Raw genomic sequence first — 72,089 nt, 5'->3', positions numbered from 1 at the left:
ATTATGTTCACTAGAGGTTCTCACATTGAAATAATCTATTTCTCCCGATCTCCAAAACGTCTTGGACAATCATTCCAAGGTATTTGAGACTCCGAAAGGTCTCCCACCTATTCGTGATCATGATCATGCTATTCATTTGATTCTAGGAAGTGTTCCTCCAAACATCAAGCCGTATAGATATCCCTATGCCCAAAAGAGTGAAATTGAACTTATGGTTGTAGAAATGCCAGAGGATGGTATAATTCAACCTAGTCAAAGTTCTTTCTCTTCTCCAGTAGTATTATTTGACAAGAAGGATGGATCATGGCGCATGTGTCTAGATTATAGGGAGCTCAACAAGCTCACTATTAAAGATAAATTTCCCATTCCTGCCATTGATGAATTAGTGGATGAATTGCATGGATCAATTTACGTCACCAAGTTGGATCTTCGTTCAGGATATCATCAAATCAGAATGAAGATTGAAGACATTCCAAAAACAACATTTAGAACTCATGAGGGTCATTATGAAATTTTGGTCATGCCTTTTGGCCTTACTAATGCACCATCTACATTTCAAGGTTTGATTAATTCCATTTTCAAACCCTTCCTTAGAAAATTGCGCTATTATTTTTTGATGATATACTAATCTACAACAAATCTTGGAAGGATCATGTCCAACATGTTGACATGGTGCTCAAACTATTGGAGGAGAAACAATTATATGCAAAAATTTCCAAATGCTTCTTTGGAGTATAAGAGGTGGAATATCTGGGTCATATTGTATCTCATGAAGGTGTTAAGGTAGACCCTAGCAAAATTAAAACCATTAAGGAATGGAAAATCCCCACATCCATAAAGCATCTATAAGGATTTCTCGGGTCGACAAGGTATTATCGTAAGTTTGTTAATAATTATGGGAGAATAGTAACACCTCTAACAACATTATTGAAGAAAGATGCATTTTCATGCACTCCAGAAGCAACGAAGGCCTTTGAACATCTTAAAGAGGCAATTTGTCAAGCACTAGTCTTAGCTACATTGGACTTCACAAAAACCTTTATTGTGGAATGTGATGCCTCAAGAAATGGAATCAGTGTTGTTTTAATGCAAGAAGAAAGACCCGTTTCTTTCGAAAGTCATCCAATCAAAGGAAAGTATTTACACAAAATTATTTATGAGAAGGAAATGTTGGCAATACTACATGCACTTAAGAAATGGTGATCCTACATAATGGGAAGACACTTCAAAGATCATGATAGTCTTAAATACTTTTTAGAACAAAGATTATCTTCAGAAGAGCACCAAAAATGGGTCACAAAGATGTTGGGTTATGACTTTGAAATCATCTACAAAAAAGGGAAGAAAAATGTTGTGGTAGATGCACTCTTAAGAAAGGATGAGGCTGTGGAAGCATTTCTTTGCGCCATTTCTATTATCCAACCAGATTGGATAAATGAAGCACGGGATGAACGGAAGAATGATGAGGAAGTGTGGGCACTCATTCAAAAGATACAACAAGATCCCAATACATTTGATACATTTATCTGGAAAAATGATTCGTAGGGTACAAGGATCGAGTATACCTATATAAGAATTCCCAACTCAAAAAAAAAAGATTCTTAGGGAATTGCACACCTCTCCCTTAGGAGGGCACTCATGATTTCTAAAAACCTACCACAGGGTTAAGAAGGATTTTTTTTTGGGATGGCCTTAAATCAGATATTCAAAAGTTTGTGGCAGAATGTTTGGTTTGCCAACAAAATAAAGTTGAAACAATTAAAACTCCAGGACTATTACAACCTTTATCCATTCCAAGCCAACGTTGGGAGGAGGTTTCAATGGGTTTTATCACAGATTTACCCAAGTCCGAAGGAAAGAGTGTTATCATGGTGGTAGTGGATAGACTTACCAAGTATGCACACTTTTGTGAATTATCTTATCCATTTAAAGTGAGTACAGTTTCTACTGCATTTATGGAAACAATTCAAAAGCTACATGGAAACCCAAATATTATTGTAAGTGACAGAGATCCCATTTTCATTGGAAATTTTTGGACACAATTATTTTCTTGTCTTGGTACTCACTTAGCTCATAGCTCATCTTATCATCCTTAATCTGACGAGCAAACTGAGATAGTAAACAAATGTTTGGAAGGATATCTTCATTGCTTTGTATCTGATAAATAGACAGAATGGGTCAAATGGTTGCCTCTGGCTCAATGGTGGTATAACACTTCCTTCCATACTGCAACAAAAATGACCCCATTTATGGCACTTTATGGATATCATCCACCATCCATCACATCATATTTAAGAGAAAATTCTAAGGTTCAAGCAGTGGAAGATCACATCAAGCATCAACAACAAGTTCTCCAACTCTTAAAGGATAACCTCACCCTGGAACATAATAGAATGAAACAACAGGTGGATCAACATTGCAACGAAAGAAGTTTTAATGTAGGTGATTGGGTATTCCTACAGTTACAACCATATAAATAAATGTCCCTAAAGCAAGCTAAGAAGGATAAAAAATTATCACCAAAGTATTATGGTCTGTACAAGGTGTTGCAAAAGGTAGGTACTATGACATACAAATTGGAGCTTCCTATAGCTTCTCGAGTGCACCTACTTTTCCATGTTTCATGCTTAAAGAAGGTTATAGGTTATAAGCTTCCAATTCAGACAATATTTTCAGAACTTGATGAGGAAGGAGAAATCATATTGGAACCTAAAGCAGTCAAAGAAACAAGAACTCGACAACTACGAAATAGATCAATTTCATAGTATCTCATCAAGTGGAAGAACTTACTCATTGAAGATTCCACATGGGAGGATGAGAATTTTATACAGAAGCATCTAGAAATACTCAAACGTTGAGGACAACACTTTTTTGAAGGAGAGGGGCATGTTAGGTCCCTATAATATTAGTGATTCCCCCATTACTATTGTCGTTGTATCCCTTATTGTTATTATTGTGCCCCTATTGTCCCCATATTGTTATTATTGTGCCCCTATTGTCCCCATATTGTTATTATTGTGCCCCATAGAATCCCTCTATTGTTATTTTTGTGCCTTTATATTATTATTGTTAGGTCAACTTGGTTATATTGTGACCCCGTAGACTCCTATATATAAAAAGGAGGTTTTGTCATTTGAATCATCTAAGAATTGTTCATTTGTGTAATGTAAAGGAGGTTGCCCCATTGAAGAGGCTTATTTCCAAGGCGTTGATCTATATTTTATATCTTTTTGTGAGCTGGTTTCATAACAAACTTCTATTAAATTTATTTTATCTATTTCCACTAAGTTTTATTTTAAAGTAGAAGAAATCGATCTGAGATCAACATTCCTACATAGATGTGGAAGAAGAAATCTACATGAAGCATCCAAAAGTCTCTGCAGTAAAGGGAAAAAAGAGTTAGGATCCAAGTTAAAGAGGTCCATATATGGGCTAAGGAAATCACCAAGGATCCAATCTCAAAAAAATTATATTTATATTTTGGGACTTGACTTCCTAAGGAGAAAAACACATCATTGCATGTATTTCAAATTGTTTGGTGATCATCTTATTTATTTGGTCTTGTATGTGCATGATTTTCTATTGATTGGAAATGAAATTGAAATCTTAAAGGAAGTGAAAACTCATTTTTCTAGTAAATTTGACATGAAGGATCTTGGTGTTGCAGATTTGGTATTGGGCATGGAAGTTTAGAGAGATTGGTCAAATGAAAAACTCTACTTAAATAAGAGGAAATATTTTGAGATAATATTGCAAACATTTAATATATAATAATGTAAACCAATAAAGGTCTTATTCCAATAGGTGGAAAATTATCTACAGAACAATGCCCCAAGGCATAGGAAGAGGAATATGACATGTCCTATCTTCCATATAATAATGTAGTAGTAATTTTGAAGTATCAAATGTTATACTAGACCAGACATTGCACATGTAATGGGAGTATTGAGTAGGTATATCTCAAAACCAAGGAAGAAATATTAGACAATAGTAAAGAGGGTTTTCAATTATTTGGGTAGCATGACTAGTTATTGATTCTGTTACCAAGGAAAACCAAGGTTGGATATACATGGATTTGTTGATGCAAACTAGGTTGGAGATTTGGATTGTGGAATATATACAAGAGGGTATGTATTTAACCTATTGGAGGAGAAATTAGTTGGATGAGAAATAGATAGTCTGTAACTGTGGCACTGTCACTTACATAAGATGAATAAATGGTAGCCACACTTACATGTAAGGAATCGTTATGGTTGTAGAGATTGTGTTAAGATATTAGGTTGGTACAACAGGTTGTGAGCATATAATATGATAGTTAGAGTGCAATCTTCTTAGCGAAGGACTCAACATATCATTCAAACACAAAACATATTGATATTTGGTATCACTTTGTGAGAGTATGATTGAGAAAATATGATCTTTCTTGTTCATGTGGATACTTTGAAAAGTGTTGTAGATTTTCTAACAAAATTTGTAAGCATCGAGAATCTCTCTTAGTGTAGAGAAACAATGGGCATTATTGCACATGGTTATTAATCATGTACTCATACAATTCCCTATATGCAAAAAAATTAACAAGTGGAAGAATGTTGGTATGTGTTTTAATCTTTGCATGAAATTTGATGTTTATGTGTGTATGTTTCCATAGCCAGTCATCATTTTGGATGTCAATGTTTTGGAATTCAACTATGCATAGTTTTTGAGTTGTCCAACATTTCAGGTGGACTCACCATCCACCGTGAGGGACCAAGGTTTTCTTTTTTCCTTAATGATGGGTGGTGATTCCACAAGAAATGTTTTATGACTCAAAACTATACACAGTTGAATTCCAAAAGATTGACAACCAACATGATTGTTGAGGAGTTTGCATGTCACACATCAAATAAAGTGGTTATGAAAATATAGAATTTTAGTTAGTTTTAATATTGAAAATGTTCTTTAAGTAAGGCCAACATGGATGGTTTCTCTTTTGAAAAGAGAGAAAAAAAGAATAGATACAAAAAATAAAAAAAAAAATAAAAAAATCCCTTGGTTCATATTCTCATTCGATAGTTTTTTGTCTCAATTTCGATCAACATTTTATGTAATAAAAATAAAAATTTCTAAGCCAAAGATATCACGCATTTCCCACATATCTCTATTATCTCATTTTCTTTAATTATTTCCATTATTCATGTCATTTATCTATTTTTATTTTTTCAATTAAGTGTTATTTTCATGCAAAATTAAATTAGCTTTTCTTTTCTGCGTAGTCATTTATGTAACCATTTCCTAGACTTAGCCATTTTCTATGTTGTGTAAGATATTACCTGAGTTCATATTCTCTGCACATCACTTAAATTCTAAACATTCCTTTCCTATGCAAAACTCTTTCCTCCGTGTCTTTGACACAATAATATCCTAACACTCCATTCCCAAAATCATTACTTAGTCAACTTTACATTTATTTACTTTATCTTTTTACACTTATAATATTTTCTTAACTCATATTAGAGTGACCTTGACCAACTCAATTATGTAATGGGAGCAAATATTTGGTGGAGATGGGTGTAATATTGGGATAAAATATGGCATTAGGTATGAAACTGTAAATATATCCCCTTGCTAGCCCATAAGATGGGCTATGTGGACAAGTATTCCCCATGAGATCATCTATTTGGAATCTAGCCGAAGAAAATAAATTTTTAGTTTAGTAGCATTGTTTTCGAGAGATCAGGGATGGCAACATAACACTTTTTTGGAAAGATGCATGGTCGAAACGTTTAAGACTATAGAATCTAGAGAGAGTAGTACGGATTGTATATACAATGCAAAGTCATAACATGGCATTGGTAAAAGACTATTGGAAACACATAGATGATTTCCTATGAAACCAAGAACGCTGATACCACCACATTGTCCCAATTCTCGTGTTATTTCCCCACTAATATCGTTCCAGAACAGGTAGAGTTCGATGAGTTTGTTACATTGTCCTAGTTGTTTCAGAGTATTGCCCTCGAGATTATTGCTACTCGCATATAAGTGGACTAAATTGAGAAGGTTGCCCAAGCCTTCTGGTAATTGCCCGGACAACTTATTGTTATGGAGATAAAGATCCGTGAAGACAATTCCTTATGGAAAATGGTATTGGTCCGCTCAATCTGCTTTTGCTGAGATCAATCTCCAACATCTGGGCCTTTTTAGAGTTTGAATCCGGAATAACTTCCTCTAGCAAGTTATTATACAAATACAACCATCTGAGAATATTCATGCTAAAGCTACGCTGGGATTTGGATATAATTTTTTTTCTCCCTCAGATCTATATATTCCAAATTCTTGCAATTTTGAATGTGCAAATTTCAAATATGGTAAGAAATTTTTTTAGTAAGACATTTGGTGTTAGATGGAAATAGTCAGCAAATTTGTTTAGTTTAGTTTAATGGATATAAATAAATAGTCTGCAAATTGGTTATTGTATTTTTATTATTATTAAAAGGTTTATGAAATAGTTAAAAGGGAGTTTCCAATCTTCTAGAACTTTGAGAAAGAAGTTGTAATTATGTCAATCACTGGTAAGCGTGCTCACTGAATTCTTGTCCAAAAAACATAATTAATTTGAAACTTTCTAATTGTTGTGTTTTGTTATGTGTTAAAAAATTGTTGGAGAGAATTAAGCTTCTAATAATGGTGAAATGTGCCCAACCAAAATCATCATAGGAAATCCTTCAATATAAAATAATTAAATTATCTTTTAAATTATTATATAATAAATTATAAAATCAGAAAATTTATATTAAATATATTAAAATTAATATAAATTTTAAAAAATGACAAACATTAGTTTTTAATTTTTGTTCTTTTAATCTTCACCATTACAAACATAAAAACAATATGAATGGTAAACCATCATAGAATATTCCTAGGGTATAATGTTATTTAGAAGGCTTATAATTAATTCTAGGTGTTAATATAAATACCTTGGTTTTGTGATGATAGTCAACCATGCACAACCATGGTCCAACGCCACATTGTGACAAATATTATTTCAATATGAAAACCAACCATGGTCAAATGTCGCATTGTGACAAAGATTGTCTCAATATTATTTCAATATGAAAATCAACCATGGTAAAACATGGTCAACCATCTTTATTTTAGGGTTTATACTATTTATCTTAGGGTTTATATACCTAAGGATTATAATATTAATCTTTACTATTGCTCCCTTGGATTTTTTAGTATTAATCCCTTCAGTTTATTACCGTTATGTTTATAATATTAATCTATTGGATTGAATTAATCCATTGAGCATATTAATTTAGCGGATTTATTAATTTGTTGAGTGAAATTAATTAATAATAAACGAAAAAATTAATAAATTATTAATTAATTAATTGTTAATTATTAATTAATTAATAACCATATTAATTAATAAAAAATAAATATAATATTTTATTAAAAATTAATATTTAGAAAAAAATGATTTATTAATTAATAATATATCATTGATAATAATAATAACAATATTTATTTATTTAACTAAAAGTATTTTTACTAATATATTATGCATGTGATTGATATAAACTTTCTAATTATATTAACCACACTAATTATTATTAAGTATTGGGGGTTTCGCGCATTATATTAGATATCATTTTGGGAGGTAACTGCAGTCATAACTCACTAATTTGTCATGATTTTTGAATAGTCCACTTAGCACTCATTGCATCAGGTGGGAATCATTTATCTATGACCATTTCCATGAGAGGTAGTCTTAACTCACTAATTTCATGATTTTTGAATAGTCCACTTAGCACTCATTGCATCGGGTGGGAATCATTTATCTATGACCATTTCCATGAGAGGTAGTCTTAACTTACTAATTCTCATGATTTTTGAATAGTCCACTTACCACTCATTGCATCAGGTGTGAATCATCCATCTATGACCATTTCCATGAGAGGTAGTCTTAACTCACTAATTTCTCATGATTTTTGAATAACACTCATTGCATCGGGTGATGCTCATAGGGTGAAAAAGTGGGATTGAAATTAGTGAAATGAATCACATTGTCATGATTTTTGAATAGTCCACTTACCACTCATTGCATCGGGTGTGAATCATCCATCTATGACCATTTCCATGAGAGGTAGTCTCAACTCACTAATTTCTTATGATTTTTGAATAGCATTTAGTCTTAACTCACTAATTTCTCACGATTTTTGAATAGCACTCATTGCATCGGGTGATGCTCACAGGGTGAAAAAGTGGGATTGAAACTAGTGAAATGAATCACATAGTATCAATCTCCATTTTTGAGACTTACACCCTAGTGTCAATCTTCACTTCCGTGACTTGCACCCAGTAACCAAGACTTCACGGGAGGTCACCCATCCCACATCGCCTCTGGGTCAAGCGCGCTTAACTGTGGAGTTTTCCCCACAATCAAACCCACTTAGCTTGCTACCCCATTTGCAAAACCTTAGCAAGTATTGTGCCTCATGAACCATTCCAGTAGAGTCCCCTTCACTCTTTGGAATTAAGTATGGGCGGTTTTCGCACCTCTCATGGAAATGGTCGTAAATAAATTACTTACTTAATACAATTGAATACCAAAATGATATCTAACACACTAATTATATAAAAGAATTTGTTTTCTCTAACACCAACAACCTCATTTTTTTTTTTAATAAACCCTATAGGCAATGCCTCATTTCTGTTTCCAACCGAACCCACCACATTTATGTTTCAAACAAATCCGTGTACTAAGTCGTTTGATTAAGTAAAAAAAATTATTGGTATTAATTTTACTAATTAATATTAATTTTATTTATAATTATGTGTTTTTTGAATTTGATTTATATTTATAATTGTTCATAATTTTATTGCTTTTTATTTATAATTATGTGTTTTTTAATTTGATTTATATTTATAATTGTTTATTTTAAGGTGGTTATTTAATTTAGATGATTGTGTTAGTTATTTGGGTTGTTTAAAGGTCATAATTTAGTCACTATAAGGAATGAGAAAATCAAGTGAGAAAAATTTCAAGAAATCTGATTGTGGAAGTGATTAAATCATTTCTTTTTAATAGAAATATATTCAGCACTATCAAAAACTAGAAACACCTAAAATCCTAAAACTTACTAACTATATTTAAGATTTAAAAAATTTAAATTTCACAAAATCTTACTGAAATTTCTATCATTTTCCAGAAATCCTACTGAAATTTCAATTATTTTCAAAACTAAAACATGTCCAGTAGCAGATTAAACTACTCGCTTCTTTCAAATCAACGATTCCCACTCTTTGAGTAGCTCACCATCTTAAATTTTGGCGCTCACCGTCATAAATTTTGGCCACAAGTTTCTCAACATTTAAATACCATGACCCCTTGTTGACCCATTGAATTTTAATGAGCTTTTAAGTTGCCAACGCATCAATCCCTCAAATTTGAATGAATTTGGTGAGATGGTTGATTGTTCAGACATGAAGCATTAATGTGGAGCCAAATGCCACTGCTGGAAGGAAGCAGACATTTCTGCAATTCGTTCCCATTTGCTCTGAACTTGCTCAATTCAAGTTATTATACGAGATTCCCACCTAGTTTGATCATTGAATGCAACTCCACCTAGTTTGCGCAGTACCAAGGCTTGCGGTGAATCGAACCCACGACGCATTGTGGACGATTTCTTCATAAACTGGGAGCTGGAGAGTTGTTCATACTTACAATTTGTTTGATTTCATTTGTGGGTTATCAATGCAGCAGAATTAAATTTTGGGTTTTGTCTGCCGGTCATAGAAATGGTAAGACCAAGGCTATAATGGCGTTGGCTCTCAAAGGAGAAAAGGATCAGAAGAAGCTGATCATTATAGCAGGAATGGGGATTGTTATAACTAGAAAGAAGTCGTCAATCACTAGTGAGGGCACTAAGTGAATTCTTGTGTTTTCCTATTTGTTGAAAAAATTTTGGACGGAGGAAGGCAGGCTTTTATTATTGGTATTATTTGTCAAATTTGTCCAGCCACAGCCAAACCCATTATAGGAATATTTTAAGTGTAAATATTGCAGCTTTCTTAAAATAAATTTATATTAACTTAATGAGAGAATATATTAATTTAATGAGAGAAAAAGCAAGTGAGAGAGATTAGAGGATGAGAGAGAATTCTAATAACAAAAACAATTTTACATTTTTGTAAAGAGAGAGGGTAATTGATTCATGTACACTTAGTAATTGATGATAATGATTCATGTAATTGATGAGAATGATTCATGTACACTTAGTAATTGATGGTAATTGATTCATGTACACTTAGTAATTGATGATAATGATTCATGTAATTGATGAGAATGATTCATGTACACTTAGTAATTGATGGTAATTGATTCATGTACACTTAGTAATTGATGATAATGATTCATGTAATTGATGAGAATGATTCATGTACACTTAGTAATTGATGATATTCCAATAGATATTTTGTAAGCATTATGAAATTTCAAAATTTTAAAACTTATTATTGATATATTTTGTATATATTATATTAGTAGAGATCTATCTTAAATACTGAGCTAATATGAGCAGAAAGATTCAATATTCACATGCATTTTTTTAATAAGTGATATTATTTAAATATTTTGTATCATTATTTTTTTTATTTTTTATTTTTTAGACTTTTAGATTTTTTATTTTCTTAGATATGAGCGAAATTTGAACTGTGCATAGGACAGATAGACAATATTACACATCATACTGGGCTGTAGAATAACCTTTTATACTCAATAAAATAACTAAAATATAAAAACTTCTAATTATTAAAATATTTCACTACAATAATGTGTTAGCCCAAGATTAAAAAAAATTGTAGATTTCAAATATGAAATCAATAAAATACGTAACTTCAGCATTTGAGTACAAAAACAGTACGAGATTATTGCAGGTGGTATAATAATTTTGTAAGTGGCAGATATCGATAAAAAATTAACGCTCTTGCTTCTTGGCCATTAAACACTCTGAAGCTCACTGTTGGGGTGTCATGCCTGCAAATTATAAGTATTTAGTTGGTCAACTTCAGATGTAAATCCAGATTCGGTTGGAATTCAAATCTAATCTATCAAAAAATGCAAATGCCGATTGATTCAGTTAAGGTGGATCTTCGAATATAAATTGTAATGCTCGCAACAGATCAAAACCTTAGAACAATATGGCCTCACATATAGAATCTAAATCTCAATTTGTGCACGTATGAAATGATATTTAACTTGGGTAATAAACAATGTCTGTGCACTTTTCCTTCAGGTTCAATTTCGTTATCACAGCATTCGTGAGACATTATATGAGGGAACATTCAAGATACCCATATAAAATAATTATGTTCAAAGAATGAAATTCCGATGGTGACTTGCACCTCGTTCATCCGGCCGCATGGTTCTAAATTTGACAACGATATCCCAAATGCAAACAACCGGTCCAAGGAGTTCATCCTCATCACTCCCAGTATCACGTACGTAATTATTCTTCATCTGTTCTGTCTTTCCATATCCTGCTAAATTACTCACTGCCTCTTCTTCTTTTTCATTAAGAGATGGAGATGGAATTCATCCTCATCAAACCCAACCGCAACCTCTCAATAGAGTGTTTGGGTTTGGGTTTGCTGAAATGAATTCCATTTCCATCTGATCCTAACGTAAAAGAAAAACAATAATTTACCTGATGAGGATATTGGTATGGATAAGGCTGGAAAGGCGGATCAGATGACGAAAAATTTACCTGATTATATTGGGATTGATCAGCATGATTTCCATTGTCCGCTTGTCTGCTTTTGAAATCGTTTGAAATGGATTTTGATTTTCGTTATCCCAGGATTTACTTCTCTTTTTTGACTACCCAAGCCAATCGGTATTGTCTAGGCATGGAGATGCCGGTTGCATTAACGGCACTAGTATCGGATACTCCTGGTGGTTTCTGTTAATCCTCGAGCTAGAAGTGTTATCCATCTGGTTCACTCAAGATGACCTATTTACATCGCAATGGCACCTGGTTACTGTAAGATTTTTGAGATACACAGATTTAGATATGCAAAACAATAAACAAGCTTGCAAGAGAAGGAAGGAAGCCAGCAAGAATTGAGAAAAAATTGAGAAAAGAATGAAAATTGATTCTATAATATTAGTTTTTTTCTCAATTCTTGCTAGCTTCCTTCCTTATCTTGCAACCTTGTTTATTGTTTTGCAAATCTAGATCTATGTATCTCAAAAATCTTACATGGTATCAGAGCTTGGACCCAGTTCGATTCCCCAAGTTGCATTTGAGTGAGTGTTGGAAGAATCACCGCACCGGTGTTGGAAGAATCACCGCACCTCTATAGAATCAGTAATTTCCACCCTGGGGATCCTGGGGATCCTAGTTACTGGCAAACCTCCACAGCCCTTGCTAATAAAATTAGAAACCCTAACCATAACACTAATTACGTGGATCTGGTTCTGCTCTCGTGTTGTAGGCTCGCGCACCGAAGTGATACTTTCAAATGACTCTGAACTCATACTTCCAAATATCTCTGAACTGACAGTTTCACAATGGCACCTGGCTCATAAAATTCAAAACCCTAAACCATATCCCTAATGACATGGATCTGGTTCTACTCTCGTGTTGTAGGCTCGCGCACTGAAGTGATACTTTCAAATGACTCTGAACTGATACTTCCAAGTAGCTCCGAACTGACACTTTCATGATGGCACCAGCCTCATAAAATTCAAAGCCCTAAACCATAATCTTAATTACACGGATCTGGTTCTACTCTGGTGTTGTAGGCTTGCGCACTGAAGTGATACTTTCAAATGACTCTGAACCGATACTTCCAAGTAGCTCCGAACTCACTTTCAGAATGGCACGTGGCTCATAAAATTCAAAACCCTAAACGATAACCCTAATTACATGGATCTGGTTCTACTCTCGTGTTGTAGGCTCGCGCACTGAAGTGATACTTTCAAATGACTCTGAAGTGATACTTCCAAGTAGCTCCGAACTGACACTTTCACAATGGCACCTGGCTCATAAAATTCAAAACTCTAAACCAGAACCCTAATTACATTAATCTGGTTCTAATATCGTGTTGTAGGCTCGCGCACTGAAGTGATACTTTCAAGTGACTCTGAACTCATACTTCCAAGTAGCTCCGAACCGACACTTTCACAATGGCACCTGGCTCATAAAATTCAAAACCCTAAACCATAACCCTAATTACATGGATCTGGTTCTACGCTCGTGTTGTAGGCTCGTGCACTAAAGTAATACTTTCAAATGACTCTGAACTGATACTTCCAAGTACCTCCGAACTGATATTGATACTGAAAAGGCTTGTTCTACTCTCGTGCTCTGAACTGAGACTCTCAAGTACATGCATTGACTTGAAGTTCAACAAGTACATGCATTGACTTGAAGTTGAACATGGGCTGTTCAACTTAGGTCGACTTCTGAACTTGCATCGAGGAAGCTTGAGTGGCATCTCATTCTACCCACGTAAAACTCGAGTGCCCATCTTACTTAACTAAATTACGTAGGAATTATTTTCGAAACGATAAAGGATGAAAATTATTTCTTGTATTTTATATTGAATTAAAATCAGTTTTATGTTATCTTTAGTACTTAATAGTGAAATAAAAAATATTTTCAAAATTGATGAATAAATAATTAAGAAAACTTATATAAAAATGTAGATTATATAAAATATATAGGAAAAATATTAAAAAAATTAATACAAGTAAATTTTAAAAACATGTGATAAAGAAAAATAAAATAAAGTAATATCTAACTTTAGTGTCCTAAGATAAATTTAGTGTTATGAGATGATTAAGTATTCATACACTAGCTAAATAAAAAAATAAATATTATATTTTTTTAAGTCAACATTATTTACTTAGAAAAAAAGGATACACATTAGAGATTTGAAGTAGCATGTGGTCTCACTCTAACGGGGTTTGTTGACAATGGAAAGTGACAAAAATAAAAAAAGATGCTAGTAATAGTGTCCACAAACGAGAGGGTCATGGGCTCCAATAGCCGAACAAAACATAAAGAAAACCACAAGACACACTGTGAATGAAGTTGGCAACCATGAGTAGTTCATGGAGGTGGAGGATGGAAGTTGCATTAAACATACCCTTCAAAGTGTGTCATCCAATTCTCTAGCTATTCCACTTTCTCCACTAGATGGTTTTCCCGTTCGAAACTACAACCACTCACTCCTTGACCTCGCACCATGCGTTCCAGTGTTTCCATCACCTCATCGTGTTTTTCTCGATTAATTTGTTTTGCCACATCTACCTGGTCCACCAAGGATTAGAAGCATTGGTGCAATCCCTGTGGCTCTAAGGGGTCACAATGACCATAGTTTGTTGGTGCATGAGCCCTTGTGTGCCCACCACCTCTTCGTCGTCGTGATGCTGAGTCAACTACCCCCGACTTCGACCACCTTGTCGACCACCATGATGTTTGCCACCTCGTCTTTTACATGCACCCTGAGCCTTTCCCACTGGTTTTTGCCCGCTTCCATCCACCATGGTTGCCAATGCAAGGGCCTCCTCCTTCCCCATCCCTCGCTTTGCCTAGAGGTGAGACTGCCCACATTGAGTATTACGACACATTTGTTAATCATGCCCAGTTTTGCCAAATGCGTTGCTCCATTTGCTGAAGTGAATTGCTGCCCTCCCATCCAATTGCCCTCCTGTCAACCAAACCAAACTTAAGGCAGCATCGTTAGCAATGCTGTCACATTCCCCGCCACACCAATCACTCCATTGTTCTCCAGAAACAAGACGCCTCCCAAACACCTCACTCACAATGGCATTACAAGCTTTTACACAGATGCTCCTTACCCTAAATGATCAAAAAATAGCATTTTCCTTCACACCGCGCATGCCAACGGACTCCACCCTTGCAAGGGTCGAGAAAAGCCAGGAATTGGGCTGAGTTATACACAACAAGCCATTATTCCCCGAAGAAAATCAAGAAACCTCCCTCTTTCGTCATCAAGCACGAGACCAAGTATAGTTCCACCACCAAACCTTAGAGCACTGAACCTAAATCCTAACACCTTCCTCATATTTTTAATGTATATTTGAATTATGATATTTAATATGAAGTTTTTATTTATATAAAGAGTTAGTATATATTTATTTTTGGTTTTAGATAACTAAGTGTTAAAAGGATCAAATATTTTTAAAATGAAAACTTCTTCTTAGATATAAAACTTGAAGAAAAATTTGTTTCTGAAAAAAAAATTTGATTTCTCTCAAAAACTTTGTAAATTTAAAATTAAAATAAACTTATACTAATTATCAATAATATTGTATATTTATATCAATTTTATATTTATCTCTATACAAAATTATTCTAATTTTAATTTGGTTTTTCTTAATTTTAATTTGATACTCTTTTAGAAAATTTATTTTTATATTTATATATATATATATATATTATAACTTTTTTACATGATTTTTATATATAATTTTCCATTTTAATAAATTATAAATAATTTATTAATATTTAATCTATTTTTATTTTCATTTTTAAATGACGTAAATGTACAGTTTAAGGAAGTGCAAATCATGAGAAGTTATTGTCTCACTTAATCTGTATGGGATTGGGCTGTCTAGATCAATTTCTTCTGTATGGGATCCGGCTCTCTAGATCAATTTACAGAAGTTAAATGAAAGATTATTATTATGTGAAACTGAGAATTTTTTGTTTTATTTTTAATTTTAATATTAAAAAAAATGTAAACAGTAATAAAGTTCCCGGTATTAAAAAAAGTAATAGAAATTTAAGAACAAGATTTTAGGAAATATTTTAACAGTGTCATATATATATGTAAATAATATTTTCGGAAATATTTTGACATTATATATTATATATATAATTTTAATATTTTTTAAATTATGATTGGTTTTTAAAATAGTTATATAATTATTATTGTTAATTAAATTTATTTTAATTTATATAGTTAAGAGAAAGAATTGTTTTCCAACTTATTCATCTTTAATTCTAATTCTATTTTGTGACATGTTTTTTCTGTGTGGCCTATCAGAAATATTTAATCTTTCCTTACAAATAAATAGACTATGTAGATCTTTTAACAACTAAGAAATAAGATCGACGCATTACCAAAATAGTTATATTGAAAAAATTGTGTAAAACGTGATAAGATTATCAAGGAAAAGAGAGTACAAGGGAAATTATAGAGTTCATAAAATTATTGTATAGATATGAGACTTATTTATAACCAGTACGATATGTATCATAAAAATCAATATACATGATAAAAATCAATTTATGGAGGAATAACTCATCCTTGTCTACACATAAATTAACTATATAGATTTTTTAACCATAAATAAGATTGAACCATATTAAAAAATATTTTGTCTCAATTTGAATAATATTAGTTACATAATAGTCTTTAAGTGAGATTTTTTGGATTTTTTTGACGAATTTTGAGCTCAAATTCACCAAAAATATTTGTGGTCAAATCTTGATTTGTGTTGTTCAAACTAGAATTTTGACTACATATTTGGATTCAACACCCTCAAAAATCTATGGGACACTTCAATTGTCAAGAATTCACCTATCAAAATTGTGATTTCAATGAGTGTGTGTAAGATTCTAGAGAAATGTGATTAGAAAATAAAGAAAACAACTTTTCAAAAAGACTTAAAGAATACTTTGTAACTTTACATTGCACCATAGAGATTATTTGAAATATGTTCACATTGTAATTTATATCTATATATATATATATATATATAATATGATCATGTTTGATAAAAATAATTTTAATACCTTTTGAATTATTCATGCATGATTTATATAATTTGATTTGTATATTATTTAAGATATTTTAATGGTTCGTTCTTCAAAATGGTTATATAGTTATAATTTCTAATTAAGTGTCTTTCTTTGTGGGCCATTAGAAATATTACACCCCTGTTTACAAATAAATGGGCTACATAGATTCTTTAACTACTATAAGAATAAGATGGACCCACATTTCTTAAATATTTATCTTAAGAAATTTATGTGGGAGAACAAAATTCAAATATGAAGGATTGTAAATTTATTCTTAATCAAATGAGAGTAAGGAAAATTATATAGTTGATTAAATTCACTATAGGGCTATGTCACACAATGGTTTTCTAGAGTGCCCTATATAATATTTTTTCAACCATTCATTTATGTAACAAACCTCTTTTGACTACTTGAAAATTTAGCCCTTAGGCTCCATTCAATTAACAAATTCTTCATTTACAGTTAAAATTCGACTCTTGCCAAGAGTACATTGAGTCTGTCGATATATAATCTTTATTACTTATATGAGGTGGATCTATGATGTGGATTTTTTCATCTATAAGACATTATGTCAGTCAATCTTTCGTCATACAGCATGCAGTCAGCAACACTCTTTGACGACCTCATTAATGAACAATAAATTAAACTTAAGGTAACTAGCATGGCCGCATGGCTAGGGATCATGATCCTAAATCCACATGCATAGTCAAATGGTTTAGTGATATACCTGTTTATGTAACATGCAAAATCAGCTAGACTAGCCCCATAGGATACCATTCTTTGACATGCATGGCTTAGAATACACTGAATCTTTGATTATATCATTTAGGGGCATTGTCCCCTAATTGGTTTGCATTCACCCACATCTCATGCTATTAGATATCCCACACCTTAATCTATATATGGCCACCTCATGAAGTTAATTTCATAGAAACAATAATGAGATCATTAATATAAACATCCTGCCATTATCAACTCAAAAAAATGTTGCCTTATGTACAATGGTCGCAAGTAAATTCTAATCATAAGTAAAAATAGCTCCGTAGCCTAGGTAATGTAACTACCTACTAAGCCTCTTCTTTTGGAGGCAATAAGAATCTCAAGCATGACTATTTACCTTAACAAGGGATTAGATATACCAATACTACATAAGGTCTACACATTGATCCTTTAACAACCTAAATTAGAATTTCATTGTTATGCCAAAATTGTCACTTGCATCCATATAACATTATCTCATAAATGTCGTGAGCACAAGTAAATCTACTCATCTATAATAGTCACATGTAATTCCTTCAATCATTCTCATTGCTAGAAAATTCATACAATTTCTTTCATAAGCTAAATGAATTTAAAACAGAGAGGGAAGAAATCATCATACACACATTCCACACATCTGACGCCAATTGAATCTCACTTGGAGGGAGGAGCACCGCAACCTAGCCATGAATCACCTCTTACTCCCCCCTGAGCAGAAGATTTTTCTAAGGATCAACTGTCCTCAATTGATCGATGCACTGGATATTTAATACTGTCTTTCATGGTTTAGTTACCATTAGCAACGTCGCGCTTTATGGATTTTTCCATTTGCCTAGGTCTTATCCGGAAATTCTCGTCTTTATCTCCCATGATGCTTTTCCACATAAAAGCTTGCCTTTATCTCCTGCAAAGCTTTTATGTCTGATAGATCTTTATCTCCCATCCATCCAATGGATATCCATTCCATCCAAGCTTATCTAGAATCACGTCTAGAAGATTATCGTGAAATATTAATCTCTATCCCATTCCTCATGGGATTTGGAAATCATCCCCTCTCTCTTGTTGCTCCACCCTCCATGTGATTTATTTTATTAATTTATTTAATAATAAATTTTCTTTTCACATTACATATCATCTAGCTTTCCTCAACTTAGGTGTATAATAGTTAAACCCACAAAGGAGGGTATCAAACCTAGCTTTCCTCAGCTTAAGTCTACAACCTTTAACACACAAGGGAGGATATCATACCTAGCTTTAACTTAGGTTAGGTTTACAATAATGTAATACATGAGGGAGGGGTGTTACATACTCCCCGCCTTAAATTTTACACCATCCTTGGTGTATCACTGCATCATATCCTCGTTCACAGGTAGTTGGTTTCCAAATCAACAGCTTTCATGGCTCTGCCATTTGATGGAATTTTTCCTATATACATCTGCCGCGAGGAGTGCTCCTAGCATCTCTCCTTCCATACCACATTGGTCTCAAGGAGTGCTACCAACATCTCTCCTTCGATAGCTACTTGTCACAGATTTTTTTCAAATCATTTGTGAGAATTTATCAATGCAAAGTTTAACTATGGTAAATATCATAATCTGTTACTATTAGAGCAACTATTTCTTATTGTTTATTTTATATGAAGAATGCATGTCCTTTGATTGCATTCTTTCAAGCCTTTGTGTTCTTGTCGAACACCTTCTTCTTGCAGTCTCTCTGCATACAATACATCAGTTAGCATATTTTCCACATTAATATGCCTGCAAGGTCATAACAGATTATTTCATATCACAATATATTTTCATATACATATATTCATCGTAATTGTATGTATGCCAAACTGTGATGAACCATAGTTACTTATACCAAACTTACTTTCCTTCTTCAGGGAAATCTCCAGGTTTGTTTACCTGGCCAGACATCCATCTAATGACTACTGCATACCTGCACACAAGGTATGTTATACACACAATACACATTTCATTTTTCAAACTTGTAACATATGTAGTCATATGGTCTTATATGTATTGTTGTACATTGTTAAGTTGTGGTACAACCTATAGAACCATCCTCATGGTGTCACTTGCATGACATAAACTTTTTCCACATATTTTTTCACCATGTTAGTATCCTACTAACATTCAGTTATCATGGTTCATCTATGTAATTAAGAAAGTTTCATGTCATGTGTAAATCAATTCCAGATGTCATATAATAATATAACAGTCATCATGCACACTATAACTCAATCATACCCATAACTTTTAGTTTTGGGATTAAATCTGTCAGCTGTACTAGGTTTTAACAGCAATGAAATGTACCATAAGGCAAACTATTGACTATGATACTCAGTCTTTCATAAATATTTGAAGTCTCATGATCATCATAACAAATTTGGTTAGTTCCTAACAATTATTCCACACTTAAACAAATTATATCATAGGATTGACCATTTTCCCTTTTTATACCTCTACATCTTGTTGGTCATGCATACTTCAGTGTAGGTATGACCTCATTCAATAAACAATTTGCATCTGCATACATCTCCCATATAGAGGTTATAAGTGGAATCTATACTATTCATTACTTCACACCCTTTAAATTTTATACCAGGTGTGACCCAAGGGTATTTACATGTTAGTGCCTTAAATCACCCTTAACCAAGAGTTTAGTTATGAACTCATGGTTTATGCAAAAACCATTAGGCCACCCTGAATTGTTCTAATGCATCAATCCAATCATGTTCAATTTCCAAGTATACCTTACTTGGTTAAAAAGATGCTGATCATTATTAATGCATGATTCCCCCCTTTTTTTAATACATATACAATATATTGTATTACATTTCTGCACCCACTTCACAATCTCATCCCATGAATTGATATGTTCTTTATGCCTCTTCCATATCTAGGTTAAGATATTACTTAACTAAAATCCCCCAGTTTCCAACCTATGCATGCTTATTTTCTTATGCATAATGTCCTAGTAAGGTTTTGTTTCTTCAAACAATGTGTAATTGGGTCATTTTATTACTAAAATAATTCATCTATTGACAAACCATATCCAAAGTAATTTACATCAATACTTTTCATGTGAGCTGATCAACACAGCCACGTTAAATTTGAAAAACAACTTTAAGGTATTTAGTCTTATAAAAGACTTTTCTTTCACATCCTTTATCCCTTCTTGGGATCTTTTAAGCATACCTTAATTTCCTTAAGTTATGTTCTTAAGTAGAAACCATACAATTCATCATTTGATTTTGAAAATGATTAGAATGAGGTGATGATATTACTGATTTACCTCAATTAGTTTGTATTCTATTACCCTTTGTCCTCGCATAGCATCCATTCCATCTTAGAATAAATATGAGTAAAATGTTTACCATATCATTAACATAGGTGTAATGATTAAATCTCTACTTTGCCTTCATACATAGGCGTCCATTTTAGAGCTTTGTTTAATGATTTTGAAGATAAACATAATTTACTATTTGACCTCAATTACACCACTTATGCAAGCATATCCATGCAGCTCATTGCACCCCCACAATGAGTTCTATATGTAAGGCATCCATGTATTTGTGTACTTAAATACTCATTTATTTTTGTACATGTATTATTTGTTATCAAGATTTAGTATGTATTAATATGATGGCCATGCCTTATCATGGTTGCCAATTGTTTAATTATTCTCTATGCATATATGCAATCATCACTTTCCAATCATGACATATAGTTATCGTGTCCTCATAGGAACGCTCAACTATAGCTTAAGTTTTGAACTTTCACAATATATGATAAAATTTTAAGCTCCTTATCTTAGAAAGGGTCTTAATAAAAGTAACTTATTAACCTTAATAACATGTTACTTCTTCACTTAGCAATGTTTTATGCATGTAAACATACCAAAACAACTTCTGGTAAATGTTTTATGCATACCAAAACAACTTCTCGTAACCATATACTAGATAGGCTCCCCTTTGGGCATCATTTGATCATTACTTATAATCAAAACCTATTTGCTAAAGAGTCTATATGATAGCAGTGAAATATCAACAATATTATATGTGAGACTCCGTAATTGTCTCAATTCTCATCCTTCCAACTCAAGGCAACCATCACACATTCTAAACCAACAAATCAATGATTCTATCCTTTAATACCATAAACATTAAAACATGGTCCTTCATTTTTTTTCCAATGAGGTTCACATGTTTAAAAACATAAGGATGTGCTATAGCATATTTAATATGATCATACTTTACCTGAGAATTTTGTGAATAGTCACACTCCTTATGTGGGTTTCATCTTCTGAACTAATTGTAAGCAAGCTTTTCAAAGCTTAATTTCTGACCACTTATATACTAAAATAAACTAGTCATCTCTTTAATATGGTGCGCACATATGCACAAAGTCACATAACCTTAGGACATAAGATATGTGCACTTGTGTTCATTTACAAATTACAATACAAAAATAAAATGTAGACATAAGGATCCAATTCTTTTTGGAAAATACAACGTTCTCAAAACAATTGGAAATCATTCAAAACCATTCTCATCATAAATTATACCTCTGCAATTTGTAATATCAAATACCAAACTTTGTGTTCTTCTGGTTGAAAGAGCTCTCTTTGCTCTGGACATTGTCTTGCTGCAATAATTACTGAGAGAATTAACATGTATTTAAATGGAAATTCCTCAGTTCCTGAATGCATGCACTATTAGTGCAACTCAGAAAAATCTAAAACAAATAGTACATTGTCCCTGCACTGGATCTTTCTTAGAATCGACATGCATGAGTTTCTAATGAGGGAATCTTCAGTTAACTAGAGTAGCACTAGTTGAGTGCACCAATGCATCACCTGACTCTTAACTCATTATTAGTTCCTCAAACAGTTTGAAACTAATTTAACTGGACTTAACTCAGTAAAATGAGTTAACTAATTACCACTCATACTTAACTCATCCTGGACCCCTATAATATAGGGAGAACATATACATGACTTGAAAGAATTCCAACTCGAAATTCCTAATTTAACTAAGTCAACTCACTATAGTTAACTATTATAAGTTGTTATGAGAATAAAATTCAATTTTAGTTCTTAGTTTAATTCAAGGAAAAATTAAACTGGAATTTCTCGATTCTATTTTTATCATTTCTTGTTGCTATTTTCAACATTATGAACTATTGTATTACTATAATATGCTAATTTAAAACCCAAAACATTGAGTATTTTCCTTGTTGGGTGTGTTCAAGATATTTATTTGATCTTCTTTAGGTCAACCATAGCCTCTATATTGAATCATAACAAGGTCAAGAACCAAAATCTAGAAATTACTTCTTTATTCTCCTCAAACCCTAATTTATTATATTGATATTAGGTGCATTTTCATTGTAGGAGCCTCGGGGACACTTAGCTTCAGTCTCTTGGTTATTTGACCCCATGCCCTACTAGGGAAGCCTCCCTTGTGTTGGATTGTGTCCATCACCAAATTGAGGGGAATAATTACAACGATGACAATTGTGACACTCTTGATTGTTACTCATTGTCTAGATCACTTAGTGAGGTTTTACATGGTTAGATGCTAGATTTTATTGTAACAACTCTAATACTCCCCGCAACTCCATGTGAGAACAAAATGAATGATTCATGTACACTTAGTAATTGATGATATTCCAATAGATATTTTGTAAGCATTATGAAATTTCAAAACCTTAAAACTTATGGCTAGGACACATAATATTCACTCAATGAGCTTGTGACATAACACTTGCATTCATGAATATTAAAACTTACCACTAATTGACTGGATATTGATGAATATATCTCTAGTTACTTATACTGGGTCGCCTCACCCCCCACAATACAACTTTCTAATAAGAAAATCCCATAAGTTTACTAGATAGCCCTTTTTATACCTCCAATACTTATAAAGCTCTTGGTACCCCACATGTCTCTAGTATACCTAAAATATATGTACCTTATTTTTCACAATTTTAAAACCTTCTTTAAATGAACATGATAAGGTATCGATCAATAAGGAAAAGAACCACAAGATAAGAAAGGTTCTTAAAACTTGAATCAAGGGGGTGGAAAATGGTTCAACTCTTATTGTAGTGATTTTATGTTCCATAAAATATCATCCACCAATAAAAGTAGAGAGGTAAATTGTAACACCCCTCCCTCATGTATTACATTATTGTAAACCTAATCTAAGTTAAATCTAGGTATGATATCCTCCCTCCCTTGTGTGTTAAAGGTTGTAGACCTAAGCTGAGGAAAGCTAGGTTTGATACCCTCCTTTGTGGGTTAAATTATTCTACACCTAAGTTGAGGAAAGCTAGGTGATATGTAATGTGAAAGGAAAACATATTATTAAATAAATTAATAAAATAAATCACTTGGAGGGAATAGCACCAAGAGAGAGGAGATGATTGCCAAATCCCATGAGGAATGTCATAGAGATGAATCTTTCATGATAAGCTTCTAGATGTGATTATAGATAAGCTTAGATGGATGGGAGATAATGATCCATCAGACGTAAAAGCTTTGCGGGAGATAAAGGAAAGCTTTTATGTGGAAAAGCGTCGTGGAAGATAAAGACGAGATTTTCTGGATAAGACCTAGGCAAATGGAAAAATCCATAAAGTGGGACACCACTAATGGTAGCTAAATCATGAAAGAGGGTATTAAATACCCAGTGCATCGATCAATTGAGTACAATTTATTCTTGGTAAGATCTTCGGCTCGGGGGGAGTCAGAGGTGATTCATGGCTGGGTGGTGGTGCTCCTCCCTCCAAGTGAGATTCAGTTGGTGTCAGATGCATGGAATGTGTGTATGATGTTTCTTCCCTTTCTGTCTTAATTTCATTTAGCTTATGAAAGAATTTGTATAAATTTTCTAGCAATGAGAATGATTGAAGGAATTACATGTGACTGTTATAGATGAGTAGATTTACCTGTGCTCACGGAATTTATGAGATAATGTTATATGGTTGCAAGTGACAATTTTGGCATAACAATGAAATTCTAATTTAGGTTGTTAAAGGATCAATGTGTAGACCTTATGTAGTATTGGTATATCTAATCCCTTGTTAAGGTAAATAGTCATGCTTGAGACTTTTATTTCCTCCAAAAGAAGAGGCTTAGTAGGTAGTTGTATTACCTGGGCCATGGAGCTATTTTTACTTATGATTAGAATTTACTTGTGACCATTGTACATAAGAAATGTGGCAGCATTTGTTTGAGTTGATAATGGCAGGATGTTTATATTAATGATCTCATTAATGTTTCTATGAAATTAACTTCATGAGGTGGCCATATATAGATTAAGGTGTGGGATAACTAATAGCATGAGATGTGGGTGCATGCAAACCAATTAGGGGACAATGCCCCTAAATGATATAATCAAAGATTCAGTATATTCTAAGCCATGCATGTCAAAGAATGGTATCCTATGGGGCTAGTCTAGCTGATTTTGCATGTTACATAAACAGGTATATCACTAAACCATTTGACTATGCATGTGGATTTAGGATCATGATCCCTAGCCATGCGGCCATGCTAGTTACCTTAAGTTTAATTTATTGTACATTAATGAGATCATCAAAGAGTGTTGCTGACTGCATGTTGTATGACAAAAGATTAACTGACATAATGTCTTATAGATGAAAAACTCCACATCATAGATCCACCTCATATGATTAATAAAGATTATATATCGACATACTCAATGTACTCTTCGCAAGAGCCTAATTTTAACTGTAAATGAATAATTTTTTAATTGAATCAAGCCTAAGGGCGAAATTTCCAGGTAGGCAAAAGAGGTTTGTTACAAATGGTATCAGAGGCAATAGGTTCGAGCACTAAGGCCTATGGACCAATCCACCTCTGTCCTAAATCCCATGTCATGTAAATATTACAAAGATTCTAAAGGAAAATTATGAGCTAAACAGCAATATTTTAATGAGGAGAGAGAGCTCTTAAATTTATATGTTAATCGGCCAGGAAACTAATTACATAACAAGGTTGTTTATGAAAACAAAATTATAAGGAAAGAAAATAACCCACATCCATAAGCGGAGTAAAGTAAAACATGTGAGTACCACATTGACTTCTTAAAGGAAGTTAGATTTCCTTAAGGATGAATTGAATATTAAAATGTTTTTATATGAACTGTGAAAATGAAGGAGCGGTAAGGGAAACTATATCATTCATTTTTCTTCTCAACCTAGTGGTTATTCCCATTTCACAAAAATCTAATAATTGAATAATCAAATCAAGCATTGTTATGTTAAAAATTGCAGTGGTAAAATTTGATTCAATTATGGACGAAAGTGATTCTCATCTTCTGTGAGATTTTCAAATTGGTAGTTAAATGGAAAAGAGCTAATGTGAAAACAGAGTGTTAATAGAAAGTTAAAGACATACATTCTTTCCTGTTATAATATGATTTCCCAAAATTAAGTTTGTTCTGATACTTGTCAAAGGATCACTTAAGAATTTAGAGGAACAAGCTACTATCCCTTTATACGGAATTGATAATGATGTGAGATAATTCAAACTATTGTAAATTCACATCTACTTATCTAAATAGAAAATCAGTAGAGTAAACCAATCCTGCTCTTTAGGATGCGTTTGAAGTTAATTCGGAATACACCTCTCTACATTTCCCCACCCACCACAATATAAATTACTCGAACATTGTTTTTCTCAACCTCATTGAATATCGAGTTAAAGGAATGGGACACGCTGTGTTGACTTATTCACAGATTTTCCATGACCGCAACCCCATTCATTTCAACACTGCTAGTACTCAAAAGGCAGGCTTCAAATATATAGTGGTTTTCAGAATACTCTACGTTGGTAACTTTCCTGGTATAATAGCCTTCCACTTTTGTCGTTCGTGCGAAAATGAGGGTTATGCAAATCAGAAACCACTAAGAACTATCAGTAGGGATGTTGCATGAACAACTATTTGGTGTTAGGATTCCTTATATTATACTGGGAACTAATCGAGTCGAGGTGTAAATTCTCATAAAGGCTTGACGCAAATACAACTAGATGAAGATGAAGTCAGTTGCATCCAAGTTTCACGGTTAGAAGTTCATGCAGTGGTGTGTATCTTGGCTAGCAGGAGAGTTAAGAGTTAAAAATCAATAAAAATAGATGACGGTTATTCCTTCCTCGTGACTGGGCGTTGGATGCGTTGACTATCCTCATCGTTGGAATAATTTATTCCCCATGCACTCTTAAAACGTAGTGTTTAGGATAGGTCCGAGCACATCCAAATCGTGGGAAACATTGAAGACAGTTCGAACTCATCCAATGATTTGGAGGGATTTGATCCCAAAAGCAAACTTGTGTTAAGGAGATAATAATGTATTTCACTCGCATGCTGGTAAAAGAAAAATAGGCTTACCTTCCTATTTGGGAAATAGCGAGAAGACTCAACCTTATCCAGTAATCTAGAGTTGAAAGAAATTTTTCGATTCCAAAAGCCGACCTTTTTGGCTTATGGATATAGTGAGGCTATCCATTAAAACACTACAAAAAGAGGTACCTTTTCGTAATTGAAATAAAGGATAAAACTGTTGTTTCCTTGTTTTTTTTGAAACATTGTTTTTTGTATATTTATCAAAGGTTGGAGGTGCTAAGTTGAACAAAGCCAACTAAAAATGTTTACATAAAGCAATCAAGGAAAGCGGTAGTAAGGTTGTCTAACCAAGGCATCCACACTGTAGTTGGTTATAACCTTATCCTGCAATAAACATAGACGTGGAAAGTAAAGCCGCAGCTCGGCTATTTCGGTTTTGATGGTAGTTATCCGCGAAGTGTAGAAAGTGAGAATGGTTGGGTTTCATGCTATTACTTAGTGCAAACACATGTCTTTATTAACTCTGCAATTACAGAATGTTGATACTGTAATGGATTTTGTTTGAGAAGCAATACCATATCCATTACTATTTGTTGAAAATATAATTTCAACTATGCAACAGTTGAGCCATGCAGCAGCATGAAGACTATAGCCGCGCACTACACCAAGGATCGGGAGGCAGAAACACTCAAAATTTAAAATTGCAGGATTAAGGTCGGCAAGTCGGCATATCGGCGGGTTGGAGCATCGGAGGCAGGCAGTGGCAGCGATATGAAACATCGCCGATGAGCAATCACCGATATCGCATCGGCACATCGCTATCAGCAATGTCATTAGGGTCGGGCCCTTTAACATAAGTAATGTTGCAATGCGATGGAGCGGACCCAACAACATTATAAATAATTTTTGATAAAATTTCAAGTCCGCGCTCAGGGCTTCCGATATCCTTGTCCACTGTCCGATTTGTTTGGATGCTTTCCGCCGTTGATCGTTTGAAACTTGCACACGGGCCTGCGTACAGTCAAGTTTTGCGTGGAGTGAAATTTTTTTGGTTTGATCGCCGTGGAAGAAAGGACATAAAGTTTAATGCGTCAACGTAGAATTAAGTGGTGGCCTTTAATATGGTGATGGGCATACATCCCATACGTTTCTTTTTATATATTTGTTTACATACGGCATGTGAAGTTTTTATATATGTGTTAGTTGTAGGATTTAATATGTATGTTTTCGTGTTAAGTTTTTGATATGTGTGTGAGTCACGTAAAATGTGCTCATTTATTACTGTGTTGACCATTGTTTCTTGTATGGCACACGGGAGATGAATGTATGGAGTTCGCAGCAGCGAAAAGAAGAACTAGAGGATGTATACACAGCAGTGCAAAAATATATTTTGTAATATTTTGTGAGGCATTAAAAAAACAGAGGTGAAGGAAAACCATGTGTGGTTTTGCAAGTGGATAAAGAAAATGGTGGAGCGCATTTGTAAGTTTGTGTAAATTTTGTTTTTACAGCAGTATGTAAAAATAGTTTCACACCAGTAAATGAGAATGAAGGTTTTACACCAGTAAGTAATATGTTTTCACTGCAGTGAATGAAAAAAGGGATTTACAGCAGTTAACCAGTAATTTCTCAGAAATCTTTTATGATGTTGAAATATTCTGTCTCTGAGTGATTTTTTAAAAAAGTCTTCCTGCATAAAAGATCCTAGAGCAAAGTAAAAACAGAGCATTGCCTCTGTGTGTTTGAATAGATGGTTTTTGGTATTTTCTCCATGTAAAAATACCCAACAGTGGTATCGGAGCCAGGTTCAGGCTCTTTAAAGAGGTTAAAGAAGCTGAAGGGAGAAGGTTGTTGCTGCAGCAAAACTTCTCAGGCAGACAGAAGACTCAGACAGCAAAGGATTTAGGTATTTCAAAAGTTTTTTTTGTGTTGCTGAAGAAGCAGTGATTTGTTTTAAATACACAGTCAAGGAATGGCCAGCACAAGCACTGGTATGGGTTTGTTTAACACCCAGCTCCCACAGTTTAATGGGAAGAACTATGACTACTGGTCAATAACTATGAGAGCCCTGTTTGCCTCTCAATATTTATGGGAAATAGTTGAAGATGGTTTTGAAGAAGTAGCAGATGAAAATGAGTTCAATGCACTAACTCAGGGAGAGAAGGATCAGCTGAAGAGCAATAGGAAGAAGGATGCAAAGGCCATTTTATTGTTGCATCTAGCAGTAGACCAGAGTATATTTCCAAGGATAGCAGCAGCTAAAACATCAAATGAAGCATGGAAAACCCTGAAGACAGCCTATCAAGGCATGGAGAGAGTGAAGACAGAAAAACTACAATTGCTGAGAAAGGATTTTGAAAACTTGAACATGAAGGAGTCAGACAACATTGAATCATTCTTCACTCATGTGATTGGTGTAATCACACAAATGAGAACCCATGGAGAAACCATTGAAGATAGGAGGATTGTGGAGAAAATATTGAGGGTCTTACCCTCAAGGTTTGATGCCATAGTCACCACCATTGAAGAGACAAAGGATCTCTCAAACTATTCAGTTGATGAGCTACATGCATCACTGATAACACATGAACAGAGGTTGAGTAGGAATGAAAACTCATCTCTAGAGCAAGCCTTCAAGACCCAGATGTCCTTTGGAAGAGGAAGAGGTCAAGGAAGAGGAAACCGAAGAGGAAGAAGCAGAAGCCAGAACAGAGGAGGAAGGAACAGCTCATCAAATGCACAAGGAAGAGGCAGCAATCCAAAACAGAACCAAGGTCAAGGCAGTAGCCAACAAAGAGATCAACATCATGCTCAAGGACAAAGGTATGATAAATCTAATGTTCAATGCTATTATTGCAAAAAGTATGGACATTATGCTAGTGATTGTAGAAAGAAACAACATGATATGAACAGCAGACAAAATGCAAATGTTACAAGAGAAAACAACAGTCAAGAAAATGTCCTATTAGCTTGTAACATGGCTGAAACACACAGTGAGGACATATGGTTTTTAGACTCAGGTTGCAGCAACCATATGACCGGAAACATAGCCTTCTTTTCTGCCCTAGATAAAAATGTGAAATCAGAAGTCACACTAGGAACTGATAGTAAAGTGTCTGTTATGGGAAAAGGAGAAATAAAAATACTTTCAAAGCAAGGAGAAAGGAAAACCATAGCAGATGTATACTATGTCCCCGGAATGAGATGTAATCTCTTGAGTATTGGACAGCTTGTCCATAAGGGGTACAATGTTTTCTTTAAAAATGATGTGTGCACCATCATGGATGTACCACCCAGCAAAAGATGCATTGCTGAAGTGAAGATGACAAGGAACAAGATGTTCCCCTTGAGGATCAGGGCAGATTTGAAAAACAAAAATGAAATTGCAGCAGTTACCCAAGAGGCCTTCCAAAGCGTGCCAAAGGATAAAAATTGGTTATGGCACTTGAGATTCGGGCATCTAAATTTTGGAGGTCTAAACTTGTTGAGCAGAAAAGGAATGGTAAGAGGATTACCATTGATAGAGAAGCCGGACAGCTTTTGTGAAGGTTGTATATTAGGCAAACAACATAGAGAAAGTTTTCCATCAGGGAAATGTATAAGGGCAAAGGCACCCTTAGAGATTATCCACTCAGATTTGTGTGGACCAATGCAAGCTCCATCATTAGCTGGCAGCCAATATTTCCTAACATTCATTGATGACTGTACAAGAAAGACCTGGATATATTTCCTTAAAAACAAAAGTGAAGTGTTTGAGAAATTCCAAAACTTCAAGGCATTTGTTGAAAACCAAAGCGGGCTGCACATTAAAGTTTTGAGAACTGATAGAGGAGGTGAGTATATCTCCAAGGAATTCCTAAGATTCTGTAGAGAAAATGGAATTCACAAACAGTTTACAGCAAGGTACACTCCGCAGCAAAATGGAGTTGCTGAAAGGAAGAACAGGACCATCATGGATATGGCGAGGAGTATGTTGAAGGCAAAGCATTTGCCAAATGAGTATTGGGCTGAAGCTGTACATTGTGCAGTTTATATATTGAACAAGTGTCCTACAAAAGCAGTCATGAACAAAGTGCCAGAAGAGGCATGGAGTGGGAGAAAGCAAGGAGTCACCCACATGAGAGTTTTTGGGTGTGTGGCCTATGCACACATACCAGATCAGCTAAGGAGGAAGTTGGACAGCAAAGGGGAGAAATGCATCTTCATTGGATACAGTGATGAATCCAAAGCCTACAGGCTGTACATTCCATCTACCAAGAAGTTCTTTGTAAGTAGGGATGTTCAATTCATTGAAGAGGAAGCTTGGGATGGAAGCATAGAGAAAACAGTGAATGTCAAGAACTGTTTGTCTCATGATGAAGATGAAGAGGAGGTGGCTGAAATGCATCCCCAAACAGCAGCGCCAACACAATGACAACAAGGTACACCATTGAGGATCAATGAGAGTGCTTCTCCAAGCACACCACAAGGAGGAAATTCAAGTGCATCTTCAAGCACTTGCACACCAAGTGAACGAGGTAAGAAGTTTATAAATCTAAGCGACATTTATGAAGAAGGAATGAATTCCTTATTTGCCTTGTTTTGTCATGTTGATGATCCTATTCATTTCGAAGATGCAATCAAAGATAGGAAATGGATAGAAGCTATGGATGAGGAGATGAATGCCATAGAGAGAAACAAGACATGGGACTTGGTTGAGTTACCAAAAGGCAAAGAAGTCATTGGTGTGAAATGGGTTTATAAGACCAAGAGCAATGCTGAAGGTAAGATTGAAAGGCATAAAGCAAGGCTGGTTGTCAAAGGCTACAAGCAGCAGTATGGGAGAGATTATGAGGAGACTTTCGCACCGGTTGCAAGAATGGAAACCGTGAGAGCAGTGTTGTCCATAGCAGCTCAAAACAAATGGAAAGTCTACCAAATGGATGTGAAATCAGCATTCCTAAATGGAGTGTTAATGGAAGAGGTCTATGTGAAACAACCTCTTGGATATGAGAAGAAAGGTGAAGAGCACAAAGTGTGCAAATTGAAGAAGGCTCTTTATGGGCTGAAGCAAGCGCCAAGAGCATGGTACAGCAGGATAGATTCTTATCTATTGGATAATGAATTTGACAAATGTGAAGGAGAACCCACAGTCTACATCAAAGAAAAGGATGGTAAAATTTTAATTGTTGTCTTGTATGTAGATGATGTTATTTTCACTGGAAATGATATTTATCTTATTGAGAATTTTAAATCAGTCATGAAGGATGAATTTGAAATGACTGACATGGGTTTGTTGAGATACTTCTTAGGCATAGAAGTAGATCAAAATGAAAAAGGAATTTTTATATCTCAAGCAAGATATGTAAATCAAGTTTTGGGCAGATTTAAGATGGAAGAATGCAAGGCAGCCATCACTCCCACAGTGATGGGATTAAAGCTCAGCAGAGAGGACAGCAGCAAGGATTTTGATCCTAGCCTATACAAAAGCATTGTAGGCAGCCTTATGTATTTAACAGCAACTAGGCCTGATTTAATGTATGCTGTTAGTTTAATTTCCAGATTCATGGAGAGGCCAAAGGAGGCACATTGGCAGGCAGCAAAGAGAATTTTGAGGTATGTCAAAGGCACTAAAATGTTTGGAATTCTATATCATGCCTCAGAACATTCAGATTTGATTGGATACACTGATAGCGATTGGGCTGGGAGTGTAGATGATCGGAAGAGCACTTCCGGTTATATTTTTCATATGGGTTCAGGAGCCATTTCATGGGCTTCTAAAAAGTAGTCCATTGTAGCATTGTCTACAGCAGAGGCTGAATATGTGGCAGCTACAGCAGCAGCATGTCAAGCAGTGTGGATGAGAAGGATGTTGAGAAGCCTAGGCCAAGAGCAGGCAAAAGCAACAGTAATTTATTGTGACAATAGCTCTGCTATTGCACTGTCCAAGAATTCTGTGTTTCACAAACGAACGAAACACATTGATACAAGGTTTCATTATATCAGAGAATTGGTAAGCAATGGAGAAATCAGTTTGCAACATTGCAGCACTCAGGAACAGGTCGCAGACATCTTGACAAAGCCATTGGATCAGAAAAGCTTTGAATTTTTGAGGAAGTGTTTGGGTATGATTGAATGCCCGACAGTTGAAATTAAAGGGGAGTGTTGAAAATATAATTTCAACTATGCAACAGTTGAGCCATGCAGCAGCATGAAGACTATAGCCGCGCACTTCACCAAGGATCGGGAGGCAGAAACACTCAAAATTTAAAATTGCAGGATTAAGGTCGGCAAGTCGGCATATCGGCGGGTTGGAGCATCGGAGGCAGGCAGTGGCAGCGATATGAAACATCGCCGATGAGCGATCACCGATATCGCATCGGCACATCGCTATCGGCAATGTCATTAGGGTCGGGCCCTTTAACATAAGTAATGTTGCAATGCGATGGAGCGGACCCGACAACATTATAAATAGTTTTTGATAAACTTTCAAGTCCGCGCTCAGGGCTTCCGATATCCTTGTCCACCGTCCGATTTGTTTGAATGCTTTCCGCCGTTGATCGTTTGAAACTTGCACACGGGCCTGCGTACAGTCAAGTTTTGCGTGGAGTGAAATTTTTTTGGTTTGATCGCCGTGGAAGAAAGGACATAAAGTTTAATGCGTCAACGTAGAATTAAGTGGTGGCCTTTAATATGGTGATGGGCATACATCCCATACGTTTCTTTTTATATATTTGTTTACATACGGCATGTGAAGTTTTTATATATGTGTTAGTTGTAGGATTTAATATGTATGTTTTCGTATTAAGTTTTTGATATGTGTATGAGTCACGTAAAATGTGCTCATTTATTACTGTGTTGACCATTGTTTCTTGTATGGCACACGGGAGGTGAATGTATGGTGTTCGCAGCAGCGAAAAGAAGAACCAGAGGATGTATGCACAGCAGTGCAAAAATATATTTTGTAATATTTTGTGAGGCATTGAAAAACAGAGGTGAAGGAAAACCATGTGTGGTTTTGCAAGTGGATAAAGAAAATGGTGGAGCGCATTTGTAAGTTTGTGTAAATTTTGTTTTTACAGCAGTATGTAAAAATAGTTTCACACCAGTAAATGTGAATGAAGGTTTTACACCAGTAAGTAATATGTTTTCACTGCAGTGAATGAAAAAAGGGATTTACAGCAGTTAACCAGTAATTTCTCAGAAATCTTTTATGATGTTGAAATATTCTGTCTCTGAGTGATTTTTTAAAAAAGTCTTCCTGCATAAAAGATCCTGGAGCAAAGTAAAAACAGAGCATTGCCTCTGTGTGTTTGAATAGATGGTTTTTGGTATTTTCTCCATGTAAAAATACCCAACACTATTTTCATTTATTAGTAATTTTAATTCTGTATGTTAGGAAGGATGCAATAATTTGAGGTCCAATTAAACTGTATGTACGTTACGGGGTGGAAGATTCAATGGCAACCGCCATGGGTGGAGCTGCGGATGGAGAAAAAGGAATGTTATGGGTCGCATTGCAGTAGTAAATAATAATATAAAGGTTGTGGTTGTTTTGCTATGGTGGCAGAGAGGAAATTTTGGTTTAAAAATATGCGCGGGGAAACAAGGATGATGGATGGTTAGGGATGATCTGGCTGGTGTCCATGGGCAGATTATGTGCATGTAATGCCAAGACTTTACTCAGACGGTTGTCAACTACCGGCGCACTTGATGGGTAACAAGTCTAGGTCATAATATTGTACTCTAGGTAGTGAGTGCTACACTAGTATATGATACTTCACCAGTAAGTAGAACGAAATTAAAGAAATTAAAGAGTGAATGATGGATATGCCTTTTTTCCTGATGGGGGATTTTCTGGTTCTTTTATGAACGAGACCAGAAAATGGAAGTGTCACAGAAAGGTCACAGAAGCACTTCTTGAGTGTCATCATTGTGATGGGCATGGAGCAGCAGAGCCTGCAGTAGTGTCAGCCTAGCAAGGGCTTTCAAGGTTGTTCTCAATTGGCCCATATGGCGAAGGGGAAATCACACAATACATACTCTTTCATGGTAAACTGAAAACGAGGCATGTTCTTTGAAGTGATGCGCCTCACACACGCACTCTCTGGGCTTGGTAGCAGCAGTTCGACTCCCTCACCACTCTAATCTCCAAGAAAAACACCACAAAACATCCACCTTTATAATAATAATCATTGTGGATTGGTTTATACTAACAAATACAGACACACAAGGCATTTGCGAAGGAATTCAACACATTAAGGTGTTGTGATTTTAGGATACACCAAAATGCTAGAGTGAGCACCCTATTCCTTACTTCTTGTTGTCTACATAGTCGGAGTGAGGCAGTGAAAGCTGTTTAGTGGGAATTAGAAACTTTCAGAAACCTCCTCACTGAATAGGATATCTAGAGGTGATTATCAGCATAGAGTAGGTTGATTCTTTGATATAATTAAGCAGGAAAGTAGGGAATTAAGGAAGGAAATTTGAGAAGTAGATTCTCTTGAAGGATTTCTTGTCTTTTGTTGGGAAGAAATTGAGATTCTATACACACAATGTGGTTGTCCTCCTCAGGCTTCTCTCAACAGCATCAAAAAGGGGAAAGGAGAAATCTTAATTCAGAGTTGTGGCATGCCTGTGTCGGGCCCCTTGTATCTCTACCCACAGTTGGAAGATTCATGCAAATGACATTGTTGTTTTCTTTTTGCTATTTCACACTCTTCTGTCTTTAATATTCCCAGCGAGATTTCGAGTTGGAGATCCTTCACATGTCTCTCAATTGTCACTTCTTGATATCATTTCTACCACCTAAGATTTGTCCACTCAAGTAACCATAGGAGCTTGATTTTTCTTATAAATTGAAAACTTTACCAACCCATATAGCTAATTTGATAGTCGAAGGAATGTCTAAGCTTAGAAGGCTTGAGCTTGACATTGCATCTATCGCAGCAAGACAATGTCCAGAGCAAAGAGAGCTCTTTCAACCAGAAGAACACAAAGTTTGGTATTTGATATTACAAATTGCAGAGGTATGATTTATGATGAGAATGGTTTTGAATTGTTTTTAGAACGTTGTATTTTCCAAAAAGAATTGGATCCTTATGTCTATATTTTATTTTTGTCTTGTAATTTTTAAATGAACACAAGTGCACATATCCTATGTCCTAAGGTTATGTGACTTTGTGCATATGTGTGTACCATATTTAATAGATGACTAGTTTATTTTAGTATATAAGTGGTCAGAAATTAAGCTTTGAAAAGCTTTCTTAGAATTAGTTGAGAAGATGAAACCCACATAAGGATTGTAACTATTTACAAAATTATCAGGTAAAGTATGATCATATTAAATATGCTATAGCACATCCTTATGTTTTTAAACATGTGAACCTCATTGGAAAAAAAATGAAGGACCATGTTTTAATGTTTATGGTATTAAAGGATAGAATCATTGGTTTGTTGGTTTAGAATGTGTGATGGTTGCCTTGAGTTGGAAGGATGAGAAGTGAGACAATTACAGAGTCTCACATATAATATTGTTGATATTTCACTGCTATCATATAGAATCTTTAGCAAATAGGTTTTGATTATAAGTAATGATCAAATGATGCCCAAAGGGGAGCCTATCTAGTATATGGTTACGAGAAGTTGTTTTGGTATGCATAAAACATTTACCAGAAGTTGTTTTGGTATGTTTACATGCATAAAGCATTGCTAAGTGAAGAAGTAACATGTTATTAAGGTTAATAAGTTACTTTTATTAAGACCCTTTCTAAGACAAGGAGCTTAAAATTTTATCATATATTGTGAAAGTTCAAAACTTAAGCTATAGTTGAGCATTCCTATGAGGACACGATAACTATATGTCATGATTGGAAAGTGATGATTGCATATATGCATAGAGAATAATTAAAAAATTGCAACCATGATAAGCATGGCCATTATATTAATACATACCAAATCTTGTTAACAAATAATACATGTACAAAAATAAATGAGTATTTAAGTACACAAATACATGGATGCCTTACATATAGAACTCATTGTGGGGGTGCAATGAGCTGCATGGATATGCTTGCATAAGTGGTGTAATTGAGGTCAAATAGTAAATTATGTTTATCTTCAAAATCATTAAACAAACCTCTAAAATAGATGCCTATGTATAAAGGAAAAGTGGAGATTTAATCATTACACCTATGTTAATGATATGTTAAACATTTTACTCATATTTGTTCTAAGATGGCATGGATGCTATGCAAGGACAAAGGGTAATACAATACAAATTCATTGAGGTAAATTAGTAATATCATCACCTCATTCTAATCATATTCAAAATCAAATGATGAGTTGTATGGTTTCTAGTTAAGAACATAACTTAAGGAAATTAAGTTATGCTTAAAAGATCCCAAGAAGGGATAAAGGATGTGAAAGAAAAGTCTTTTATAAGACTAAATACCTTAAAGTTGTTTTTCAAATTTAATGTGGCTGTGTTGATCAGCTCACATGAAAAGTATTGATGTAAATTACTTTGGATATGGTTTGTCAATAGATGAATTATTTTAGTAATAAAATGACCCAATTACACATTGTTTGACGAAACAAAACCTTACTAGGACATTATGCATAAGAAAATAAGCATGCATAGGTTGGAAACTAGGGGATTCTAGTTAAGTAGTATCTTAACCTAGATATGAAAGAGGCATAAAGAACATATCAATTCATGGGATGAGATTGTGAAATGGGTGCAGAAATGTAATACAATATATTGTATACGTATTAAAAAAAGTGGGGAATCATGCATTAATAATGATCAACATCTTTTTAACCAAGTAAGGTATACTTGGAAATTGAACATGATTGGATTGATGCATTAGAACAATTCAGGGTGGCCTAATGGTTTTTGCATAAACCATGAGTTCATAACTAAACTCTTGGTTAAGGGTGATTTAAGGCACTAACATGCAAATACCCTTGGGTCACACCTGGCATAAAATTTAAAGGGTGTGAAGTAATGAATAGTATAGATTCCACTTATAACCTCTATATGGGAGATGTATGCAGATGCAAATTGTTTATTGAATGAGGTCATACCTACACTGAAGTATGCATGACCAACAAGATGTAGAGGTATAAAAAGGGAAAATGGTCAATCCTATGATATAATTTGTTTAAGTGTGGAATAATTGTTAGCAACTAACCAAATTTGTTATGATGATCATGAGACTTCAAATATTTATGAAAGACTGAGTATCATAGTCAATAGTTTGCCTTATGGTACATTTCATTGTTCTTAAAACCTAGTACAACTGACAGATTTAATCCCAAAACTGAAAGTTATGGGTATGATTGAGTTATGGTATGCATGATGACTGTTATATTATTATATGACATCTGGAATTGATTTACACATGACATGAAACTTTCTTAATTAGATAGATGAACCATGATAACTGAATGTTAGTAGGATACTAACATGGCGGAAAAATATGTGGATAAAGTTTATGTCATGCAAGTGATAACATGAGGATGGTTCTATAGGTTGTACCACAACTTAACAATGTACAACAATACATATAAGACCATATGACTACATATGTTACAGGTTTGAAAAATGAAATGTGTATTGTGTGTATAACATACCTTGTGTGCATGTATGCAGTAGTCATTAGATGGATGTCTGGCCAGGTAGAAAAACCTAGAGATTGCCCTGAAGAAGGAAAGTAAGTTTGGTATAAGTAACTATGGTTCATCACAGTTTGGCATACATACAATTACGATGAATATATGTATATGAAAATATATTGTGATATGAAATAATATGTTATGACCTTGCAAGCATATTAATGTGGAAAATATGCTAACTGACGTATTGTATGCAGAGAGACTGCAAGAAGCAGGTGTTCGACAAGAACACAAAGGCTTGAAAGAATGCAAGCAAAGGACATGCATTCTTCAGATAAAATAAACAATAAGAAATAGTTGCTTTAATAGTAATAGATTATGATATTTACCATAGTTAAACTTTGCATTGATAAATTCTCATAAATGATTTGAAACAAATCTGTGACAGGTAGCTATGGAAGGAGAGATGTTGGTAGCACTCCTTGAGACCAATGTGGCTATGGAAGGAGAGATGCTAGGAGCACTCCTCGTGGTAGATGTATATAGGAAAATTTGCATCAAATGGCAGAGCCATGAAAACTGTTGATTTGGAAACCAACTACCTGTGAACGAGGATATGATGCAGTGATACACCAAGGAGTATGTAACACCCCTCCCTCATGTATTACATTATTGTAAACCTAACCTAAGTTAAAGCTAGGTATGATATCCTCCCTTGTGTGTTAAAGGTTGTAGACTTAAGCTGAGGAAAGCTAGGTTTGATACCCTCCTTTGTGGGTTTAACTATTCTACAACTAAGTTGAGGAAAGCTAGATGATATGTAATGTGAAATTTTTTTTTATTATTAAATAAATTAATAAAATAAATCACTTGGAGGGTGGAGCACCAAGAGAGAGGGGATGATTTCCAAATCCCATGAGGAATGGGATAGAGATGAATATTTCACGATAAGCTTCTAGCTGTGATTCTAGATAAGCTTGGATGGATTGGATATCCATTGGATGGATGGGAGATAAAGATCTATTAGACATAAAAGCTTTGCAGGAGATAAAGGCAAGCTTTTATGTGGAAAAGCATCATGGGAGATAAAGACGAGATTTTCCGGATAAGACCTAGGCAAATGGAAAAATCCATAAAGCGTCAAGTTGCTAATGGTAACTAAACCATGAAAGACAGTATTAAATATCCAGTGCATCGATCAATTGAGGACAGTTGATCCTTGGAAAAATCTTCTGCTCGGGGGGAGTCAGAGGTGATTCATGGCTGGGTTGCGGTGCTCCTCCCTCCAAGTGAGATTCAATTGGCATCAGATGTGTGGAATGTGTGTATGATGTTTCTTCCCTTTCTGTCTTAATTTCATTTAGCTTATGAAAGAATTTGTATAAATTTTCTAGCAAGGAGAATGATTGAAGGAATTACATGTGACTATTATAGATGAGTAGATTTACTTGTGCTCGCGGTATTTATGGGATAATGTTATATGGTTGCAAGTGACAATTTTCGCATAGCAATGAAATTCTAATTTAGGTTGTTAAAGGATCAATGTGTAGACCTTATGTAGTATTGGTACATCTAATCCCTTGTTAAGGTAAATAGTCATGCTTGAGATTCTTATTGCCTCCAAAAGAAGAGGCTTAGTAGGTAGTTACATTACCTAGGTTACGGAGCTATTTTTACTTATGATTAGAATTTACTTGTGACCATTGTACATAAGGCAACATTTTTTTGAGTTGATAATGGCAGGATGTTTATATTAATGATCTCATTAATGTTTCTATGAAATTAACTTCATGAGGTGGCCATATATAGATTAAGGTGTGGGATAACTAATAGCATGAGATCTGGGTGAATGCAAACCAATTAGGGGACAATGCCCCTAAATGATATAATCAAAGATTCAGTATATTCTAAGCCATGCATGTCAAAGAATGGTATCCTATGGGGCTAGTCTAGCTGATTTTGCATGTTACATAAATAGGTATATCACTAAACCATTTGACTATGCATGTGGATTTAGGATCATGATCCCTAGCCATGCGGCCATGCTATTTACCTTAAGTTTAATTTATTGTACATTAATGATATCGTCAAAGAGTGTTGCTGACTGCATGCTGTATAACGAAAGATTGACTGAGATAATGTCTTATAGATGAAAAAAATCACATCATAGATCCACCTCATATAAGTAATAAAGATTATATATCGACAAACTCAATGTACTCTTGCCAATAGTCGAATTTTAACTGTAAATGAAGAATTCTTTAATTGAATAGAGCCTATGGGCGAAATTTCCAAGTAGGCAAAAGAGGTTTGTTACATAAATGAACGGTTGAAAAAATATTATATAGGGCACTCTAGAAAACCATTGTGTGACATAGCCCTATAGTGAATTTAATCAACTATATAATTTTCCTTACTCTCATTTGATTAAGAATAAATTTACAATCCTTCATATTTGTATTGTGTTCTCCCACATAAATTTCTTAAGATAAATATTTAGGAAATGTGGGTCCATCTTATTTTTATAGTAGTTAAAGAATGTATGTAGCCCATTTATTTGTAAACAGGGGTGTAATATTTCTAATGGCCCACAAAGAGAGACACTTAATTAGAAATTATAACTATATAACCATTTTGAAGAACGAACCATTAAAATATCTTAAATAATATACAAATCAAATTATATAAATCATGCATGAATAATTCAAAAGGTATTAAAATTATTTTTATCAAACATGATCATATTTTATATATATATATATATATATATATATATATATATATATATATATATATATTAAAATTACAATGGGAACATATTTCAAATAATCTCTATGGTGCAATGTGACTAACAAAGTATTCTTTAAGTTTTTTTGAAAAGTTGTTTTCTTTATTTTCTGATCACATTTGTCTAGAATCTTACACACACATTGAAATCACAATTTTGATACGTGAATTCTTGACAATTGAAGTGCCCCATAGATTTTTGAGGGTGCTGAATCCAAATATGCAGTCAAAATTCTAGTTTAAACAACACAAATCAAGATTTGACCACAAATATTTTTGGTGAATTTGAGCTCAAAATTCGTCAAAAAAATCCAAAAAGTCTCACTTAAAGACTATTATGTAACTAATATTATTCAAATTCAGACTAAATATTTTTTAATATGGTTCAATCTTATTTATGGTTAAAAAATCTATATAGTTAATTTATGTGTAGACAAGAATAAGTTATTCCTCCCTAAATTAATTTTTATCATATATATTGATTTTTATGATATATATCGTAGTGGTTATAAATAAGTCTCATATCTATACAATAATTTTATGAACTCTATAATTTCCCTTGTACTCTCTTTTCCTTGATAATCTTATAACGTTTTACACAATTTTTTCAATATAACTATTTTGGTAATGCGAGTCGATCTTATTTCTTAGTTGTTAAAAGATCTACATAGTCTATTTATTTGTAAGGAAAGATGAAATATTTCTGATAGCCCACACAGAAAAAACATGTCACAAAATAGAATTAGAATTTAATATGAATAAGTTGGAAAACAATTCTTTCTCTTAACTATATAAATTAAAATAAATTTAATTAACAATAATAATTATATAACTATTTTAAAAACCAATCATAATTTAAAAAATATTAAAATTATATATATATAATATATAATGTCAAAATATTTCCGAAAATATTATTTACATATATATATGACACTGTTAAAATATTTCCTAAAATCTTGTTCTTAAATTTCTATTACCTTTTTTAATACCGGGAACTTTATTACTGTTTTACATTTTTGTAATATTAAAATTAAAAATAAAACAAAAAATTCTCAATTTCACATAATAATAATCTTTCATTTAACTTCTGTAAATTGATCTAGAGAGCCTGATCCCATACAGAAGAAATTGATCTAGACAGCCCAATCCCATACAGATTAAGTGAGACAATAACTTCTCATGATTTGCACTTCCTTAAACTGTACATGTACGTCATTTAAAAATGAAAATAAAAATAGATTAAATATTAATAAATTATTTATAATTTATTATAATGGAAAATTATATATAAAATTCATGTAAAAAAGTTATAATATATATAAAAATATATAAAAATAAATTTTCTAAAAGAGTATCAAATTAAAATTATGAAAAACCAAATTAAAATTAGAATAATTTTGTATAGAGATAAATATAAAAGTGATATAAATATACAATATTATTGATAATTAGTATAAGTTTATCTTAATTTTAAATTTACAAAGTTTTTGAGAGAAATCAAATTTTTTTTGATACAAATTTTTTCTCAAGTTTTATATCTAAGAAGAAGTTTTCATTCTAAAAATATTTGATCCTTTTAACACTTAGTTATCTAAAACCAAAATAAATATATACTAACTCTTTATATAAATAAAAACTTCATATTAAATATCATAATTCAAATATACATTAAAAATATGAGGAAGGTGTTAGGATTTAGGTTCATTGCTCTAAGGTTTGGTGGTGGAACTATACTTGGTCTCGTGCTTGATGGTGAAAGAGGGAGGTTTCTTGATTTTCTTCGGGGAATTATGGCTTGTTGTGTATAACTGAGCCCAATTCCTGGCTTTTCTCGGCCCTTGCAAGGGTGGAGTCCATTGGCATGCGCGGTGTGAAGGAAAATGCTATTTTTTGATCATTTAGGGTAAGGAGCATCTGTGTAAAAGCTTGCAATGCCATTGTGAGTGAGGTGTTTGGGAGGCGTCTTGTTTCTGGAGAACAATGGAGTGATTGGTGTGGGAGGGAATGTGACGGCAGTGCTAACGATGCTGCCTTAAGTTTGGTTCGGTGGACAGGAGGGAAATTGGATGGGAGGGTAGCAATTCACTTCAGCAAAAGGAGCAACGCATTTGGCAAAACTGGGCATGATTAACAAATCTGTCGTAATACTCAATGGGGGCAGTCTCACCTCTGGGCAAAGCGAGGGATGGGGAAGGAGGAGGCCCTTGCATTGGCAACCATGGTGGATGGAAGCGGGCAAAAACCAGTGGGAAAGGTTTAGGGTGCACGTAAAAGACGAGGTGGCAAACATCATGGTGGTCGACAAGGTGGTCGAAGTCGGGGGCAGTTGACTCAGCATCACGACGACGAAGAGGTGGTGGGCACACAAGGGCTCATGCACCAACAAACTATGGTCATTGTGACCCCTCAGAGCCACAGGGATTGCACCAATGCTTCTAATCCTTGGTGGACCAGGTAGATGTGGCAAAACAAATTAATCGAGAAAAACATGATGAGGTGATGGAAACACTGGAACACATGGTGCGAGGTCAAGGAGTGAGTGGTTGTAGTCTCAAACGGGCAAACCATCTATTGGAGAAAGTGGAATAGCTAGAGAATTGGATGACACACTTTGAAGGGCATGTTTAATGCAACTTCCATCCTACACCTCCATGAACTGCTCATGGTTGCCAACTTCATTCACAGTGTGTCTTGTGGTTTTCTTTATGTTTTGTTCGGCTATTGGAGCCTATGACCCTCTCGTTTGTGGACACTATTACTAGCATCTTTTTTTATTTTTTTCACTTTCCATTGTCAACAAACCCCGTTAGAGTGAGACCACATGCTACTTCAAATCTCTAATGTATATCCTTTTTTTCTAAGTAAATAATGTTCACTTAAAAAAATATAATATATATATTTTTTTTATTTAACTAGTGTATGAATACTTAATCATCTCATAACACTAAATTTATCTCAAGTCACTAAAGTTACATATTACTCTATTTTATTTTTCTTTATTAGATGTTTTTAAAATTTACTTGTATTAAATTTTTTAATATTTTTCTACATTTTTATATAAGTTTTCTTAATTATTTATTCATCTCTTTTGAAAATATTTTTTAATTTCACTATTAAGTACTAAAGATAACATAAAACTGATTTTAATTCAATATAAAATACAAGAAATAATTTTCATCCTTTATCGTTTGGAAAATAATTCCTACGTAATTTAGTTAAGTAAGATGGGCACTCGAGTTTTCCCTGGGTAGAAAGAGATGCCAGTCAAGCTTCCTCGTTGCAAGTTCAGAAGTCGACCTAAGTTGAACAGCCCATGTTCAACTTCAAGTCAATGCATGTACTTGAGAGTCTCAGTTCAGAGCACGAGAGTAGAACAAGCCTTTTCAGTATCAATATCAGTTCAGAGGTACTTGGAAGTATCAGTTCAGAGTCATTTGAAAGTATTACTTTAGTGCACGAGCCTACAACACGAGCGTAGAACCAGATCCATGTAATTAGGGTTATGGTTTAGGGTTTTGAATTTTATGAGCCAGGTGCCATTGTGAAAGTGTCAGTTCGGAGCTACTTGGAAGTATGAGTTCAGAGTCATTTGAAAGTATCGCTTCAGTGCGCGAGCCTACAACACGATATTAGAACCAGATTAATGTAATTAGGGTTATGGTTTAGGGTTTTGAATTTTATGAGCCAGGTGCCATTGTGAAAGTGTCAGTTCGGAGCTACTTGGAAGTATCACTTCAGAGTCATTTGAAAGTATCACTTCAGTGCGCGAGCCTACAACACGAGAGTAGAACCAGATCCATGTAATTAGGGTTATCGTTTAGGGTTTTGAATTTTATGAGGCACGTGCCATTCTGAAAGTGTCAGTTCGGAGCTACTTGGAAGTATCAGTTCAGAGTCATTCGAAAGTATCACTTCAGTGCGCGAGCCTACAACACCAGAGTAGAACCAGATCCGTGTAATTAGGATTATGGTTTACGGCTTTGAATTTTATGAGGCTGGTGCCATTATGAAAGTGTCAGTTCGGAGCTACTTGGAAGTATCAGTTCAGAGTCATTTGAAAGTATCACTTCAGTGCGCGAGCCTACAACACGAGAGTAGAACCAGATCCATGTCATTAGGGATATGGTTTAGGGTTTTGAATTTTATGAGCCAGGTGCCATTGTGAAAGTGTCAGTTCAGAGCTACTTGGAAGTATGAGTTCAGAGTCGTTTTAAAGTATCACTTCAGTGCGCGAGCCTACAACACGAGAGTAGAACCAGATCCACGTAATTAGGGTTATGGTTAGGGTTTCCAATTTTATTAGCAAGGGTCCGTGTAACCAGGTGCCATTGCGATGTAAAGAGGTCATCTTGAGTGAACCAGATGGATAACACTACCAGATGGATAACACTTCTAGCTCGAGGATTACCAGAAACCACCAGGAGTATCCGATACTAGTGCCGTTAATGCAACCGGCATCTCCATGCCTGGACAATACCGATTGGCTTGGGTAGTCAAAAAAGAGAAGTAAATCCTGGGATAACGAAAATCAAAATCCATTTCAAACGATTTCAAAAGCAGACAAGCGGACAATGGAAATCATGCTGATCAATCCCAATATAATCAGGTAAATTTTTCGTCATCTGATCTGCCTTTCCAGCCTTATCCATACCAATATCCTCATCAGGTAAATTATTGTTTTTCTTTTACGTTAGGATCAGATGGAAATGGAATTCATTTCAGCAAACCCAAACCCAAACATTCTATTGAGAGGTTGCGGTTGTGGTTGGGTTTGATGAGGATGAATTCCATCTCCATCTCTTAATGAAAAAGAAGAAGAGTCAGTGAGTAATTTAGCAGGATATGGAAAGACAGAACAGATGAAGAATAATTACGTACGTGATACTGGGAGTGATGAGGATGAACTCCTTGGACCGGTTGTTTGCATTTGGGATATCGTTGTCAAATTTAGAACCATGCGGCCGGATGAACGAGGTGCAAGTCACCATCGGAATTTCATTCTTTGAACATAATTATTTTATATGGGTATCTTGAATGTTCCCTCATATAATGTCTCACGAATGCTGTGATAACGAAATTGAACCTGAAGGAAAAGTGCACAGACATTGTTTATTACCCAAGTTAAATCTCATTTCATATGTGCACAAATTGAGATTTAGATTCTATATGTGAGGCCATATGATTGTTCTAAGGTTTTGATCTGTTGAGAGCATTACAATTTATATTCGAAGATCCACCTTAACTGAATCAATAGGCATTTGCATTTTTTGATAGATTAGATTTGAATTCCAACCGAATCTGGATTTACATGTGAAGTTGACCAACTAAATACTTATAATTTGCAGGCATGACACCCCAACAGTGAGCTTCATAGTGTTTAATGGCCAAGAAGCAAGAGCGTTAATTTTTTATCGATATCTGCCACTTACAAAATTATTATACCACCTGCAATAATCTCGTACTGTTTTTGTACTCAAATGCTGAAGTTACGGATTTTATTGATTTCATATCTGAAATCTACAATTTTTTTTAATCTTAAGCTAACACATTTGAGCTAACACATTATTGTAGTGAAATATTTTAATAATAAGAAGTTTTTATATTTTAGTTATTTTATTGAGTATAAAAGGTCATTCTACAGCCCAGTATGATGTGTAATATTGTCTATTTGTCCTATGTAACTTTGTCAATTTATCGGCAAAGTTCAAATTTTGCTCATGTTTGAGAAAATAAAAAATCTAAAAATCTAAAAAAATAAAAAATAAAAAAAATAATGATACAAAACACTTAAATAATGTCACTTATTAAAAAAATGCATGTGAATAAATTGACTCTTTTTGCTCATATTAGCTCAGTATTTAAGATAGATATCTGCTAGTATAATATATACAAAGTATACCAGCCATAAGTTTTAAGGTTATGAAATTTCATAATGCTTACAAAATATCTATTGGAATATCATCAATTACTAAGTGTACATGAATCATTCATTTTGTTCCCACATGGAGTTGTGGGGAGTATTAGAGTTGTTACAATAAAATCTAGCATCTAACCATGTAAAGCCTCACTAAGTGATCTAGACAATGAGTAACAATCAAGAGTGTCACCATTGTCATCGTTGTAATTATTCCCCTCAATTTGGTGATGGACAGAATCCAACACAAGGGAGGCTTCCCTAGTAGGGCATGGGGTCAAATAACCAAGAGACTTAAGCTAAGTGTCCCCGAGGATCCTACAATGAAAATGCACCTAATATCAATATAATAAATTAGGGCTTGAGGAGAATAAAGAAGTAATTTCTAGATTTTGGTTCTTGACCTTGTTATGATTCAATATAGAGGCTATGGTTGACCTAAAGAAGATCAAATAAATTTCTTGAACACACCCAACAAGGAAAATACTCAATGTTTTGGGTTTTAAATTAGCATATTATAGTAATACAATAGTTCATAATGTTGAAAATAGCAACAAGAAATGATAAAAATAGAATCGAGAAATTCCATTTTAATTTTTCCTTGAATTAAACTCATAATTAAAATTGAATTTTATTCTCATAGCAACTTGTAATAGTTAACTATAGTGAGTTGACTTAGTTAAATTAGGAATTTTGAGTTGGAATTCTTTTGAAGTCATGTATATGTTCTCCCTATATTATAGGGGTCAAGGATGAGTTAAGTATGAGTGGTAATTAGTTAACTCATTTCACTGAGTTAAGTCCAGTTAAATTAGTTTCAAACTATTTGAGGAACTAATAATGAGTTAAGAGTCAGTTGATGCACTGGTGCACTCAACTAGTGCTACTCTAGTTAACTGAAGATTCCCTCATTAGAAATTCATGCATGTCGATTCTAAGAAAGATCCAGTTTAGAATAGAGTGCAGGGACAATGTACTATTTGTTTTAGATTTTTCTGAGTTGCACTAATAGTGCATGCATTCAGGAACTGAGGAATTTCCATTTAAATACATGTTAATTCTCTCAGTAATTGTGCAAAGAATTATAAGCTTGGAGGCTTGGAAATTTGGGTAAGTATTGGCTAAAGGAAGTCATCATGTGGAGGATAGGAAATATTTGTGCAGGTTATCCTCAATCTTGAGCAGAGCATATTGTATTCATCTGAATTCTTTGACCAAGGGCGCAAGGAAATAGGAGGCTTGGAGAGCATAGAAGAGGTCTAGATTTGGCTGGAGCTTGCTGTGAAATGGGAGATTGATTTTACTAGGTGCTAATAATGTTCTTGAGAGAACAAGCATTCTAATTTCATCTTGATTTTCTGGATTAATACAATGTAGTAGTGGGATTTTGAGCTGTGGATTTCCCCAGATATTTATTGTGTTATGTGCCCTTGATGTTCTTCCTCTTGTCGATTATTTTTTGCTCGATCTTTATGAGCTTCCACTGTAAAGTGTAGAAGTATATTCTTGTCTCTTGTTTTATTATATTACATGAGCTTGTGATTCTATCAGATTTTCTACATGGTATAAGAGCTAGATTTGTAGAAATTTTCTACATGGTATCAGAGCAAGATTTTTTTTGGGCCGAGAGTTTGTAGATACGATTTGAGAATTTATGTGCACAATTTTCAAAAACAAATTACAAAACTAGATTCCTTTGGAAAATATACCCAAATTCGAAAAAAACCGGTCTAATCAGAGTTCAGATGAGGGAGATATCACTGATTTAAAATCAACTCTCTAGAGGAGATTTCGAAGTTTTGAGTTTTTGGGTTATAGGTGAAATTTGAATTTGAAATACATACTTTAGGATCAACAAATGGTGTTTTACGGTTTGTGGCTCGAGTATGCCTTGGATGGAAGCTCAAATTATATAGCTTGGAAGGATATGATGGAGGATGTGTTGGAGGATATTGGCTTGAAGGAATTCATTGATCAAGACATTCCTAAGCCACCAACATTGGATGCTCAGAATCTAGCTGAATGGAAGAAATGTGTGGCAAGGGCGAAGTAGATAATCCTTGAGGGAGTTTGAGACCAAATTGTCTCGAGTCTCTATGGGAAGGAAACTTCACATGTTATGTGGAAAGAATTGAAGGACCTTTTCCACAATAGCAATGACCGAAGGAAGTTGGCACTGAAAGAGAAACTTTGAAAAATCAAGATGGAGGTGGGCGAGTCAATTCCAAATTACTTGACCATGTTCACTCAATGTTGTGATGAACTTCAAAATGTTGGAATCATGGTTTCTGAGGAAGATATGGTGAGCCTTTCTCTTCTTGGACTCCCAAAGAATTGGCATAGTTATCAAGACTCTGTCAATGGTCAGGAGAAGCTGCTAGATTAGGAATGAATATGGTTGGATTTGATGCAGGATGAGATCAGGAGGAACATCGGAGATGGGACCTCTTCCAAGGAAGTGGAAGATGATTTTTCCTTAGAAAGTAAGGCAAAGTGGGCCAAGGGAAAGAATTCCCAAGGTGAGGAGGGCAAAAAGAAGATGGACTTGATGAAAATGAGGTGCTTTCACTATCACGAGCACGTGAACTAAGCCAAGAATTTCCCACATAGGAAAGAAAGCAAGAAGGAGTTGTTAGTAGTGCCAACAAGTGAAGCTCTAACTTCACAATTTGAACTTTATTTCTCTCTTATTACATGCATCGCTGACACTGCCATGGGAGGGGTGTGGTATCTTGACAGCAATGCTTCATTCCATATGACGAGGAATAGAGATCTCTTTAGTGATTTTGAGGAGAAAGACCTCAAGTAGAGCATAGAGTTTAGAGATGATGATAGGTATAGAGCTACCAGGATCGGTATAGTGACCTTTCAAAGAGAGGTTGTCTCCCCTCTCAGGATCACAAATGTGATGTATGTTCTAGGACTAAAGAAGAATCTTGTTTCAGTCGCGGTATTGGAATATCATGGTTATGATGTGGTTTTTTAGTAAGGGAAAGGTTTTCCTTAGACACATCACCACGGGACAGGTGAAATAGATTAGTGCATGGGTTAAGAACCTATATGCTCTTGAGCTTCAAGATGCATGCAAAGCCATGGGGAGAAAGACAAAGGTTAGAGACTTGATGGTTGAGAGGGAGAGTAAATTACCTCTCAACATGCATCCCTAGAAGAAGTTTCAGAAGCAGCTTCAGGAAGTTGTGGAGCAACTGAAACTAGAGAAGTTGAGAGGAGACCGAGTGGAGAGATCCACTCAAGAAGAGAATAAGCAATCTAAAAAGAAGTCTCAGACAATTGTGGAGAAGCCATGATTGGAGAAGCCTAGAGGTGACCAAGTGGAGGCATCCACTCATGCAGAGACCTCTAGTAGGGGGGAATTTTGAGCCAAGTGTGAAGAGGGATCACATACATTCATACCTCTAGGTGTGAGGTGGGGTGATTTGAAGTGATAGTCCCAAGAGGGCTGAAATTTGGCAGGGTCCATTCAATGGTTTTATCTCATGGATCATACCTTGCTACGGGAGCTCAAAGTACATAGTAGTAGGAGGAATCAGTGGGATTGATGTAGTCATAGATCAAAGCGACAGAGGCTAGAGCAGTCAGATACTGAAGAAGCATAGAGAAGGGTTGAAAAAAATGGATAAAGGTAGAGCCAACAGAAGCGTAGAGTTTTCAGTTGACAGAGGCAATAGAAGACAAAGAATTTGATGACAGAGGCATCATTCTGATTCAGGTTGGATTCCAAAGGTTCAGGATCGAGATCAAGTTGGATTACTTTTTTGTTGAGAGGGAGTTGCAAATAACAACAATAAATGATAAAAATAGAATCCATAAATTCTAGTTTAATTTGTCATTGAATTAAATTGAGAATTAAAATCGAATTTAATTCTCATAACAACTTGTAATAGTTAACTAGAGTGAGTTGACTTAGTTAACTTAGGAATTTGGACTTGGAAGTCTTTCTGAAGTCATGTATATGTTATCCCTATATTATAGGGGTCCAAGATGAGTTAAGTATGAGTGGTAATCAGTTAACTCAGTTTACTGAGTTAAGTCCAGTTAAATTAGTTCCAAACTATTTGAGGAACTAATAATGATTTAACATAGTTGATGCATTAGTGCACTCAACTAGTGCTACTCAAGTTAACTAAAGATTCCCTCATCAGAAACTCATGCATGTCGATTCTAAGAAAGACCTAGTTGAGACTAGAGTGCACGGACATTGTATTGTTTATTTTAGATTTTTCTAAGTTGCACTGATAGTGCATGCATTCAGGAACTAAGGAATTTACCTTTAAATACACGCTAATTCTCTTAGGAATTGTGCAAAGAATTAGAAGCTTGGAGGCTTGGAAATTTGCCTAAGTATTGGCCAAAGGAAGTCTTCAGGCGGAGGATAGGAAATATTTGTGCAGGTTAAGCTGAAGGTTGAGTAGAACAGATTGTATTTATCCAAATTCTTTGACCAAGGGCACAAGGAAATAAGAGGCTTGAAGAGAAGAGAAGAGGCTTGGATTTGACTTGAGCTTGCTTGCGAGCTCAAAGATTCATTTTACTGAGTGTTGGGATTGTTATTGTGAGAACAAGCATTGTATTATCATCTTGGATTTCTGATTAATGCAATACAGATAGTGGGGTTTTGAACTGTGGCTTTCCCTGGATATTTATTGCGTTATGTGCCATTGATTTGTCATCATCTTGTCAATTATTGTTTTGCTCGATCTTTATGGGCTTCCACTGTAAAGAGTAGAAGTAGATTCTTGTCTATTGCTTTAGTACATTGCATGAGCTTGTGAATATACATGATTTTCTACACACAATAGTAGCAAATATATCCCTTAAAATTTTGAATAGGAAACATATAATGAAGGATAAATTGAAGAGAGAAGTAGGAGCTAAGTTACAAAATTTCTTGAAGGGATATAATATCACAGAAAATTTTGAGATAAACATTAGAAAATGGTTTAAGAATGAAATTAAAATAATAGTTCCAATTATCCAATACATTTTTTAACAATATCTAACCATAGGACATGAATATATAATTCATTAACTAAGAAACATATTAAATCTTCGTACAACTTAACCCTACTCTACCACAAAGCAAAAAAATATTTGTTAGGAATTAAAATAAATGCAAAGCTGGTTGGACTAGTTCATTTTCTATATAGGGCATATGGAATATAGGATTGAAATTATTCTAGGGTTTCATTAAGAATTATAATAAGATAAAATTATTTTAGACAAAATAAACTACTTAACATAAGGTGTAAGATCAAGGTTCTCAAAATTTTTAGGATGATTAAGTGAGAAAAAAATTACCATTATTCCTCGAGTACTTAGAGCAAGGGTTCATCTGAATAAGGAAAATAAAGAAAATACCAAATAAAATAACTTAACACATGGAAATTCACGTAATGAAACACAATACCAAAATATAGGAAGTAAACAAAATTACTTCACTATGCCTCATCCCATAACAACCATAAGCATCCATGAAAGATATCAAGTCACATCACAATTCCACCCAAGTAAAGTAACTCAATTGGGCCTCCCTATTGCACAAGAGAGAATAATAATAAAACACTAGACAAATTATTTCATGTTGTGACCGTAAATCTAAGAGGTAAATAAATCCACAATATATATGAGGGGAACTAACCAATTTAACACTAATTTAGGCCGAAACCCTTTAAAAACACATAATCTTGTATTGAGGGGATCATTTTGAGAAAGCATGTAGCCTAAAATGTATACTCCACTTGATTTCCATTTAGACTTTGATTTGATTATTACCAATGATGATACTATAACTATTAGGGAGGCAATGGATTCAAAATATGGCAAGCTATAGGAAAAGGCCATCATTGAAGAAATGAGAGCCTTAAAAATAATGAGGTTTGTGATCTAATGGAGTTGTTGATTGGAAGAAAGTCCATTGGTAGAAAATTAGTATTTAAAACAAAGTTTAATGTAGAAATAAAATTGGAGAAATACAGAGCTCGATTAGTAGAAAATAGTTATTCCAGGGTAGAGGGAATTGAATTTGGTGAGATTTTTTCTCATGTTTCCAAGTCAACTTATATTTAATTTCTTTTATCTATTTCCATTAAGTTTTATTTAAAGTAGAACAACTTGATCTGAAACCATAATTACTACATAGGTTTGGAAGAATAAATCTACATGAAGCATCCAAAAGTCTTTGGAGTAAAGGGAAAAAAGAGTTAGGATCCAAGTTAAAAAGGCCCATATATGGGTTAAGGTGATCACCAAGGATGAAATATCAAAAAAATTATATTTATATTTTGGGATTTGGCTTCCCAAGGAGAAAAACACATCATTGTGTATTTCAAATTGTTTGGTGATCATCTTATTTATTTCGTCTTGTATGTGCATGATTTGCTATCAAGAATAGGAAAATCAAAAGGCGAAGAGGATGTGAAAGCAAGCTCGACCAACGGGAGAGGAAAATCAAGGTCAAGAATATAGATAGGTCTAAATGAAAATCCGAGTGGAAAGAAAAGGAGAAACAGGTGCTTTAGAGGGTAGGTATCAAGATCGAAGATCTCAGGTATATCGAGACGGGAAGGAAGATCATCAATACAGATAGGTATCACTTAAGAGGTAAGGTAGGCATGAAGATATCTTAGGAAAGGCAGTAAGTTGAAGGTGGAAAAGAAGGTTGAGAGAAGATATTGGCTCATATGACAAGCAATTGATATATGGCAAGTGTGATCATCCTCATCAAACGAGGAAGGTGTGGGAAGCATTGCATTATTACTTGAAGCAGAATGTTGTTATTATAAAGGAAGCATTGTGTTATTATTTGAAGTAGAGTGTTCTTATTAGAAAGGAATCAATGTGTTATTTTTTGCAGGAGAGCATTCTGTTTATCATGATTTGAAATGAAATCGAAATCATAAAGGAAGTGAAAACTAATTTTTCCTCTAAATTTGACATGAAGGATCTTGGTGTTGCATATTTGCTATTGGAAATGGAAAAATAGAGAGATTGGTCAAATGAAAAAATCTAGTTAAATAAGAGGAAATATGTTGAGACAATATTGGAAAGGTTTAACATATAATAACGTAAACCAATAAAGGTCCCTATTCCAATAGGTAAAAATTTATCTACATAACAATGTCCAAAGGCATAGGAAGAGGAATATGACATGTCCTATATTCCATATGCTAGTGTAGTAGTAATTTTGACGTATCAAATGTTATATACTAAACCAGACATTGCACATGTAATGGGAGTATTGAGTAGGTATATGTCAAAACCAAGGAAGAAATATTAGAAAATAGTAAAGAGGGTTTTGAATTATTTGGGTAGCATGACCAGTTATCGATTTTGTTACCAAGAAAAACAAAGGTTGGATATACATGGATTTGTTGATGAAAACTAGGTTGGAGATTTGGATTGGGGAATATATACAAGTGGGTATGCATTTAACCTATTTGGAGGAGAAATTAATTGGATGAGAAATAGATAGTCTATAATTGTGGCATTGCCACTTACATAAGATGAATAAATGGTAGCCACACTTACAAGTAAGGAATAATTATGGTTGCAGAGATTGTGTTAAGGTATTAGGTTGGTACAAAAAGTTGTAAGAATAGGTTGTGATAGTTAGAGTGAAATATTCTTAGCGAAGGGCTCAACATATCATTCAAACAAAAATCATATTGTTATTTGGTATCACTTTGTGAGAGTATGATTGAGAAAAAATATTTTTTTGGTTAACGTGGATACTTTGAAATGTGTTGTAGATTTTATAACAAATCTATAAGCACTGAGAAGCTCTCTTAGTGTAGAGAAACAATGGGCATTATTGCACATGATTATTAATCATGTACTCCTACAATCCCCTATACACAAAAAAAATAACAAGTGGAAGAACGTTGGTATGCGTTTTATTCTTTGCATGAAAGTTGATGTTTATGTGTGTATGTTTCCATAGCCAGTCATCATTTTGGCTATCAATATTTTGGAATTCAACTATGTATAGTTTTTCAATTGTCTAACATTTCAGGTGGACTCACCACCCACAATCAAGGACCAAGGTTTTCATTTTTCCTTAATGGTGGGTGGTGATTCCACTAGAAATGTTTCATGACTCAAAACTATAGACAATTTAATTCCAAAAGATTGACAACCAACATGATTGTTGATGAGTTTTCATGTCACACATGAAATAAAGTGATTATGAAAAAACATGATTTTAGTTAGTTTTAATATTGAAAATATTCTTTAAGTAAGGCCAACAAGGATGACTTCTCCTTTGAAAAGACAGAAAAAAATAATAGATACCAAAAAAAAAAAAAAAATTCCCTTGGTTCATATTCTCACTCAATAGTTTTATGTCTCAACTTCATCCAACATTTTATGTAATAAAAATAAAAACTTGTAAGCCAAAGTTATCACTCGTTTCCCAGATATCTCCATTATCTCATTTTCTATTATTATTTCCATTATTCATGTCATTTATCTATTTTTAATTTTTCAATTAACCGTTATTTTCATACAAAATTAAATTATCTTTTCTTTTCTGTTTAGTCATTTATTTAACCATTTCTTAGACTTAGTCATTTTCTATGTTCTGTAAGATATTACCCCACTTCATATTCCTCTGCTCATCACTTAAATTCCACACATTCATTTCCTACCCAAAACTCTTTCCTCCCTGTCCTCCACACAATCATTCCCTAACACTCTGTTCCCAAAGTCATTACTTAGTTAACTTTACATTTATTTACTTTATCTTTTTACACTTAGAAGATTTTCTTAACTCATATTCGAGGGACCTTGAACAACTCAATTATGTATTGGGAGCAAAGATTTGTTGGAGATGGTTGTAATATTGGAATAAAATATGGCATTAGGTATCACACTGTAAATATATCCCCCTTGTTAGCCCATCAGATGAACTATGTGGACAAGAATTCCCCATGAGATCATCTATTTGGAATCTAGTCGAATAAAACAAATTCTTAGTTTAGTAGCATTGTTTTCGAGAGATCGGGAATGGAAACATAACACTTTTTTTTGGAAGGGTGCTTGGCATAAACGTCTAACACTATACAATCTAAAGAGAGTTGTAGGGATTATATATATAATGAAAAGTCATAACATGGCATTGGTAAACTACTATTGGAAATGCATAGATGATTTCCTGTGAAACCAAGAACGCGGATACCACCACGTTGTCCCAATTCCAGTGTTATTTCTCGATTGATATCGTTCTAGAACAGGTCGAGTTTGATGAGTTTGGTATATTTTCGCAGTTGTTTCAGAATATTTCCCTCCAGATTATTTCTACTCGCATATAAGTGGACTAAATTGAGAAGGTTGCCCAAGCCTTCTGGTAATTGCCCGAGAAACTTACTGTTTCGGAGATAAATATCTGTGAAGTCTCGACAATTGATTATGGAAAATGGTATTGATCCGCTCAATCTATTTTTTCTTAGATCAATCTCCAACAATTGTGTCTTTTCAGAGTTTGAATCTAGAATAACTTCCTCTAGGAAGTTATTATACAGATACAACCATTTAAGACTCTTCATGCTAACTAGCTCTGCTGCTATTTGGACAAAAAATTTGTTCTCGCTTGGGTCTATATATTCCAAATTATTGCAATTTTGAATGTCCAAGTTTTAAATCTGGGAAGAAATTTGTTATGAAGATATTTGGTGTTAGATGAAAATAGTCAGCAATTTTTTTTTGTTTAGTTTAATGGATATAGGGAAATAGTCTTCAAAATTATTGTTGTCCTTTTATTATTATTGAAAGATTTTTGAAACTATTAAAAGGGAAGTTTTCAATCTTTCGGAACTTCAAGAAAGAATTCCTAACTATGTCAATCAATGGTAAGCGCTCTTAGTGAAGTTTTGTCCAAAAAAACATAATTAATTTGAAACTTTCTAATTGTTGTGGTTTGTCATGTGTTCAAAAATTGTTGGAGAGAGGAGGACGAAATTAAGCTTCTACTATCAGTTGAATCTGCCCAACCAAACTTATCAAAGAAAAACCTTCAATATAAAAATAATTAACTTACCTTTTAAATTATTATATAATAAATTGTAAAATCAAAAAAATTATATTAAATATATCAAAATTAATATAAAATTTAAAAAATGACAAACATTAGCTTTTAATTCTTGTTCTTTTAATCTTAGTTATTACAAACATAAAAAAAATATGAATGGTAAACCATCATAGAGTATTCCTAGGGTATAATATTTTTTTTCCACTGGAAAAATCCGTAATTTTTCATTAAGATTGGAAAAATTACATATTGTAGATGCTTTACGCATATGCGATCCCACTGTGTGTATAGCAGTGTTCCATATTTACATAAATATATCAAGCAGAGCACTGTATAGCTCTCCGAGAGATAGATCTGTCATATAAGATTGTTTACATTTTGCCTTAAAGGCACAAAAATTATGCAGTTTTCTGATCATCGTAGATAGATACTGTCTGCATGACAAAAACAAAAATCCTTTCAGTAATTAAGATTCTGGTGCATGCTGGTATTCTTGGTCTATGTATGGCCGGTGGAAATATCTATATTCGTTTCGTCCCTTCACCTCTGTGATCTCCCATATGCCTCTGTCCATCAACGCGGCCTCCTTGGATAGTTTGTGAGCATGTCCGTTATGTTCCCTGTAGATATGGGAGCACGAGATGTTGTTAAAAGCTGCCTTGAAAACTAAAACTTCATTTAGGAGGATGTTGAGTGTGTGAATGTGACAGTCTGATATGCCATTGAACCAATTTATTACAGTCTTTGAATCCCCAAAAATATTAATGCCGGTGCAGTGGTGATGTAAAGCAAAATGGAGTAGATGTCTCAAGGTAATGAGCTCTACAAAATTATTAGTTCCTGTGCCCAATTCCTAGGGTATAATATTATTTAGAAGGCTTATAATATTAATTCTAGGGTTTAATATAAATCTTTGGGTTTATGATGGTGGTCAACAATGCACAACCATGGTCCAACGCCACATTGTGACAAATATTATTTTAATATGAAAATCAACCATGGTAAAACATGGTCAACCATGTTTATTTTAGGGTTTATAGTATTTATCTTAGGATTTATATACCTAAGGTTTATAATATTAATCCATTGGGTTTAATATTGCTCCGTTGAGTTTTTAGTATTAATCCTTTGGGTTTATTAATCCCTTATGTTTATAATATTAATCCGTTGAGTATATTAATCCATCATGTTTATTAATCTCTTGAGTGGAATTAATTAATAATAAATGAAAAAAACTTAATGAAATTTTAATTAATTAATTAATAATAAATTTATTAATAATGAGTTATTAATTACTAATTAATTAATAAAAAATTAAACAATATTGATTAATACTGAATGAACGAAATACTTTCTTAAATAAAAATATTTATGAAATAAATGCTTTATTAATTAGTAATATACATTAACAATATTAATAACAATATTTATATTAATAAATATTTATTTAACTAACAATACTTTTACTAATGTGGTTGTGCATGTGATTGATATAAGATTTGGGCTTATATTAACAACATTTACTATGTGATTGTGCTAGTCATATAAAAGAATCTGTTTTCTAAGGCACTTGCTTCATTTTTTATGAGGCGTGTAGGCAACCACCTCATTTTCATTTCGAATGGAACCATATATACAACTGCCACATTTCAATTTCAAACAAAACCCTGTATTAAGTCACTTTGATTAACTAAAAAATTATTGATATGAATTTTATTAATTAATATTAATTTTATTGATTAATATTAGTTTTATTTGATTTATATTTATAATTATGCGTCTTTTGAATTTATTTATATTTATAATTATCGATCTCTATGGCCGGTCATTTAATTTAGATGATTGGGTTAGTTATTTGTGGTTGTTTAAAGGTCATAATTCAGCCAGGATAGGGAATGCAAGAATCAAGTGAAATTTTTTCAAGAAATCTAATTGTGGAAGTGTTTAAATCATTTCTTTTTAATGTTAATGGATTCAATGCCATCAAAAACCCAACAACACCTAAAATCCTGAAACTTTCCAACTGTATTTTTGATTTTAAAAAATTTCAATTTCACAAAACCATACTCGAATTTCATTATTTTCCAAAAGTCATGCTGAAATTTCAATTATTTTCCTGGCAAAGACATGACCTGTTTAGACTACTTGCTTCTTTCAAATCAACAATTCGCGCTCTTTGAGTAGCTCACCATCTTAGATTTTGGCACTCATTGTTATAAATTTTGGCAATAAGTTTCTCAACATTTAAATACCATGAACATTTGGAGATGTGTGCAATGAAATATCATGCCATTGCCGAAACCCTTGTTGACCCATTAAAGTTTAATGAGCTTTCAAGTTTCCAATGCATCAATCCATCAATTTTGAATGAAGTTGGTCAGATGGTTGATTGTTTAGACAGGAAACATTAATGTGGAGCTAAATCCCATGGCATCGATAAGGATATGCCACTACTAGAAGGAAGAATACCACCTTCTATATAAACATTTCTACAATTCGTTCCCATTTTCTTTGAACTTGCTCAATTCAAGTTATTATACGGGATTCCCACCATGTCATCCATGAGCATTGCTCCAGTTTCTCTTGAATGTAACTCCTCCACCTCTTTTGCGTAGTACCAAGGCTTGTGGTGAATCTATTGGAAAGGGAGTAGAGCCTAAACACAAATTCACATACAAAACACACGAGTTGTGGCTCTTCTATTGATCACACAAAAATTGATCATTACAATGAACCTGATGAAGGATATTTAACCTTTTCCAACTAGCGACTTGCCTTAAATATCTTTACATGCAACCAAACACTTAATTCGACCGTGACTTAACTTGACTTGAGTCAATGCTTCAACACTCCACATTTAACACTCAACACTTAGTTAAATGACTCTCTAATTTTAGCCAACTCCTCATGTGAGGGTAATTAGCTTATTTTAACACTCTCCATTAATTATGATTGCTAAACTAAAAATAACTCATAACAACTTAAACATGCCTACTGGTCTATGTCTCAGCTAGGATTACAAAACCCAAGTTTCTTCTATGAAACTCAAACACATATTTTTTTCTAATGAATTAGTAAATATATCAGCCAATTGATCACCATATTTACAAGGCTTCAAGTGAACTTCTCTATTGCTCACAAATTCTCTAATAAAGTTGTATCTAGTATCAATATGCTTTCTCTTTTTATGAAACACACTATTCTTGGATTGTGCAATCATTGAGGTGTTGTCACAATATATTGCTATTGATCCTTGTTGTTTCTACTTGAGTCCATCAAATACTCTTCCTAACTAGAATGCTTGACCTGTTGCTAATGTTTCTGCTACATATTCTACTTCTGCTGGTGAAAGTGTCATAATGGGTCGCTTCTTAGATGCCCATGAAATCAAACCCAAAACAATATGAAACACATAACCAGAAGTGTTCTTCCTATCATCCAAACTTCCTACAAAATCACTACTTGTGTATCCAATCAAATCCTTCTTTTCTATGCTTGCATACTGTTTGTGTCCAAGTGTGAATAAAACTATTCAACCCTTTCCCATATTAATTAACAATCCAGGATCTACTGGTTATTTCAAGGCTAATGCATAAAATATATGTAGGTAACAATTGTACAACCTAGAATTGACCAAGAATTCATCAAAGAATAATAAACAATAGTAGCAACAAATGGAAATGACATCAATAACTAATCAGTAACAACAATGAAAATTATAGTAATAATTAACTATAACAACAATTCGATTCATAGAAATTACATCAAACCATCACAACAAGGAAACAAAATACATACATAGAAAAGAAACTAGCACACACTATCTCAAGAATGCCTAATGAGGAGAGTGGGCCCAACTCTCTGATCAGGGTTGTGATGAACTCACAAACTCAAAGGAAGATCAAAAAGTTGTAAATTTCATTAGTGTAAAAGTCTCTGTTACAAAGCTCCACTCTTTTGTCTCCAACCCCCTGTTTCAAACTCTCTATCCTTTCTTATACAAAAACAGTTCCTTAGATTAAGGTAATTGTTGCCTGCGATTTACATGAAGGTTGTAATAAGCCAAAAAATGAATGCAAAAGATAGAAAGAGGAAGTCTTTATCAGTTTTGTCGTTATGGCTATAGTTCGATAATATCTCTACCAACTCAATGTGTAAACATAGCCATTTGAATTGGAAATATGCACATAAGATTAAGTTTAGCAAGTGCTTTGGTCATAATGCCCTATACTATGCTTCAATTATTAATTAAGTCATAAAAACATGATTAGAGGTATACCTGCGCGATTTAGGATATGAAATGAATTAGTTAGGAGTGAAAACGTGAAGGAAAATAGGATTAAAAGGTAAGTAAAAACATGCAAGTTTAGCTCCCAACATCTCCCTCCAAATGGTCTTTCTGCATGTCCTCATGCAACCCGTCACCTTCGTAGGTCTAGGTTAAATCAACTGTGATCAACATGCAATTGATCAAGATCATATTTTTCAGCCACATTTGTCCTTGGGGGTTTGTATCCATCTGTTAGTAAGATATCTTTCCACTAATCACTATTCACATTGTAGGCAAGAGTGTATTTTTCTGCTGGCAACCAAAGGATGTGAAATTGGAATCTCAAGCTCATCCAATGAACCCATCGGGTGTGGACACAGGCAATATAACATGGCAATATTTCTAGTGCTCTAGCATAGTTAGGGGCCCCGAAAGGTTCTTGGACTCTGATAGTTGATGATGACAACATCGAACTCCTTTGACAGCTATCCAGAACCTCATCCTGACAAGAAACCACCTGTGTCATGCATAGCCTGGTGCACCATCTCTAAGTTACCATTATCTTTTCTGGATGCCCCTCAATCCTTAAGACGGTAGCATACCTATTATAAATAGTGCTAGAATGAAAATGATGTCTTTGAATAAGAAGAGGCCTAGTGGATTGATTTTCTTCAAATGTATCACTGGCCTTCTTCCACTTGACTTGATTGATGGTGTAGGATGTGAAAGATCTCAGTTGAATATCCCCTACATAGGGGACTAGGTTAAATGCTTGGTCATCTCCCAAGAAATAATCATGCATATACAGTTCACATATTAAGTGTTGGTTCAAGACATCATGAAGCCTTATAATGTGGAGAAACTATATAGGGTCCTTGATTTCATGGCTGATTTCGAGATGAATACTTTCCAGGAAAAAGAGAAGGTATTGTTCATGAAGAAACAAAGCATAACTATGAGCAGGGGGGTGACAAGCCATTACTTGCTGTGTTAAGGTAAACATTTCCTCCTTGTCGACTTTCAACATTTGCACCTGCTCTTCTAATTGTTCGATCTTCTTCTACTATTTTTCTCATTTTTGCCTCTCCCTATCCATATGGTCTACGTAATTAGTTATGATTTTTGCAGCCTGGCCACAAATTCTATTTACCTCTTCTTGATGATCTTTCACAACAATTGTCTCTTGTTGAAGACGAATAACCGAAGCCTACCATTTCTGAATCTTGGCAGTCCAAATGAATTATTGAGCCTCCCATAAATGGTCTATAGGTTTTGTTTGCACCGCAGCAGAAACAGTGGGATTGTCCCTGGTCTGAGTTGCTAAGGGGAGAGATCCAGTCTTACGTACTACCATTTTTATCCCGTACCTTCTTGCTCCCCTTTTCAAGCACAACACCCTATTCCTCAATCTTAGATTATCTATTTTTAATTGCATAATCTCATTAAAATGAGACTGATGCCTTTCCTTAAGGGGAAGTCTCCTTTGTGTGCACTATTCAATGAATTCTTTCTTGACAATGACCTCCTCCACTGGTCTTGTAGCTAGTGTGGGGCCTGGTGGGTCAATGGCACAGGTGTCGATTGGCTCCACCTTCACCCTCACTTCTTCTATTTTCTTATCACCTTGAGTGGTGTCCCCTCCATTTCCTTCTAGAATTACCATAGTTTGGGGCTCGACATTCTCCACTTCTTTTTCTCTTGCCTGTTCTCCCATGCATTCTAGAACTACCTCTAGCTCTGATGGGTTAGTTTCAGTAGGCATTGCATCTTTCGGTAATTATTGAGTTATCTCGGCAACCTGTAGAATACCATCCTCAACATTTTTCTCCTGTGCTTTCTCTTCCACCCAGTCATCCATTCTTTGTATGAAAGTTGACTCGAACCCTTGTGGGGTAGTGTCAACATGAATGTCTTCCCCTGGTGATTCTACAGGGCTAACATCCATCACCACTTCTTCAACTCATTCCTTAGTCAACACTAGTTCTTGTATAGTTGATCCAGGTGGATATTAGTGGCAACTTGTCAATTCCACTTGGACCCACACCATTGCTTCTTTCAGTTTTTAAGTTTCCTTAATTGTAGCAAAGTTTACTATTTTTAGAAGGATTTTGGGTCGTAAACTTCCAGAGTCATTTTGAGGCCCTAAACGACGTTTTTTTGGAAATCTACCGCCAACGATTTTTTATTATCTAAAATCATCTTTTCCATCATAGTCCTCAAAGAGATATTTCCAACGAGATATCATGCTCATCAAATAGAGATAATATGACCAAGTCACGACCCTAGGAAGCTGGCTGCCAAACTCACCCCAACGAGGCCCATAAACTCTTGGTGTTACATCTCCTCGGGTTAGGGTTTTGTTTGTTTAGGGTTTTCTCTTATTGTTCAATAATAAAAATGCCCTTGAGCATCATTGTAGTTCAGTTGAGAGGCATGTAGCCACCACATCTCTTCTTATACATAAGCTACCATCGCCCTAGCTGGTGTATTTCCATTTCTGTCTATAAGCATATTTCAGTGTTTTACATTAAGGAAATGAAGTATTATTTCCGCTACATCTATGTGTTTATGGTTATCTCTATAACTTTTTGTGTTCTTTTTTAAATCCGTTTTTGTGGTATCAGAGCGATCTACCTATTTTTCTCTGTTTTTATTTGCATGTCCCCAACGAGGTCTAGATATAAGAAGTAAGGGCTTGAATTGATCGAACCTTTGTAAGACCAGCCTCGCAAATCTTGATGGCCTCCCATGGTGGATGAAAATAAAGACGAGGGGGTAGGAGATCCTATCAAAATCTTGCTCGAAGAAGCCCTTGAGCGACAATGGAACGCAATGATGGACAACTTTTCCCAGATCCTTCAATGGCTACACGGGGGCGATGCATCAGCTTCCAACTACAACTCTAGAAACGACACACTGTTTAAGGTAAAAGTTAATTTTGAAATCCCCATATTCGAGGGTCAGATAGACATAAATGCCATTGATAAATGGTTAAATCTACTAGAGGGTTATTATTCTGTTCATGATTTTCCAGTCGAGAAAATATTATTTTTGCTCTTCTCAAAGCAACCCCCCACGTGAAGGACTAGTGGGAAACTTGTTGCGAGTAGAAGGATGAAAGTACAAGATCACTATTTTCAACCACACCTACTTGGAATTCATTCCGAGATGCCATCAAGGAGTAGTACTACCTTCTCGGAAGCTATGAGGATCAATACATAAAGTGGACCACACTGTGGTAGGGAAGGGACCAAGATGTGCCAGAGTTTACCAATATTTTCCATACCCTTCACACAAAGTTGGGTATCAAGGATTCGTAGCAGCATTTGGTACTCAAATACTGTGGCTACCTACACAAGTACATCTAGGAATAAATAGAATTCCTGAACATCTCCTCGCTCAGCACGGCATACCGATATGCCATCAAAGTTGAACAAAAGTTTAAACAGAAGAAGCAAGACTTTGGATTTGTAAATTTGAAGCAAGGGAAAGGTGATCCCAAACCACATAACAAAGGAAAAAGCCAGGGTGGGGCGGCCCAAGACAACCCGCCAAAGCTATAAGCAAAGAACAACACCGCAAAGCCAAAAAAGGACACAGAAAAGTGGTGTGAGTTCCATAAGAGCTCCACTCACAACACAAGTGAGTGTCAATCCAAGCTATCACTAGTGACCAAGCTAAAGGTTTCAGAATCAAATGCATGTTTTGACTCTGAGTCAGAACTCGACAAGTGTAATGACGAAGGGAAGAAGATTATTAATGTGGAGCCCAACGCCATCGTTTCCACCACAAAGATCCAGAAGGAGGAACCCGAAGATCCAGAGGAGGAGGAGCATCTTTTCCACTCCCAGATGTGGGTAAAGGGCTCCCCGCTACAGTTCATTGTCGATAGCGGGAGCTAAAAGAACCTCATTTCGGCATAGGTCATGAAGAGGTCGGGCTTACCGACCATAGGACATCCACAACCGTACACCATCGGGTGGCTTCACCAAGGATGTGATCTTCACATGAGCCAGTAGTGTCGCATTCCATACAACATCAAGCCCTTCATGGATGAGGTATTATGTGACATTTCTCCCCTTGAAGTTTGTGATGTATTATTAGGAAAACCATACCTGTGGAGTGACATTCTATGTATGAATCAAGGCCCCATGCTATTATTGTTACTATGGGAAATAAGTTGTAAAGGATTCCAGAGGTAGCACTACCTACCACCATTTCCTTAGTTACTGCAAAAAAATGCAGTAAGATCATTTACAAAACCAGGAAATTTGTTTTCCTGATGATACACCCCAAGGAAAGAAGAAGACAGTGGCCATGACCTCTATTGGGTCGTTAATATGCCATTATTATTATCACTTTTGAACACTTATTCCACCTATTTCTACTATTCTTCATCATGTCATTTATTATAATTTATTATATAAATCCATTTTATGATGATTTATGCTTCTATGAATGAATATTATTTATTCTCCTTCATTTCTAATAAATTGATGATTATGCATGATTTTATCAATGATAGTTTTAATAAATTAGTTGTAACATTATTCACCATTTTTAGCCTCCAAGATAATTTCCAGATTGAAGATTTGATCATTCAAAGTGCCAACTCAGAAATTCGTTGGAATAAGAAGTGACGGTTTTGTGGTTGAGATTCTGAGCAAATGAAGCAGAAGCTAGAAAATCTGGAACATGGGTTTTGTCCAGAATGGACCCAATTAACTTTAACGTAGAATGGTTTGCCAAAATTTGGCTTGTATTGAGAGAAACACATGATTCTTTGAGCAATATTTTCTCAGATTTGTTGTTGCGGCCGTCCTCCAAATCTCAGCTACAAAGCCAAATTCATCTTGCTCTTGTTGAAAGTTGGATGGAGATATATCTTCTTGTTGATCAATTGGTTAGAAGCAAACCAATTTTGTAATAGAAATCATGTTGTACTTATATTTATTGTAACTGCTCTCTGGTCTCTCTTTATTTAAATCAGAACAGAGATCAGAGACGGGGATGATTTGGAATGATGGAAAAATGATGGAATTGAGGATTTAGAATTAGAGATTTAGAATTCAGAAGTCATGATAGGATAGGAGGAAGAAAGGATTGTTTCAGGCTGTAAGTCTCAAAGCTGCTGTTGTTGTAATGATTTTACCATTTAATGATTAATACCTGATTTGGGAGTTGTTGTTCATTCTTTTCATCCGAAGTAGCCCAGCAGCATCCGCTGGCGGCTAAGGGCCCAGCCTCTGGTGGAGTACGCTGCTGCTGTGTATCATATCTTTACAATTGTTGCTGTGTGATGGTTTGATTTATTTCCTATTCTTTTGAATTGCATTATTTTACAGTTTCATGTTTTTATAGTGTGATGTTAGAATATTTTATGGAATTGTTTTATTGCACAAGTTGAGATTGAATCGCGTGGTTGTTCTTTTCCATCATAACAGAGATTATTATCCTTTTCAACTTATATTGTTATGCTGTTCATTTCAAATGTAAAGTTTCATTGTTCATTACAGATTGTTGGTTATTCGATTCCACTAATCTGAGTTTGTTGTTCAGATTTATTAAATATGATTCGTTGTTTAATTCCTTTAATTATAAGTTTGTTGTCCATTTACTTCGCTGTTCAGTTTGGTTGATTAATTGCAAGAGTTTGCTTTTAAAGAGTTTTCCTAGTTTACTTTCAAAGGCAGCTTTAGTTCAGTTTCGATTTCCTTTTGATTGCTTTAAAGCAGGACTGTCAACTGTAGAGAACATTGGTTATTACTTCCTCGTTCCCAGATTGATTGTCTTGTTCCGGTTTGATTTCAATTGCATCAATATCCAGAGGAATGAGTTATTGCTACTGTATCCTCAATTGATGGTTGTGTGAGTGAATGATTTAGTTTAAGAACATTTCAGTTTCTTGCTATTCCATTTCTTAATTGTTGTTCCATTTCTTATCTGCCGTTCCATTTCCTGTTATTCGCATTATCTTTGCTTTGTGTGAAGAACGATCTGAAACTCTAGTGGGCATTGGCATTTGCTGTCTAGTCCCTAGATTGATGATCTGTTCCTTGATTACTTTTGGTTACATCAGTTTCCAAAGGGATGAGTTATTGCTACTGGACCCTTGACCGATACATTGCTTATTTTTCCGAATGCATGATTTAAGTCTTAAAGTGCTTTGTTGTAAGTAGATTTTATTTCCAGCTTTCATTTACTTTTGGATTTTGAGCACTATACTGCAAAACATTACTCTGGAGTAAATAGCCGCCTCAGACTGAGTACACTCTTGAAATAAAAAGTCGTCCTTGGGTTGATAATTAATGTGAAGGTAATTAGGAGTTCAAAAGACACCTTTTTATCACTGCACATTTTGGCACTGTTGCTGGGGAGAGTGTAGCCATTTCTAAAGAGTAGTGTGAATCTGATGAGTGCCTCCTAGGGAAGAGTTGGATCTTAAAAACGAAAAGTAAGAACCTGCGTGCGAAGCATGTAAAAGCCCTGCTCCAGTGTCTGCTTTCCTAACAGATTTGTTGTTGCTTTGTTGGGTAGAAATAGATGTTTGAATTTTTGTGTGAATGAATTAAAAGAAAAAAATAGAAATTTTGAAAAACAAGTCTCATGATTTCTCTCAAGTGGTGATGTAAGTACCACCCATTTCACTAACCGATTGATAGTAACATTTGAAGAAGGGGCCTCGAAGAAACACATGAAGAACATCTTCTATGATGGTAAGAAATGGATCACATTTTTACTTTTGAATTTCCTATCAAAGTTCTAGGAGGAGTGACACAAATGCACATAATTCCCCCATTGTCTCTACCAAATTTTCATGGCTTGACAAATGAAGATCCAGATACATTCTTATTTGAGTTCGAAATACTTTGTAGAGGATATGATTATTGTACAAATGATCAAAGATTGAAAGTGTTTCCTCTTACTCTAGAAGGAGCAGCTCTCTGATGGTTCATGAGCCTAGGTGGGAATTGCATCCAAACATGGGAGGACATGAAGAACATATTCTTGAAGAAGTACCAAGACTATTGCAAATCCAATGAAGATATTTTCGGTATGATACAAGGGGAAGATGAAAAATTGGAGGATTATGTAGATCGATTTCATTATAACCTTCAAAAATCAAAGCATAAGCATTTGGAAAAAGAGATCTTAAAAACACTCCTTCTTAAAGGAATCAAAGATGAATTTTTAGAACTCTTAAATCTGATAGGAAAAGGTGATGTTTTTCAGTTATCATATGATGATGTTTGTGAATTGTGCATAAGGTATTCAAGAGGAATCTCCAAGGCTGGTAAGAATTCTAGAGATGTTTGTTCTTTCTTTTCCAAATCTGCTATAAGAATAGGAGACATAAGAGCTGAAATCAATACTTTATTTGAAAATTTTAAAGTTGATTTTATTAGCTCTCTAAGTTCAAAATTGGATGCTTTGCAGGTTCGGAAAAATCAAGAATTTGATGAAGTGTTTTCCACTCATGACCGAAAGGAGCAGTCCATAGATAGTTGTTCTTCCTTATCTAGGATGGAAGTAGCATATTAAAGAGATGAGGAAGATGCAACAAAGTCAAAACCATGGAAATCATGGCCTACAGGTATGGTTCAAAACACTTCCTCTTCATTCTCTTACTTGCATAATCCATTATGGAATACTAATGTGTTAGGGCAGCCATGTCAATTTCAATATAACCACCAATCTTGTTTACAAGTTGGGCATAGTTCATCTTATGATGGCATCACTACTCTCCCTCATCTTGTAGCACAAACATATTCTCCATATTTTTCACCAGCTCTTCCACAACATCCTGCTTGCATACCAAATTCATCCACTCAACCTAATCAACCACATCATCACAATGCTCCATTCCCTACACATTTTCCTGCTCAACTAATTCCACACCCTCACCATAATAAACTAGTACAACATGCTTACAATGTTGAATTTCCAAATTTACCCACCCTTCCCACCCATTCTATCTCACATGCGCCATTAGAGAAAACTTATAATGAGATTCAGAATGTTTCAAATTCAAAAATTGTAGAAGCTATGGAAGAAAATGAGGTTTCTTATAGTATGTATCAACAAGCTATTTTAAAAGCTCAAGAACTTCATGATCTGATGGATATGAGAAATCAAGAAAGTAACAGATACATTGAACATTGGTTTCACTCCATCATTTGTTTGCAACATCACTCTATGCTTCAACAATTTTTGATACCATTTTTTGAAGGGAAGTTGTCTTCTCATACCCTAATATCCATTAACATGCATTTTTCAAATTTGGGTATGTGCATACATGAAACCCTATTTCGAAAATGGTTCCATTGGAAGTACTCCTATACGTAGTCATATTCATTTTTCAAATCAAAATAGGTTAGTGTAGAAAATAAAATAAATAAGGGAATAAATAAATGCATTTTGTTTTTTTTTTTTGTAAAACTAGTTGTTTCTTTTGTTGCAACACGCTATTGAAATCAACATCGATGATAAATTTTTCAATTCATTTGTGTATGTAGATGATTTATAATAGAAATAACAATTCTACAAACACTTATATTCATTTTTATCATCAATATAAAAAAATGGTTGAATATCATTTTTTTGGCTTGCGGGCTTGATGAGATTTCTGGAAAAACAGTCGGGACAGTCATGTTTTGAGGGACCAAAAGTGAATATTTTTAAAACCTGTTTCTATTCTAAGTAGCTTTTTATGTCTAATTTCTAACTCAATTTGAATCACTCAATTTGGATTTGAAACGAAAACGTTAGAAACAAAACATTGACAGGGTGTCTAGTGGGCAGCTCAGGAACAGAGTTGGGACAATCGGTTTTTGGAGGCCTAAATGTTTGAATTTTTAAAACCTGTTACTATTGTAGACTCCCCTATGAATCTAGTTTACAATACAATTTGAATCACTCATTTTTAATATCATATGGGGAAGTTATGATCAAAATACTGACTGTATATCGTAAATCAGCACCCTTAAAACTATGTCTTTCCGGCTGTTCCTTAAAGTATTTGACCTATCAATTCTTCTTGTATTCAAAACTTGTTTCTATTGGAGATAAATAAATGAATATAATTTCATTTCCAATTTAAATCATTCGAATCTGACATTAAACAATAAAACCTATGCTTAAAACATTAATTGTTGGTCTGAGCTGGGAAATCGAAAATGACTCTGTTATGCAGGTTGCTCTAACAAAAATTGGCATATCATATCATTGAATTTTTAAAACCTGTTTCTATTGGAGATACGCCTTTGAATTAACTCTCATTTCGATTTGGAATCACTCAATTTCGACGAAAAAAAAAGAAGTTGTGATTAAAACACCGCTGGTTAGTATGCTCGACCACTGCTCTCCCTCAGGTGACAAATAAATTTTACTTTGTTATTTTCTCTATGGATTTGTTATATATAGTAACTACTTGTTAGTTTTTTGCATAATTCTTGGATTAGGGGAGCTCGATCACCTCTCTTTCTCCATGATTTGATTTTTTATTGCAGGTAGACACTCGTTTTTTACAGGTCTTGGGAAAATAAAGAAGGTCAATTTATGGATGAGTGATTTTTGAAAGAAATTTTATGAAACAAAGGAATTTCATCCAATTCATTACCCAACGGGTTCATAATAGAAGAAATGAAGAATTGATTTCGATTTGAAGATTCATGTCTTGTAACTGCTGCCAAAACATTTTTCAAAAAGATCATTTTTTTTACATAATATCATAGTTGTTGTAACTTAATTTACATATTGTTTTTAAATAAAATGTTGTTTCTTTTCTAATTTCTCTTATATTTTGTGTTTTAGGTGTTGCTTCATTCAAAGTGTAACTCATCCTTAGCATCAATGCCGTGAACAACTAATTTGTTTTTTTGCATATTTGCATTTTATGATTGTCCATTTTGTTGTTTCTTTCTGAATGGAACATCACTTCTGCACTTTCACGTTTTGCTGTTCCTTTCTGAATGGAACAACACTTTTTCACTTTCACGTTTTGTTGTTCCTTTTCGAATGGAACAACACTTCTGCACTTTTCATTTTTGTTGTTCATTTTCCAAAGGAACGACACTTGCCTTTTTGCTGTTCTTTTTCCAAAGGAATGACACTTTTCATTTTTGCTGTTCATTTTCCAAAGGAACGACACTTTCGTTTTTGCTCTTCCTTTTCCAAAGGAACGACACTTTTCGTTTTTTTTGTTCCTTTTCCAAAGGAACGACACTTTTCATTTTTGCTGTTCCTTTTCCAAAAGAACGACACTTGCGTTTTTGTTGTTCCTTTTCTAAATGAACGACACTTTTAGTTTTTGCTGTTCCTTTTTCCAAAGGAATGGCATTCGCATTTTCACACTTTTTGTGTGTGTGCATTTTTTCTTTTTTTTGAGTGTTTTTGTTGTTCCTTAAAAAAAATAACATTTTGAGAATATTTTCAAGAGCAACCCTTCTTTCTTCTTCTGGGATTATTCCTAATCCATCTCAACCACATTTTACTGATTCCCTTTTATGGCA

Source organism: Pinus tabuliformis, chromosome 7, assembly GCF_031772625.1.
Source record: "Pinus tabuliformis cultivar Carrire ecotype Pingquan chromosome 7, CPIR1, whole genome shotgun sequence".
Classification (NCBI taxonomy): Eukaryota; Viridiplantae; Streptophyta; class Pinopsida; order Pinales; family Pinaceae; genus Pinus; species Pinus tabuliformis.
This window is presented reverse-complemented; position numbering follows the sequence as displayed.